This window comes from Aotus nancymaae, unplaced genomic scaffold (assembly GCF_030222135.1).
Source record: "Aotus nancymaae isolate 86718 unplaced genomic scaffold, 86718_ANA_hifiasm-v0.15.2.pri h1tg000019l, whole genome shotgun sequence".
Taxonomy (NCBI): Eukaryota; Metazoa; Chordata; class Mammalia; order Primates; family Aotidae; genus Aotus; species Aotus nancymaae.
This window is the reverse complement of record NW_026988431.1, coordinates 61,000,528-61,072,445: the sequence shown is the minus strand read 5'-3', so window position 1 is coordinate 61,072,445 and position 71,918 is coordinate 61,000,528. Positions and strand designations below refer to the sequence as shown.

Sequence of the window (71,918 nt, the reverse complement as noted above, 5' to 3'; positions counted from 1 at the left end):
GATGGATGGATGGATGGATGGATGGGAAGTAGTCTCATTTCAATTATATCTTTTGCTTCATACACACCAATATGACATCCAAAGTCATAAAACCTTATTGTGTCTTTAACACACTTAAAGTCGCAAGCTCATCATTGACCTTATTAAAGATTTCCTTCTTTTCTAATTCATACAAAACAAGGCAAATGAGTGCCAGCAGGCTCTTTACTTCCTAGGAGACAAATGAACCCTGGGTGGAATTCCTGTGGCTTTCAAAGATGAACCACATCAAAACCACTAAAAAATGACAGACTACCACACAACAGGAAAGGAAATGAGAGGCTCACTGCAGTGACCTTCAACTGAACTCAAAATGGAAATTGTTTAAAACTAAAAAAGGAGAATTTGCTCTATGTCAGCAATGGTTTCAAGGGCGAAAGGGATACGTGTTGACCAGTACAGTTAAAAATGCAAGTCAAACCATTACTGAACTAAAAAAAAAGTGAAATAGTAATAGAACTGGCCAAAAAAAATATTGTCTTTCTGAAAGACATAAAAGGCCTGATAGTTTTCTATTTATTTGCTAACCCAAAAAGATGAGTTGAAATGGTTCTCTCTGTTATTTGGGAAAAGTAAAGAGAATGTTTTTCTAAAAAGTCAGTTACTTATAAGGTCAAGAAAATTGAAGAAATACAAAGAGAATTTTTGTCGTTTTTCTTTTTACAACATCAGAATTTATTTTTAAATTAAGTATCCAAAAACAAGACAGGGCAATTTTAGCACTCAGACTTTGCAGACTTTCTCCTCTTTTGCCTTCAGAAGATGCAATGGTTAACTACGAGGTGGAGTGGGTGCCATTTGTTGTTGGAGAACAGAAAGTAAAATGAGACATATTCTTAGCCAAAAATGAGAAGGAGGAGAAGGGGGAAGAGAAGGAAAGAGAAAGGGAAGGGAGAAGAAAGCTTCACCATATAAAGACAGATCTATCTAAACCTGGCTTCTCAGAAGTAGAATTCCTTGCTCTTCAAAGAATAAAATTGTTTGCCTCTTTTCAGAACAAGTTTCAAATAATGCAATACAATACATTTTTTAATTGATAAGATATGCCTTGCTAAAAACTAACAATGCTCGTGACATCACCAAACAGAAAATATTTGGGAAGTCCATTTTAAAGCAATGAACTGTTAAGTGTGGCTTTTAATCTCTTTAGAGATGAGATGACACATGGTAATCCACGGAGTTAAATAAACAGGAAGTTAAATAAAATCGATACAGGTGTGTTTGACTTTGGAAGTAACAACTGAGAGAAAGAGAGACACATAAAGAGGCAGAGAAAGACATCAGTAGACACTGACATTTCTTTCTTTTTCCAATAAACCTCCCCTTTTCTTTTTTTTAGATATGGTCTCTGTCACCCAGGCTGGAGAGCAGTGGTGCGATCTCGACTCACTGCAGTCTCCTTTTCTTGGGCATCGATCCTCAGCCTCCCAAGTAGCTGGAATCACAGGTACGCACCACCAGGCTGACCTAACTTTTGCATTTTTAGTAGAGATGGGGTTTTGCCATGTTGGCCAGGCTGGTCTCGAGCTCCTGGGCTCAAGCAATCTGCCTGAGTCAGCCTTCCACAGTGCTGGGATTACAGGCGTGAGCCACGGTGCCTGGCCCCAATGAACCTCCTTTTTCAAGCTTTGTCACTTTCCACTGAAAGGACTTTTTTTTTTTTTTTGAGACAGTGTCACTCTGTCACCCAGGCTGGAGTGTAGTGGCACGATGTCAGCTCACTGCAAACTCCCACGTGGGTTCAAGTAATTCTCGTGCCTCAGCCTCCCAAACAGCTGGGATTACAGGAGCCTGCCATGCCTAGCTAATTTTTATATTTTTGGTAGACATGGAGGGTTTATCATGTTAGCCAGGCTGGTCTTGAACTCCTGGCCTCAAGTGAACCGCCTGCCTTAGCCTCCCAAAGTGCTGGGATTACAGGCATGAGCCACTGTGCCCAGGCCTGGAAGAACTTTTAAAAGCATCATTTCTAGCACAAAGCAAAATTTTCATTAAAATCATTTAATTTATTCTGACTTACTAATTAGTGAAAAAAAATCTTCCTTGATATATTATCTAAGATTTCCTTTAAAAAATCTGAAGACTGGAGGAAATGGAGAAGTGGAAAGATGAAGCATATATTACAGTCATGAGCTGATCACTGCTGAGGAGGCTGGGTTCACAGGATTCTGCTCTACTGCTCCTCTTCTTTTACACAGGTTTGAAACTTTCCACAATAAAAATATTCTTAACGATCCGCTTCGTTTAACATTTCATAATGCACTGAACACTATCTTCTACAATCAATACCGTTATAACATGTGACCTAAGTAGCAATTAACTTCAGCTTTCACAAATGAGCCAGTTAGGACGACAAGCAATGAGATTTCTAAGGAGCTCTTGGTTGGAATTATATTCATTTGTTGGTTTTTTTAACATTTGGAACTTAGACAATTTTAAGTTTTTCTTTTTCTTAGTTGTCATTCTCTAAAATGTTGACTTAAAAAACATAGCTACAACCGTCAAATCAATGGAATATTTCAGTATGGTATTTTCCTGGCCTGATTTCAACGTTTTCTGTTTACTTCTGTCCCATCCTGCATTATCTTTTTTTTCCCTAAACACTTTTTTTTCTTTTTTTTTTTTTTGAGACGAAGTTTCGCTCTCGTTACCCAGGCTGGAGTGCAATGGCGCGATCTCGGCTCACCGCAACCTCCGCCTCCTGGGTTCAGGCAATTCTCCTGCCTCAGCCTCCCGAGTAGCTGGGATTACAGGCACGCACCACCATGCCCAGCTAATTTTTTGTATTTTTAGTACAGACGGGGTTTCACCATGTTGACCAGGATGGTCTCGATCTCTTGACCTCATGATCCACCTGCCTCGGCCTCCCAAAGTGCTGGGATTACAGGCTTGAGCCACCGCGCCCGGCCCCCTAAACCCTTTTTAAAGCCAGCTTTTATGCGTATTTGTTCATCAGTTTTTAAAAATCATAGAATGCAAAAACAAGAGAACTCGTAAAGCAGTTAGCGCCTCCGATTTTGCTGATGAGGTCATTCGAAGCCACAATCACACTAAAATGCCACATCGCTCCACGTGAAGATTTATGTAGATTCGGGACTTGTTTATATAAAGCTAATAAGTTTGGAGGAAGATTTCTCTAAATGTTCTATTAAAGTTCTGAGATTGAGGGCATCACTTTTTATTTCATATGCCCAAGGACTCCTTTTCCCTGCAGGACATCTGGTTCCATGTACGTAACAAGATGAATGGGTCCCACATTTGCCCCCACGCTTTGTTTTACTGCAATTTCACTATTAACCTGAAAGCTTAAGACTTAGTGACTTTTTCCCCTATAAATATGGTTCCTGGGGCCAGGTTTTTAAAAAGGAAGAAGAGAAGACATAAAGTTTCCACTTAGGAAATACACTTCCTTTCCTTTCATTCCCTACTTCATCCTCTGAACAAAAACACTCAAATACGGTACTTCTTAATGTATATCAAGGTAAGAATTAGACTAACTCAGAACTAAGATTTGAGGTTTTCAGTAGGGTAGCATAATGCGGCTTTTGACAGTGGAATAAGCAAAAAAACTTTGATTCCTACACACTGGTTTCTACAAAGTAAACAAAAAAAAAAAATGTCCATTAGGTCAGGATACGAGGTGGTATTTCCGGAAAAAGGTTTTTGTCTTTCCTCACCAGTTAATGTGTGAAGGTGACCCTGCAGAAAGCAGACATTCTCCAGCCAGACATGGTGGCTCACACCTGTAATCCCAGCACTTTGGGAGGCTGAGGCAGGCAGATCACCTGAGGTCAGGAGTTCGAGACCAGCCTGGTCAACATGCGGAAACCCCATCTCTATAAAAAATACAAAAATTAGCCAGGTGTGGTGGCACATGCCTGTAATCCCAGCTAGTTGGGAGGCTGAGGCAGGAGAATCGCTTGAACCTGGGTGGCAGAAGTTGCAGTGAGCCAAGACTGCACGACCGCACTCCAGCCTGGGCAACAGAGTGAAGCTCCGTCTCAAAAAAATAAAATAAAATAAAAAGAAGCAGCAGCAGCCAATTAGGAAATTGACATGATTGGAAGAATACTCAGCTGCTCTCTGGCTTAGTGTCCTATTTCTGCTAACAAACAATAACAATAATAATAGCAACCATTTAGTGAGCACTTACTATGTGCCAGATACTAAAATAATTTTCATACATAATTTCCCTGTTCTTACCAGCCTGAGAAGTAGGTGTTATTATTCCCATTTTATGGATGGGACCAGAGACATTAAGGAGCTGCCCTAATTCACACAGCTAGAAAGTAGGAGACTCCAGATTCGGCACAGCTGGATCCGACTCCAACTGATAAGATCAAAGAATTCAGGGCATAGGCACCTCCCGCCTTGGCAGGGACTCTTGAAAAGCCACAGACAGATTAGCCTCAAACCCACCACAGATCTGAGAGCCTGCTGCTCCTGTGCTACGCAGGAACCAAATCCTCACACCACTAAATGTAACTGCTGAGAAGATAAAGTTATAGAACGACATAATTTTTTTAAGCTTTCACAAAAACAATTACAGATTTTCAGGGTCAGGAAAAACTGATTTTAATTAGCAGTGTTCACAGTTCCCGTACCAGAACTAGCTGGGACACTGTGTCCAGTTCCCAGGCCTCCGAACCCCAGGGGTGCCTCATCTTCTCTGGCCAAATGAGGTGTGTTTGCTCAGCCCCATTCAGTGACCCTGAGGCTCCTGCACCGGCCTAGCGCTGGCTTCTTTGGGGGAGTGACAGAAAGCAATCCAGAGTAACACAAAGGGAGCCTTCACTCTCCCGTGCTCCTCCCAGCATTGCCGACAGGGCAAACAAGGCACCTGGGCTCCGTGGTGAGAAGACTTGGAGGAGATCAGCAGGTGCCACACTTGAGACAACGAGCTTTACATTTCCAGAGCTAGCTCCTTCCAGTGAAAACAACATCCACCCCAAAGGCAGTGACGGACACTGAGAAACGCATCCCAGCGGGAGCAAAGCAGGCAGACTATACCGGAAATGCAAGGCCATAACACGGCAAGGAGGGGGCTCCTGGTCCCATCCAAATGGTGAGTGTCCAGCAACGGGCAGCCTCCCTGGGTAGGGTCAGATCACCCAATGTCCAGCTTCACTCCAGACAGGCAAACAGGGACTGAGGGACCCACCCACTCCCCAGCCCCACCTCACTTTGTTCCTCTGTGATTCTGCCTATCGACGTCAACTCACTTTCAGAAGATAAAGAAAAACAAATTTAGCTAGGAAGTTTCAAACCACCGGTTGCTTTTTCCTTTAACATCTCTGATCATTCAACTGAACAATTCTGTTGTTTTTAGGGTGTTTTTTTAACTATGTATACTTTGCTTTTATCTCTCTATTACGCAGAGTTTGTTTTCATGTGTTCTCTTATTTGTGGATACCTGTGACACTGATATGGAAGGCCAGAATATCTAAAGATGAGCACCCCACACAACAGACCCACCTTTTGGCTCTGCCATCCTCAGAGCCCAAGAGAGCCTTCTGGGGCTTCCGTGAGAAAGTGAGCAAAGTAACAAACATGTGTCTAGAAGAAGGGTTTCCCCTGCATTCCGCAAACCCAGCTTACTCGGGGAGCTTTGGCTTTCCTGTTGGAAAGGGAGTCGGACACATAGATCTGACCTCCATGAAGCACTACAAGAGGGGCCCTGAGAGTTAGACAAACCAGCGGATGCTGATGATGTGTTCCGTGCGGCACTGGCACACAAATTCTTTGCGACTGGAACCAAAATTTCCATATCTAGATTTTTCTCTGGAAATTACAGTGGTCTTTTCACTCCTGTAAACACACATACATACACACACACACACACACACACACACACACACTTGTAGCTTCACAAGCCCCTGCAAACCTCTATCCCTTTGCAATCCTGGAAAATGGTGCCCCACCTCTCATGTCCCCTCAGTTTCCTGGTGTCACTGTGACTGTGAAACCTCCAGGTGGGAGGTACCCATCACTAAGTGGCATCAACCCACACAGACCCCCGACCCCTTACCCTTACCCCTCAAATACATGATCTGATATGCCAATCTGGGGGCATGAAGTCCTTGCTTCAGAAGAATGTGATTTTACGTCTAATCCATATCCAGACTAATTTCTCCTCACTGATATGTACACTTTGCAACAAGAGTTGTTATTCTTAAAATTCATATTGTCTATTAGGATTTAGAATGTGCTAATGAAACTAGCATCTGAGAAAAAATGGAGAGAAATGAAATCGCTGAAGAGAATAGAGCTAGAAGGACCCTCCGTCGTTGTTAAATGAAGCGCTCTGTGTGCAGGTGTAATCAGCAAAACCAAACGAGCACATGCCATTCCCTGTACCTGGACTGTCCCTCCCCTCAGTCCATGACCTCCACCTCCTCTTCAAGTCCTAGGGCTTACTGCTGAGTCCTTCTGCTCTGGAAACTCATCCAGTCCGGGTTAGGTGCCTTCCCATGTGTATCACAGCCTATCCTACACGAGCACATACCACTCTATTGAGGCGTCCAAGTACACTCGAAGCAAAGACGGCCTATTTTCCCCAGCGTCCCCAGCACCTATCATGGCGCCTGGCCCACAGGCTCAGGAAGGCTTACTGAGTAAAGGATGGAGCCATCACCTTGCGGTCTGACCACCCCCAACCCCTGACTTTTTTCTTGCCATCCTCTTCACTATTCTTTCTTTATTTTTTTTTCCAAGATGGAGTTTTGCTCTGTCGACCAGGCTGAAGTGCAGTGGTGCCATCAAAACTCACCACGGCCTCCGCCTCCCAGGTTGAAACGATTCTCCTGCCTCAGCGGCCCGCCCCCCGAGTAGCTGGGATTACAGGCATGCACCACCATACCTGGCTAATTTTTCTATCTTTAGTAGAGATGGAGTTTCACCGTGTTGGCCAGGCTGGTCTCAAACTCCCAACCTCAAGTGATCCACCCACCTCGGCCTCCTTCTTTATCTATTAACTAGGTTATCAGTCTTGCCTGCATATAAGCATCACCTGAGAAGCTTTCAAAAAGTATCTTTGCCTGAGCTGACCCCCAGAAAATTCTGATTCAACTGATCTGCTGTGGGGCCTGGCAGAGGCATTCTAAAAGGGATTCCACTGTGAAGAATGAGAAGGCTTCCATCTTTCAGGTCTTTCCCTTAGCTATTTCGTACCTTCAAAACCCTCTTTCTCTTTTTAAATTTATCTTCATGTTCAGTGGCTCCCAGAGACGCTACTTAGCCCTCTGTTTAAACTGCCCATAAAATACAAAGAGATACAGACTGTGAGGCTCCATCCCCGACTGGCTTCCTTTCACAGTTCCCTTGAACTCGAGAAGGCAGCAACCACAAGTTCTGACCCTGCTCAGTCTCCCTCACAGGTGGGGAACCGCTGAGAAAGCCGTCTTACCCAGCAGAATGAGCAAGACGCCAGCCAGCTGGGCCCGCCTGTACTTGGCCACGCCAGGCTCACGGCCCATCCGGATACAGGGAAGAACAGTCAGCAGCAGCAAAATGGCTGGCAGACCCAGGACCGAGGCAGCAATCATCAGAGCGCGGCAGGCCTGCACATAGCCTGGGAACGAGAGAGCAGACAAGAGGGGTTAGACCACGGTTCTCCTGCTTCCTGAGCCCTGCCTTACGGGAATTCAGCGCCATCTCCCTTCCTCCCTCTCGGCCCATTCCAGGAGTTAGAAGGTGTTCAATGTTGTCCAAGGTCACTAAGCACTTTTCAGCTTTTAAAACAACTCAGCAAGAAAAAGGGGGCTGGAGAGACGAAATGGGGACCCCTCGTCTAGGCCACTTGGCCAAGCTTCCAGGATGGAGGGGCCAACAGTCCATTTCACACCACCCTGTGAAAGTTCAGATGAAAACTCAGATCTCCCAGGAATCATTCTGTGAGGGCCTCTGTTGGTTCCAGTCTGCTACTGACGGCTCTACCTGTGTGACCGTGGGCAAGTCACCCAACCATGAAGTCCTACTTTCTGCATCTATAAAGTAACAATAGGCCAGGCACAGTGGCTCACACTTGTAATCCCAGTACTTTGGGAGGCTGAGGCGGGCAGATCATCTGAGGTCAGGAGTTCAAGACCAGCCTGACCAACTTGGTGAAACCCCATCTCTACTAAAAATACAAAAATTAGCCTGGCATGGTGGTGTGCGCCTGCAGTACCAGCCACTTGGGAAGGCTGAGGCAGGAGAATCGCTTGAACTCGGGAGGCAGAGGTTGCAGTGAGCCGAGATTGAGCCACTATACTCCAGCCTGGGTGACAGAGTGAGACTCTTTCTCAAAATCAATCAATCAACCAATCAATAATAAAGTATAGTACCTACATCTCTCTAATAGAATTCTACTGAGGATTAGGTTGGCAGTGCTAAAATCAGCGCCTACACCAAGTCCTCAGAAAAGGTTACTTGTTATTATTGATGTTTGTCTGTCTCAGTGCGGTGCTTTAGTCTCCAGCCTCCCTAGGTGATCTTCTCCTAACCATGTGCTTTCATTCACATTGGCCGTGGCCCGAACCCAGACTAAACTGAGACTCAGGCTTCCTCTCTTCGCTATCTCCCCAGAGGCTGCTGTCCTCCATCTCCTGCCTCACCCAGTGTCCTGGGCATCTTCCTCAACTGTCCATAATTGCTCAAAAGGCATCTCTCCAGCCCTCAGGGTTCCTGGAGGGCAGACACCTGCCTTGGCATTCATGGAGTTAACACAGTGCCCACAACAGATCATGGAAACAATTGCGAGTCAAGGAATAAGAGAACTGAAAAATAGAAGAGTAGAGCAAAACTACATGAACTTCATCCTGTCGAGTAAAATGCCAAGTAAGAACTTTATGAAGACACAGATTACAATACGTGTCACATTTATTTAGAATAAATCTGACATGATACTGGGAGAATTTCACAGACAAATTTGTTTCCCTTTTAAATGTAATATTTCTCATTAAAACACTCTCCCTCCTCTTAAAAAAAAAAGAGGGGGGTGGGGGTGCATTTATTACTCTCCCTTTTTAGAAGGAATTAGAACTAGCGGCCTGGGTGAGACAGAGTTTATAGCCTCACCCAGAAACTAGCCCGACTTCTGCCTCACCCACCAGGACCTCATGTACACAAAGGCCTAACTTCAACGCTGTCTCTCAGCAAGGTACGTTTTGCCAGAATTCAGACGTCTTAAGGGCGCTCTTCTAGCACTGCCCATCTCAGCTCCTTCAGAATTAAAGATAATCAGTCAAGTATCTACTGCCTTGAAGATCTCCAGAAAGCAGCTCCAGAAGTCCGAGGCCCATTCCCTGACCCAGCACTACGCCCCCGGGTTTGTAGAAAGCCAGCACCCACACGAAGGAGGCAGTCAACTGGCAACACGGGTTCTGAAATTCATGGAACTAGCTGTCCACATGCTACAGTGCCAAGGCCATGTCTGGACACCAAAAGATGGCGCCTGAGGACTGTTCTGCCTCCACCCAAAGTGTGAGGGAGGGGAACAGCAGGAAGGACAACCCCCCACCGATACGCCCTCCCCTCTGGAGGACGGCCTTTGTTCTCTGAAAACGAACCACTTGGCACTGAATGCTCAGTAAAGTTAATTTCAGAAGAAGGAAGCAAAGGTAATTGTATGCTTCAAAGATCCCTAGAAATACCATGCCCAGCTTTTAATAAAATAGCATAACTACCATTCATGAAGCATCTGCTATCTCAAAGGAGATTACATTTCTTATTTCATTCAACCCTCAAATAATCGTGAAAGATGGGTGGTTGATCTGACTTTAGCTTTTCAAAGAAGACAACCGAGGTTCACTACGGCTCGCAATTTGTCCCGGGTCACCCACATTGTGAGTCCTGGAACCCGGAGTCTGGCCAGGTCTGACACCACCAGCATTAGCCACAGCTGAGTCCAGATCTGGGCTCGCTGACCTCTGGCCTTGTGAAAGTTCAAAATGAAGGAAAGGATGGCGTAAGGCAAGCCAGGCAAGCACTGCCCGCAGCTGCCGTGTGCCAGAGGTCATGCCAGGTCCAGAAGAGGAAGTAAAGGGAATAACAGGACGCCGTCTCTATCTTCAAGGAATTTAAAACGTAGTGGGAGAACTTCGCTCACGAACGATCAACAAAAAACAAGATAAAATGTGCCTTTGTGGGGATACGAGCCCAGCAGTCGGCAGCAAGGAGGAAGGATTCCGACTCCAACTGCGAAGGCTGGAAACGGGGTGCTTGGGGGAGGCTGAAGGGGCCGGCAGAGTCATTGAATGGCGGCTTCAGGAACAGGCTTCTCTGCGTCTTAAGGGAACCGGGAAAATCCCTTAAGAGAGCTCAACCCACGGAGGCTGGGGCCAGAGGACCACCTTGCAGGGGCCGGGCAAGGACACGCCTTCGGGGCCGGGCAGAGATTCCGGCAGAAAGCCAAGGCGGTGCCGGCGACCTCACTCCCGCCCCAATGGCTCGTAGTTTAAATGTAAAGTGAGACTGTGGTCCAGCGCGTTTCCAGAGGACGCATGTGAAGACGGGGCCCCCGGCCCGGCCGGGCTGTCAAGTTTTACCTCCTTCCCACCCCGAGACACAGCTGGAGGGGCGGCGGCGCGCGCCCGTCTCCGCAGGGTCCGCCCTCCGAGGAGCGCGCGGTCGCCCCTACCCAGCCCGAGCCGCGCGGAGCGGGAGCCGGGTCACCGCAGCCCGCGATCGGACGCGCCCAAGGCAGGGGCGGGAGTTACGGGGCGGCGGCGATGGCCCCGGGCACGTGCGGGAGCCAACCTGGCATTTGCCAAACCAGGCGGCCCGGAGACCTCCCCGGACGTGCGTCGCTCAGCGCCGGGCCGACAGCGCCAGGAGGGCCCCCACCCGGCCGGGGCGCCGCGCGCATCCCGCGAGGACCGGGAAACGGCCTGAGACTGGATTCTCCCGTCCGCTTGCGTTACACGCGCCTTCCCAGCCCTGCGGGCGGGATCCGACCCCGGGGAGGCCGGGCGGGAACGGGGAGCCCCCTCCGGGAAGAGGGCGGCGGAGGGATGCGGGCGGCGGCCGCGGTCAGACTCAGCCCGGACTCAGTTCTGTCCCGCGTCCCGGTTTGTTAACTCCCAAGGGGGCAGGGCCAGCGTTACCACCGGCCACACCGCCGCTATTATCCCAAACCGCAGATAAGAAGCTCAGTTCGCGGCCGCCGAATTCTTCCACGACAAGCCGGGACGAGGGCTGTCAAGGGCGCCCGGACGCCGCGTGGCCGCCGTCTAACACCCCGCTCTCCGCCCAGGGCGTAAGGTCCGGGGCCGCCCAGGTCGGGTCCTTACCCGGCAGGATGAGGATGTCCACCAGGGGCTTGCAGTGGTACAGCCCGGTGGCCATGACGCAGTCGGCCCACAGCCCCTTGGAGCCCAGCTCGTCCAGCTTGCGGCACGTGGGGATGGTGTAGCCGCAGGTCACCACCCAGTCGTTGGTGGACGTGGTCACGATGATGCCGATCCAGCCCACGAAGCTCGTGACGAAGCCCACCACCTGCAGGCACGTGGCCACCATGGTTCGCGCCAGGGTGTCGCCGCGCCTCGCCGCTCACGGCTGTGCCTGGGCCCGGGCGGGACGCTGGAGGCGGCGGCGAAGGGCGCGCGGCGGGACGGCTGAGCTGCTGCGCGGCGCCCCCGCCCCCTCTTTTAGCCCCGCGGCCCGGCCTGAGCGCGCCAATCGGCGGCGGTCCCGGGGCGGGCCGGCCAATCGCGGGGCGCGGCCGGGAGAGGAGCGGAGTGACCCGGGGGCCGCCACGCCCCGCCCCGCCCCGAGCCGGTCCCCGGACGGAAAGTAAAACGATTCCACGCAGGTCCGAAGAGACGGCGAGCGCGAGGCGGGCGCGCGCTTGGCGCGAGTTCTTTCCCTTCTCGTGGCCCCTCCCTCGCCCCCGGCTCCGGGTCCTCCCGCCGCTCCGTCCCTCGACTCCTCCCTCCCTGCTGCGAGCACAAGGGCGGGGTCCAGTCCCCGACGACCCAGGACTGTGGCCGCCTGAAGAGAGGCGTTCAGTACACAGTCACCGGAGGAAAGAGAACGATGCTACGTTGCCCAGGCTGGTCTTGAACTCCTGGGCTCAAGAATTCCACCAGCCTCGACTTCCGAAGTGCTGGGATTATAGGCATGAGTCGTCACACTTGGCCTGATTTTGCATTCTTATGTATCCTCCCTATATTCATAGAAGGTCGATTTCTGGAAACTATTTCATAGGAGTATGTTCCTTTTTTGAGTGAGCCATTGTGTTTGGGGGATGGTTTACCACCAGGGTCTATTAACTGAATGTTTTCAGATATTTCCCTAGGACACTTTTTTAAAATGGCTTTTATGGCCGGGCGTGGTGGCTCACGCCTGTAATCCCAGCACTTTGGGAGGCCGAGGCGGGTGGATCACGAGGTCAAGAGATCGAGACCATCCTGGTCAACATGGTGAAACCCCGTCTCTACTAATACAAAAACTTAGCTGGGCATGGTGGCGCGTGCCTTTAATCCCAGCTACTCAGGAGGCTGAGGCAGGAGAATTGCCTGAACCCAGGAGGCGGAGGTTGCGGTGAGCCGAGATCGCGCCATTGCACTCCAGCCTGGGTAACAAGAGCGAAACTCCGTCTCAAAAAAATAATAATAATAATAATAATAATAATAATAAAGAAACAAATAAGTAAAATGGCTTTTGTGCTGAGTACAACATAAAACATAAAACTCAAACAACATCAACTTATTGCAAAAGCAATCATGAAATCTTCACTCTTATGCCTCCATTAGAATTTGACATTCTAACCATGAAACTTCAACCAATCAGAATTCAATTATGCCCAGATCATCCACAGGTCACACACACAGAGTATAAAGCCAGATTTTAGAACTCAGGCACTAAATGGTTAAAAAAAAAAAAAAAAAAAGTTGCCAAGTCGTTAAGATTGCGGTCTTGGACTGGGACCTCCTAGGTTCACGTTCTGTCTTCACCACTTGAGCTGGCCCTTCACCTACATGACCCTCAGGTTCTTCATGTACAAAGTGAGATAGTAAATGCCTCCTTAGGGCATGGTGAGGATTAAGTGAGATCATTAATACAAAGTACTCAGCATCGTGCCCAGCACTGCTGGACACTCATTAACGTTAGCCACTGTTAGAATGATTTGTAGGCAGCATAGATCAATTGAAAATGGAAGTTGTCAGGCCAGGCACAATGCCTCACGCCTGTAATCCCAGCACTTTGGGAGGCCGAGGCAGGTGGATCACCTGAGGTCGGGAGTTCGAGACCAGCCTGACCAACATGGAGAAATCCGTCTCTACTAAAAATACAAAATTAGCCAGGTGTGGTGGCACATGCCTGTAATCCCAGCTACTTGGGAGACTGAGGCAGGCAAATTGCTTGAACTTGGGAGCGGAGGTTGCAGTGAGCCAAGATTGCACCATTGCACTCCAGCCTGGGCAACAAGAGAGAAACTCCATTTCAAAAACAAAGAAACAAAAAAATCAGCACATTGCTTGGCTATGGCTCTCTTCCCAAACCCTCTTTGTGATTAAGACCTGACTTCCCATGCAGCACAGCTTACTAAACTGATATTCTGGGTCTGCCACAGTCTCGGGTACCCTTTAGTTGTAAGAGTCAGTCTCTCAAGGTCTAATCACCTCCAGAGAAATGTCAATGGTTGGTCCCGAGACCATCGAGACAAAGGTCTTCTCAGTTAATTTTTCTCATCAAACTCTGCCATGCCACATCTTCACATTTCTACAGTATATATCAGAACTAGAAAGGGATGGCTGAACCCTGATTTCAGGTCTTCTAACCCTAAGGCTGGTGTTTTTCCCATTATAAAACAATGTAAGATAAGGCCAGTCATGGTGGAGAAGCTGGAATCACCCCACAAAGTGCTGGCCTGTAATCCCATTACTTTGGGAGGCCGAGGCAGGTGGATCACATGAGGTCAAGAGTTCGAGACCAGCCTGACTAACGTGGAGAAATTTGTCTCTACTAAAAATACAAAAATTAGCTGGGCACGGTGGCTTATGCCTGTAGTCCCAGCTACTCGGGAGGCTGAAGCAGGGGAATCACTTGAACCCGGAGGCAGAGGTTACAGTGAGCCGAGATTGGGCCACTGCACTCCAGCCTGGGCAACAAGAGCGAAACTCCATCTCAAAAAAAAAAAAAAAGTAAGACAAATCATATGCTCTGTGGCTTTGAGCATAAGTTCATTCCTTCATTTTATCCTTATTCAAAGGTATTTGAAGGGGAGGATTAGAGGATTAGGGCCAGTAAGGCCCTAAAACCTAGGGGAGAACTAAACAAAGGAAAAGGCCTAACTGTTCTTCTACCATTTACACCTAAAAATAGGCAATCAAACTAAACTGCTGTTCAGTTAGGGCACAAATGCATCTCACAAGGCAAACGTGACTGCTGGCAAGCATCAAAAGCCCACATTGAGAGCAAAGTTTGGGCCAAGGAGTAGGCTCTCAGCGCCTACTAGTGGTTATATTTTATTATTGCATGGCTGGTAAAATACTGTAAAGGGAGCTGTGACTTGTAGAGAAACATGATTAACCTCAGCTTCGCACATTCCAAATGAGGGATAATTCAGCCCAACCGGAATGTGCATTTCTCTGTGGAAGTTTTCTTCGAATATTTAAAAAAGGTGAGTCATCTCTTTGGGAAGCCAAACATGAAAACACACGATATATATGAAATTATTTAAGATTATTCATTGAAAAAAATCAAGTACTTCTACTAGGACCTCTATTTATTTATTTGTTTGTTTGTTTTGTTAGAGACAGAGTCTTGCTGTCCCCCTGGAGGCTGGAGTGTGGTGGCAGGATCATAGCTCACTGCAACCTCGAACTCCTGGGCTCAAGTGATCCTCCCACCTCAGCCTCCTGAGTAGTTAGGACTACAGGTGCACGCCACCATGCCTGGCTAATTTTTTTATTATTGTATTTTTTGTAGAGATGTGGGAGGGGTCTCTCTGTGTTGCCCAGGCTAGTCTGAAACTCTTGGCCTCAAAAGATACCCGCATCTCAGCTCCCAAACACACCCGGCCTGGAGACCTCTTTGTAAAGGATAAATTCCTCTGGTGGATTTTAAATGCTCGATAATACACACATACACACATTTTTAGAAATACTGTAGTACAAATTCATAGCATAAAAAGAGTATCAAGCACAGGCTTTAAAAATGAAATGCCTCTAACCGGGCCGGTGCTCCCAGCGCTATAAAAACTTTATAGGCCGGGCGCGGTGGCTCTCGCCTGTAATCCCAGCACTTTGGGAGGCCGAGGCGGGCGGATCACGAGGTCAAGAGATCGAGACCATCCTGGCCAACGTGGTGAAACCCCGTCTCACCTAAAAATACAAAAAAAAAAAAAAAAAAAAATTATCTGGGCGTGGTGGCGCGCGCCTGTAGTCCCAGCTACCCGGAGGGCTGAGGCAGGAGAATTACTTGAACCCGGGAGGCGGAGGTTGCGGTGAGCCGAGATCGCGCCATTGCACTCCAGCCTGGCGCCTGGCGACAGAGCAAGACTCTGTCTCAAAAAAAGAAACAAAACTTTATAAAACCCCCAGAGCCAGAGCAGTGTGAAGAAGGAGAGGCAAGAACGACCCCCAGGCCGACCAGAGCCCGCGCGCCGCCGCATCCAGTGCCCGGTGCCCGGTGCCCGGTGCCCACATCCCTCGGGAGCGGCCGCATCCACCACGCCCGAGAGAAGGGCCGGAGGGGATGCCAAGGACGCAAAGCCAAGGCGGAAGATGAAACGCAGCGAAGATCCGCACGGCGGTCCGCTAAGCCTGCGCCCCCGAAGCCAGAGCCCTGCAGAGAAGGGGGAGAAGGCGCCCGAAGGATACAGGGAACGGCTGCCGCTGGCACCGAGGGGCCTAACGCTGCGGAAGATGCAGATGCCGAATCGGACCGGGCGTGGGAAGCCGAAGGCCCTGGAGATGCCAAGCGAAGCGCGTGCATTTTCGGTAACTGCGTACTTCGCTGACTGTACAGTCTGAAATAGTTTTTTTATCCAGTTTTATAAAAATGCAGAATTTTGTTTTTTAAAGAAAATGAAATGCCCTGTAAGTTTTGGGATTTTGTCTATTTTGTTCATCACTGAAACTGTGGAGTGTGGCACAGCACGTGGCACACAGGAAGGCGCTCCACACACACCTGTTGAATGCAGCTGACTGAAGGGCTAAAAGACGGAGAGATTGAATTTGCAGGCCCACAAGTTCCACCGGGATGAGAACCTGAAGACACCATGCAGAAGAAATCAGGAGGTGGCAATTAGAGCTTGTCTAGGGAGTGGGCAGGAGGCTCTCTGTGGTCTCAGGTACCCACCTGCCGTCCATTCTAAAGCGAAGCCTTCCCCAACGGAAGCGATGCGTACCGCTCAAGTCTCAAACGGAAGCTAGCCTCAATGCATATACCTCCATCGAGATTTAAATTCGGCTACTACAGGAGAAAAGTTTTCCTTTCAGGAAATTTCTTCAACAATCACTGTGGAAAACACACCAGGCTCTCAGCCAGGCCGGTGGCTCACGCCTGTAATCCCAGCGCTTTGGGAGGCCGAGGCGGGCAGATCACCTGGGGTCAGGAGACCAGCCTGACCAACATGGAGAAACACCATCTCTACTAAAAATACAGAATTAGCTGGGAATGGTAGCACAGGCCCTGTAATCCCAGCTACTCGAGAGGCTGAGGCGGGAGAATTGCTTGAACCTGGGAGGCAGAGGTTGTGGTGAGCCGAGATGCACTCCAGTCTGGGCAACAAGAGCAAAACTCTGTCCAAAAAAAAATTACCAGATTCTCTAGAACAGACGACAGGGCTCCCGGTGCTCCCCATACCTTGCTCTTTGCAGTAGATACAGTAAAATACTGAAAAGCTTCTACCTGGAGTTTCAGGTTTGAATCCTCTCCTGTCTCAAGCAGGCAATTCTGTTCATCCACGTCTCTGCCAGGAGTCTCAGACTACATTAAATGGTATCTTGTCTTATTCAACCTATGAGATCATAGTTCCTGAAGAAGAGCAAAAGTCCTTATTTTTAGCCCAAACTCAACTAGTGATTACATTTTCAAAACACATAATAGTAATAGAGTGTTTAAGTGCTGAAGGGAAAAATCAGGAAATAATCTAACTAAAAAGCCACACTGTTAAATTCTCTATCTTAATAATTAAGGGGCAGGGCACGGGGCTCATGCCTGTAATCCTAGGACTTTCGGAGGCCAAAGCAGACAGATCACCTGAGGTCAGGAGTTCGAGACCAGCCTGGCCAACATGGTGAAACCCTGTCTCTACTAAAAATACAAAAATTAGCCCAGCATGATGGTGGGTGCCTGTAATCCCAGCTACTCTGGAGGCTGAGACACAAGAATCACTTGAATCCTGGAGGCAGAGGTTGCAGTGAGCCCAGGCTACACCACTGCACTCGACCCTGGGCGACAGAGTGAGACTCTGGCTCAAAATAATAATAATAATTAAGAACAGGTGTTTGCATTTAGCTACCTAGGACTTGGAAACACAGAGCAATTTGTTGACTTTTAAGTATTTTACTGAAAACATGAATAATAAAATGATCAAAACAATCATGTGTTATCTTGTTATTCATTCGATACATAATAAAAAATCACAAATCATGTTATCAATGCTACACTGTTCCATTAAAAAACTGTCTACAAGAGAAGCCTATGTGTCAATTACACCAATTGTTTTCTTTTTTTTTCTTGTGTAAAGATTCTGTGTTATTAAATTATCCTGAATGAGGACATCGTCAGGAATCAAGATCCAGAGCAGACATCAGCGTAGAGTAGGAAGGGGACTAGGCTGGAATCCTGGTTCCATCACTAACTAGTTGCGTGATCTCAGGCAGGCTGTTTAACATTTTGTTTAGTGACTGCATTTAGTAACTAATATTCTATTTCCTCACCAGAAAAATTTTGTTAACAGTGGTAACTGGCTGGGCACAGTAGCTCACATCAGTAATCCCAGCTCTTTGGGGGGCTGAGGCAGGAAAATTGCTTGATGCCAGGAGTTTGAGATCAGCCTCGGCAACCTGTCTCTACAAAAATAAAGATAGCTACTAATAGTCGTAGCTATGAGGAGGCTGAGGCAGGAGGATCACTTGAGCCCAGGAGATGGAGGTTACAACGTGCTATGATCACATCACTGCACCCCAGCCTGGACAACAGATGGAGACTCTGTCTCAAAACAAAAAACAACAATAACTATTTCATAATAGCTGTTAGAATGTTAAAATTAAATGTGTTCCTAAATGTAAAATTCTTGGAGTAGTGCCTAACGCATAGTAAATAATAACTATTGGCTTCTACACCAAAAAAATAGTTGATCAGTTGGTTGTAAACCTGTTTGTTTGTTTGTCTGTTTGTTTGTGAAAGGGTCTCCCTCTGCAGCCAGGCTGGAGTGCAGGGGCGGGCTGTCACGACTCACTGCAGCCTTGAGAGTCCCCACCCACCAAGCTCCAGCCATCCTCCCACCTCAGCCTCTTGAGCAACTGTGGCCACATGTGCCCACCACCACAGCCAGCCGGCTAATTTTTGTATTATTTGTAGAGACAGGGTCTTACCGTGTGGTCTCAAACTCCTGGCATTGACTGATCTGTAAACACAATCTTAGCCTTCGTATTACAGAGCAGTGAAACTCAAAATGTTTCAAAATTTGGTAACATTTGAGTAAGAATTTGAAAGGAAAGCAAACGTCATCTCACCTACAACTATAGCATATGGCCTTTTAAACAGCTAAAGTAATTCTAGCCATCCCTTCTCTTTGCCATTAAGATTTAACAGCTGGATACAGTTCCTTTTTCATCCCGATGATGGTATTTTCGCAGAAATTAGCTTGGCCACTAGAGGGCTCTCGCAGTCTCCCGTGAGTTCCAGATAAATGATTTCATAAAAATTCTGACACACAAAGGATGAGCTGTACAAAATACCAATAGCACTGCTGACAGACCCCATTTCAAAATTAATTTGCAAATATATAGCAAAAAGATTTAAAATATGGACAGTCTGGGCCAGGCACGGTGGCTCACATCTGTAATCCCAGCACTTCGGGAGTCTGAGGCAGGAGGATGACCTGAGGTCAGGAGCTCGAGACCAGCCTGACCAACACAGTGAAATCCTGTCTCTACTAAAAATACAAAAATTAGCCAGACGTGGTAGCGGGTACCTGTAATCCCAGCTACTCAGGAGGCTGAGGCGGGAGAATTGCTTGAACCCAGGAGGCAGAGGTTACAGTGAGCCGAGATTGGGCCACTGCACTCCAGCCTGGTGTCTCAAAAAAAAAAAAATGTACAGTCTTTGATCCAGCTTCTAAAAATGTATCTAACATAATAATTACGAAGTATTCCATTGATTTTTAATTTACATTTCAATTAACTTCAATTAAGAAGTAAATAATATATTATAAAATATGAATCTTGGCCAGGCACGGTGGCTCACATCTGTAATCCCAGCACTTTGGGAGGCCAAGGCAGGCAGAGCACCTGAGGCCAGAAGTTCAAGACCAGCCTGGGCAACATAGAGAAACCCCATCTCCACTAAAAACACAAAACTTAGCTGGGTGTGGTGGTACAGGCCTGTAGTCCCAAGCTACTCTGGAGGCTGAGGCAGAGAATAGCTTGAACCCAGGAGGCAGAGATTGCAGTGAGCCGAGATCGCACCTCTGCACTCCAGCCTGGGCAACAGATCAAGACCGTGTCTCAAAACATTAAACAAAATAAAATAATGTAATTTCAAAATATCTGTACGATTGGAGACTACTTTTTTAAATATATGTAAACGTATTTGGAAAATATACACCGAAATGTTAACAACTTCTTTGGGTAGTGAGACTGAGAGTTTTCCCTCTTTTGTTCTTCAGGCATTTTCCAATTCTCCGTAACAAACATGAATTATTTTGATCATGAGGAAAAAATGTTTTAAATTTTAAAATCTAAAATATTTTAAGTATTTTTGAATATTCATTATTATATAAGGATCCATAAAGAGTACAGGCATACCTCAGCGATAATATGGGTTCACTTCCAGACCGCTACAAAAAGCAAATATTGGCCAGGCATGGTAGCTCACGCCCGTAATCCCAGCACTTCGGGAGGCCGAGGCAGGCAGATCACCTAAGGTCAGGAGTTCGAGACCAGCCTGACCAACACAGAGAAACCAGTCTCTACTAAAAATACAAAATTAGCTGGACTTGATGGCACATGCCTGTGATCCCAGCTACTCAGGAGGCTGAGATAGGAGATTTGCTTGAACCCGGGAGGCGGAGGTTGCGGTGAGCTGAGATCGCGCCATTGCACTCCAGCCTGGGCCACAAGAATGAAAGTCCATCTCAAAAAAGGAAAAAAAAAGCAAATATCACAACAAAGCAAGTCGTGTAAATTATTTGGCTTCCCAGTACATCCAAAAGTTATGTTTACACTATACTGTAATCTATTAAGTGGGAATAGCAGTAAGACTTTTAAAAATGTACATATCAGCTGGGTGCAGTGGCTCACGCCTATAATCCCAACACTTTGGGAGGCCGAAGCAGGCTGATCACCTGAGGTCAGGAGTTCAAGACCAGCCTGACCAACATGGAGAAACCCTATTTCTACTAAAAATACAAAATTAGCCAGGCGGTTGCACTTGCCTGTAATTCCAGCTACTCAGGAGGCTGAGGCAGGAGAATCGCTTGAACCCAGGAGGCGGAGGTTGTGGTGAGCCGAGATGGTGCCATTGCACTCCAGCCTGAGCAACATGACAGCTAAACTCTGTCTCAAAAAAAAAAAAAAAAAGTACATACCAGCTGGGCACGGTAGCTCACATCTGTAATCCCAGCACTTTGGGAGGCTGAGGTGGGCGGATCACGAGGTCAGGAGTTCGAGACCAGCCTGGCCAATATAGTGAAACCCCGTCTCTACTAAAAATACGAAAAGTAGCTGGGCATGGTGGTGCACGCCTGTAATCCCAGCTACTCTGGAGGCTGAGGTAAAAGAATCACTTGAACCCAGGGGGTGGAGGTTATGGGGAGCCAAAATCTCACCACTGTACTGCAGCTTGGGCAACAGAGCCAGACTCCATGAAAAAGAAAGAAAGAGAGAGAAAAACAGAGAAAGAAAGACAAAGAGATAGGGGAAGGAAGGGAGGGAGGGAGGGAGGGACGGAGGGAGGGAAAGAAAAATATCTTAACCAACTTTTTTAGTGCTCTGTAAAACAGTCAAAGATTTATAGCAACCAAGCAAATACACAATCAAGGAAAAGCCATCTTTACAATGGTAGAAAGCTTTGCGGTGTTTTCATTTATCTTTGCTGAACCCTCTCCCTCGTGTGGCAGAAGTCCTGATCTTAGAGCAGCAGCACCCCACTTCCCTCCCTTGAACCAGCGTGAGCACGAAAGGCCTTATTTGGAAATCACTTTGTACATCTATTTGACCTGTCCGAGGGATACTTGAAGAATTGATGACTCTCGTTTTTTTCTGCATAACTCAAAACATAGGTGGAAAAAGAAGTGGGCAATGATCGTAAAAGATGTAAGGTGGACTGCAGACTCACAGATGCCCAGAGTAAAAGGTTACAGGTAGAAACAGTTAATAGACTGCGGAGGCCTGGAGGAGAAGTTGGGTTGAAACTCTGTCAGCAAATAGAACACCAAAAAGGAGTGGCGGGCCAGCCCTTCGGGAGGCCAAGGCAGGCAGATTGCTTGGGCTCAGGAGTTCAAGACCAGCCTGGGCAACATAGCAAAATCCCAACTCCAAAAAAAAAAAAAATACAAAAATTAGCTGGCCATAGTAACATGTGTCTGTAGTCCCAGCTGCTTGGGTGCTGAGGCCAGAGGATCACTTGAGCCTGGGAGGTCGAGGCTGCAGTGAGCCAAGACCATGTCACTGCACTTCAGCCTAGGCAACACAGTGAGACCCATCTCAAAAAAAATTTTTTTTAAAAGGAGCAGTGTGGCCGGGCATGGGGGCTCACGCCTGTAATCCCAGCACTTTGGGAGGCCCAGGCAGGTGGATCACGAGGTCAAGAGATCGAGACCATCCCAGTCAACATGGTGAAACCGCGTCTCTACTATAAAGACAAAAAATTAGCTGGGCATGGTGGCACGTGCCTGTAATCCCAGCTACTCAGGAGGCTGAGGCAGGAGAATTGCCTGAACCCAGGAGGCGGAGGTTGCAGTGAGCCGAGATCACGCCATTGCACTCCAGCCTGGGTAACAAGAGCAAAACTCCGTCTCCAAAAAAAAAAAAAAGATGCCAAATAGCCAAAGTAAAAAGATGCTGGAGGCATCACACTACCTGACCTCAAAATCTACTACAAAGCTATGGTAATCAAAACAGCATGATACTGGCACAAAAACAAACACATTGATCAATGAAAGAGAACAGAGAGCCCAGAAATAAATTCATGAATTTATGGTCAACAATTTTCAACAAAAATGTTAAGAATACAAAATGGGGAGGCCGGGCGCAGTGGCTCAAGCCTATAATCCCAGCACTTTGGGAGGCCGAGGCGGGTGGATCACGAGGTCAAGAGATCGAGACCATCCTGGTCAACATTGTGAAACCCCGTCTCTACTAATACAAAAAAATTAGCTGGGCATGGTGGCGCGTGCCTGTAATCCCAGCTACTCAGGGAGCTGAGGCAGGAGAATCGCCTGAACCCAGGAGGCGGAGGTTGCGGTGAGCCGAGATCGTGCCATTGCACTCCAGCCTGGGTAACGAGAGTGAAACTCCGTCTCAAAAAAAAAAAAAAAAGAATACACAATGGGGAAAAGATCGTCTCTTCAATAAATGGTGCTTGCACAACTGGATATCCACATGCAGAAGAATGAAATTAGACCTTTATCTCACAATAATACAAAAATCAACTCAAAATGGACTAAAGGCTTGAATATAAGACCTTAAGTCATAAAACTACTAGAACTCATAATGGAAAAGCTCCAGGACATTGGTCTGGGCAATGCTTTTTTGGATATGAACACAAAAGCACAGGCAACAAAAGCAAAAATAGGCAAATGAGATTATAACAAACAAAAAAACCTTCTGAACAGCCAAGGAAACCATCCGCAAAGTAACAAGCAACCTATAGACTGAAAGAAAACATTTGTAGACCATACATTTGATAAATGATTAATATCCAAAATACATAAGAAACTCAAACAACTCAATAGCAAGAAAACAAATAACCTAATTTTTGGTTATTTTTGGTTAGTTATCTACTGAAGTCCCTGCTGTCTCTGCTTTTGGATGTATACCTAGGAGTAGAATTGTTGGATCGTGTGGTAATTTTACGTTTAACTTTTTGAAGAAAGAAAGAAAAAGAAAAGAGAAAAAAAAAAGAAAGAAAAGAAAGAAAGATGGAAAGAAGGAAAGAAAGAAAAGAAAGGAACAAAGGGAAAGGGGGGAAGGAGGGAAGGAAGGAAGGAGGGAGAGGGAGGAGGGGAAGGAAGGAGGGAGAGGGAGGAGGGGAAGGAAGGAGGGAGAGGGAGGAGGGGAAGGAAGGAGGGAGAGGGAGGAGGGGAAGGAAGGAGGGAGAGGGAGGAGGGGAAGGAAGGAGGGAGAGGGAGGAGGGGAAGGAAAGAGGGAGAGGGAGGAGGGGAAGGAAGGAGGGAGAGGGAGGAGGGGAAGGAAGGAGGGAGAGGGAGGAGGGGAAGGAAAGAGGGAGAGGGAGGAGGGGAAGGAAGGAGGGAGAGGGAGGAGGGGAAGGAAGGAGGGAGAGGGAGGAGGGGAAGGAAGGAGGGAGAGGGAGGAGGGGAAGGAAGGAGGGAGAGGGAGGAGGGGAAGGAAAGAGGGAGAGGGAGGAGGGGAAGGAAGGAGGGAGAGGGAGGAGGGGAAGGAAAGAGGGAGAGGGAGGAGGGGAAGGAAGGAGGGAGAGGGAGGAGGGGAAGGAAGGAGGGAGAGGGAGGAGGGGAAGGAAAGAGGGAGAGGGAGGAGGGGAAGGAAGGAGGGAGAGGGAGGAGGGGAAGGAAAGAGGGAGAGGGAGGAGGGGAAGGAAAGAGGGAGAGGGAGGAGGGGAAGGAAGGAGGGAGAGGGAGGAGGGGAAGGAAGGAGGGAGAGGGAGGAGGGGAAGGAAAGAGGGAGAGGGAGGAGGGGAAGGAAGGAGGGAGAGGGAGGAGGGGAAGGAAGGAGGGAGAGGGAGGAGGGGAAGGAAGGAGGGAGAGGGAGGAGGGGAAGGAAAGAGGGAGAGGGAGGAGGGGAAGGAAGGAGGGAGAGGGAGGAGGGGAAGGAAAGAGGGAGAGGGAGGAGGGGAAGGAAAGAGGGAGAGGGAGGAGGGGAAGGAAAGAGGGAGAGGGAGGAGGGGAAGGAAGGAGGGAGAGGGAGGAGGGGAAGGAAGGAGGGAGAGGGAGGAGGGGAAGGAAGGAGGGAGAGGGAGGAGGGGAAGGAAAGAGGGAGAGGGAGGAGGGGAAGGAAAGGGAAGCGGGGGGGGGGGGAAGGGAAGAGAGAGAAAATGTGGTATATGCAGCATATATACACAATGGAATGTTACTCATTCTTGACAAAGGACAACCTGTCATTTTCAACAGCATGGATGAACCTGAAGATATTATGGTGGTGGTGGTTGTTGTTGAGAAGTCTCGCTCTGTCGCCCGTGCTGGAGTCTGGTGGCGCGATCTGGGCTGACTGCAACCTCCATGGAGGGTATTACATTAAGTGAAATCAGCCAGGCACAAAAAGACAAATACCATGTGATCTCACTTATATGTGGACTATAAAAAGTCAATCTCATAATAAAATGGTGGTTACCAGAGCCTGGAGAGATTGAGATGTTGGTCAGACACCACCAGATCTTAAGAGGAATAGTTCAAGAACCGATGTTACATGGTGGTGACTAAAGTTAATATATACTTGAAAACAGTGCTAAGGGAGATTTTGTGTCCTTGCCACAAAATAAGAAGAATGTGAGATAATGCATATGTTAACTAGCTCGATTTAGCCATTCCAGGTATATACACATATCAAAACATCATGTCGCACACCATAACTATATACAATTTTAATTTATCAATTAAAAGTAAAATTAAGACATTGGCAGAATGCACTTTTCATAACAATCTAATAGTCAGGCACAGTGGCTCACACCTGTGAGCGCAGCATTTTTTTTTTTTTTTTTTTTGAGACAGGGTCTCAGGCTCACCTCAGGTGATCTGCCTGCCTTCACCTCCCAAAGTGCTGGGATTACAGGCATGAGCCATCGTGCCCAGCCTACAAACAATAGACTTTTAAAGGAACAAAGGAGAAAATGTCAATCTTAGGGAACAAGAAAGTTAAGCTCACACACAATACTGAAATGACTTGAATCAAATTTCATTGGCATTAAAAGTTTTTATTTAGAATTTGATCCACAATCTATACAAGTTATTTACAAGGCATGAAAATGGAAAACAGCACAAAATACAATTGAGGTATAAGCTCAGAGCACAGTATGTCATGTTTCAATATATAATTCAGAATTTGTAAACCAGGTGACCAGATACATGAGTCTTATTTTTAGTAAAACCATATAAAATATTTATTTCACGTGAGGTAGAGGACAGTTTTCTGTGTCATGTAATGTAACCAACCACAGCAACTTTAACCATAAAACTGTACATCATTGGCAAAATTTTAAATTTAATTATGGTCAATGTAGTCAATTATTTGCTTCAACAATTGCAGAACAGATGTTTCATTTACTGCCTTCACAGATTAGAAATTCAGAAATAATTTAAGACTATTATGTTGGCTTAAAATTATCAGGATAAACAAATACTTCTAACAGGATAGTTAAAACAAGTACATTTTATTTCTCACAAACCAATTCCTCAAAAGATGCCCTACATTTAGCAACTGTTTTGTAGGACACGTTTACTAGAACTACCTGGTGCTTTCTTTATTTTCAAGTGAGGTATCTATATTGAGGAAAAATCTTATATTCATTTTATATTAAACTAATTTAATAAACTATTTTGTTTTCTGGGCTTAATTTTTTTTGTTTTTTACATTTGATCACTTTCTAATTCAAAAATTGTAGCACTACATAAGACATTTAATTCTATTACTAAATAGGCTCCAAATTACATTATACAGCTTAGAAGCCATTTAAATGAAAGGATTTACCAAAAAAAAAAAAAAAAAACTGTCCTTTTAAACAAAATGCAATAGAAAATACTCATATGCTTTTCTTCCAAAAGTGGAAATGCTTAAGTACCCTATACTAGAAAAAGGAAATGAAGCTCTGTTTATTTAATTCCACAATGTGTAATACAGCAGTTATACGTCCCTTATTGCTGACAGCTGCGATTAAAAACTATTAAGTAGCTCCAAGCACAGAAACAGATGTACAGTATGAGCACAATTTTTCTTTATATTAATTTTTAATGTCCTATCATGTGGATTAAATGCATAAAGGGCAAATAAAAATGAGGAACCTTCCCTAAGTAATCAAAACATATGTCTTATTGAGAAAATTTTAGAAGCTGATCAAAAACCTTCAGCACAAGCTTCACAATTAATTCTAGGGAAATGCCTTGACACATTTTACAGCACTGGAGTTTCCTTATAACTTTACTTTCCTTCAAACAGAAGCTACTGATGTGCAAATAAACTGGTTGTTCTGTCATGACTTCTAAAAGATATGGATAACCCTCAAATATATACTTTATTTCACCTACTTTAATAGCTGCTTTACAATTCACTATGTACAAATGATTTTGTATCTTAACTGGTAATATATTAAATGTTATAAAATTAGTTTAAGAAGCACAAAACACCCTAACTCTCATGAACACAGAAATTCGACTAAAAGAATCTGCTTAAACAAAAGCTAAAGCACACAACAGACGTAAATTGTTGGTCAAATCTTTTCATGGTATTATAAGTTACATTTGTGAAATTTAGGGCAGTTGAAGAGCTTCCTCAATAACAGCAGGAGGTTTTACATTTATTACCTTTATAGAGTTGGTACCCTTTTCTCATAAAGTTTAGACTACAGAAACTATCACCACCCAAATTAAACATCACCCAAGCTAACGTTCTTTCTTCCTTCCAGAGATGCAATAGCGAAACTTTTTATACGTGTTCCTTTAATGCAGCTTTTTAGAGTAAACATTTTTACATTTTTCCTAAAAAGAATTATTTTTTGAAGTCTAAGGAAAAATCTGCTTGCCTGGTGAATTTGGCACACAAAAACTAACAACAAATCAAACATTAAGCTAACAACCAACACACAAAATCAGCATGCAAAGAACAGAGTAAGTTTTATGTGGAAAAGACATTTTAGCAGAGGCCACTTATAAGGTATTACAAAATCTCTATATTATTTTCAAGCTATATGGTGCAGTTTAAAGTTACTTTTAATAATACGTATATTTACAATTGACTTAAAAAACTATTTTCAAGGAAGTTAGACAGAAACCTATGGCACATCAATGCATCTTCTGAGAAATGAAGACTACAAAGTCATGTGGCAACTTTTCATTATGTGAAGGACTAGAAAAAATATTTCTTACTCAATTCTGAATTACAAGTTTGTAATTATTTAATGGTGTTTAAGCACTGCTAAGAATTTTTAAATAACATATTTCAAGGATTAAGCAATTTATTTTAGAAGTTTTGGGTTGAAACAAATTAGTTTATCATTTACTACGTAACACAAAGCAGAAAGGTTCTGAGTAAATTAGAAATATCAATCAAATTATAGGCGCTTGAGTTTGTCTTCCAAAACTCAGCTGAGTTATGACACAAATAATTCAAAATTTGCTTCTGCATGTCATTTTAATATTTGCCTCTCCTTGAGAAGATTCCAAGAATCAACAAATAAAATTAGTGTTAGTATAATAAAATTTAAATGGAAAATAGAAAATACACATTTAGGTCATACTCAATTTAGTAAATACATTACACATTTGGGGAAGCACAAAATTATTTTTGGATATGTACTATTAAGCAAAATATGAAAATAACTGGTTAAATGGCGACCTAGTGATTTTTTTCTACACCATTAGATTATCTACCTTCTATGCTGGAAATAGGATCTAACCTTAACCCTAGCTAATTTATTTTAAAATAAATATAGCTCTCTTAAGTAATCTCATACATAGTACCTTATAAGAGAACGTGAAAAACATTTATTATCCCATAAAATCCATGGGATAATAATGTTAATTAATGAGAGTTTCAGGAAACTTCCTTTAAAAACAAATCTAAGAATGTTACCTAAGATATCTTAAGCCAAGAATTAACTAATATGAAATTTGCCATTAGAGAATGACAGACTTTTCTGTGCAAAAAAAAAAAAGAAGTGCAGGAGATGTTGTCCCTCCCAAAACTATGCAATTCTTTTATCTTCTGAAAATTACCTAAAAATCTTTTAGTAGCAGATAACTAAACTGTCCTATATGCACCTATCATATACTATCAGTTGACTGTAAATTCCTGATTTTGATATTAAGTAGTAATTGAAAATGGTCCATTTGTGCAAATTTTGGTAAGACTTAACATTTAAACATACAAAAGTCCAAAATAACCTTCAAAGTGTTTAACATTTTACAACTTAAAGGAAGACAAATTCATTATATAAATTTCAGCAAGACTCGTAACTACATATAAAAACTGTACAGGATTATGGATTGTATAGAAACTGATATACAAGAATGGTACCAGTTTTCTCAAGAACATTAATATTTTCACACCACTATTAACAACACAAAGGTACAGAAATTATTACATTTCATTTTTGAAAAATTGCTGCTTAAAAAAAATCTAAATATAACCACATTTAAACTAAAAAACAAATTACAACTGCTTCTTCTGTTTAGCAGCAGTGCATAACAACACATTATTCTTCCCCACTGTGCTCATGGGGTATGTTATAACCTCAATAAAATTCCTCCTAGGAGAGACATTAAAAAGAAGAAAACTGGTGGAAATTCATTCTACAATCTGAACAAAGTCAAAAGTAAATTTGGTGCATGTTAGTGAGTATACTGCATCAACTTAGAAAGACTGTGTTAATGAGAAAAGGGGAGATTGCACTCCTTGAGTAACTCTATATACTCAAAATATAAAGCCACCATTGTATCTAAAATTGAGTCTGAAACACGGACAACAAAATGGACCACAGCTATTTTCCATCACATACTGCAGCTTTTAAAAAGTACACAATTGTTAAGTTGACATTAGAAAGATAAGCAGATTACCTACTAGCTAAAACCATATGGTATTGTAACTAAGCTGATTTTTTTAAAAAAGTACAAAGAAACATACATTTTCATTCATTTGGAAAATGTAAAAATTTAAGTACTAATATATAATCTCTTCACTTTCTCTGATCTACAAATGGGTAGAATGTCTAATTATCTTCATGCAGGTAAGTTCTTCAGAATTCAATTACCAAAGCAAGCAACAAACAAAAAACCTTGTCAATAATACACAGATAAACAGCTTCTAACTCTTGGCAGTCTTTGCTGATTTCAGAATTTGCAGCTTTAGCTCTTTTATCATCATCTCTAACTTCTGTCTTGCTTCTCGCTCCTGTCTGAGTTCATCTTGGAGATCATGCCTGTCGGCCTCTGCATGGTCCAATCTCTGCCTCAGTTCTGCCAACTATGTGATTTAAAAGGCCACGTCAGTTTTAATTGTTTTGCTTTTCCATTTAATCCTCATATCATAGCAAATACCTACTTTCAAATTATTTTTTATAAAATGAACTATTTCATGTATACTAAATCTGTTAAGTATCTAATACTATTAATCTGACATCTGACAGGACATTAAATTGAAGAAAAAGCAAAGGAAAAAGAGGAATGAACACCTACAGCACGTTCATTATGCCCAACACCTCAGCACTCATCACAGCCTGCTCACGTTAGTTATTTGTTCATGATCCTTAAATTGTAAGATTCTATCAACGAAAGGGAATTGCTTATTTTTGCTCCCGTGCTTTTGAACATAACAGGCAACAGTTCCTGCTAATTTGTAGATTTGAAAAAAGCTCATATAGTACATTAAAATAATATAACATTTGATATTCAGAGGGCTAGAGATGAGCAATTTACATAACTAAACTATAGTAACCCAATAAAAGTTTAAACTAATAAAGCAATAAACATCAACATAATCATCTTGGACAACACAGCATAAAGCTATGTTTAACAGAATCACCTATTCTGAAATCTAGCTTAGGAAACCGAGCTTGACAAAAGGTAATTCCTTTATTAGAGAAGCAACAGTTTCCATTTCCACGCTGAAAGGCGCTGTTAGACAAACAGTAATTCTCACCTGTGCTGCATATTCAGCCTCTTTGTCTTTTTCTAAATTTGAGTCGCAGGTACATTTTTGCTTCATTGCCTGCTCCAATTTTTTCTCTAAGTCCTTCTGTTCAACATAAAATTCTTCCATTCTTTCAGCATGTTCATTCTGCAAAGATTCAAGCTCTTTCTGTAAATTCTGCTGTTCTTCAGTGAGTTCCTTCATAGATTTTGAACTACTCAGTATTTCTACTTCCTGTAAAGAATCACAATAACTTTTACTTTATTTTCACCATGTTAAAATTTTCAGTTCAGAAAAAATATAACACAGAAATTATCTAAAATTCAGCTATTATTAACAGTTCGATATAGAGGTAATTATTTTGAAAAACTATTTTCTCAAAAATTTTTAAAGTACATTAAAATTGCTTATCAATGTAAAAAGTAATCTTAAGTATATTTGTAGTATCTCATCCTGACTTTCCTTACTAAGAATATATAGGGAGGCCAGGCATGGTGGCTCACACCTGTAATCCAGCACTTTGGGAAGCCGAGGACAGCAGATCACAAGGTCAAGAGTTCGAGACCAGCCTGGACAATATGGTGAAACCCCGTCTCTACTAAGAATACAAAAATTAGGTGGGTGTGGTGGTGCATGCCTGTAATCCCAGCTACCGGGGAGGCTGAGGCAGAAGAACTGCTTGAACCCTGGAGGCAGAGGTTGCAGTGAGCCAAGATCGCATCACTGCACTCCAGCATGGGCAAAAGAGCAACACTCCATCTCCGGGTAAGAAAAAAAAAGAATATACAAAAGTAGCTTTTCATAATGGACTATTATTTAGGTAACAATTTTACCATCTGAAGTTGTTGCTTCTTTTGCAAAATCAAGTTTAGTTTTTCCTGTTGTTTCACATAAATTCTCATTACTTCTTCCATCATTTTTCCCTTATCATCCTCACAAAAGACATCTTCCAGAAGAAGTGGAGATGAAGCGGCAGTATCATGACCAATTCCCACTCTGCTTATGTCTCTGACTACGTTGCAAGTGGTAGACTCAGATTTCCTTTTACTTGTAGAATTATTTGAGACTGATGCACCTTGAGAGAAAAAAATTAAGTAACAAAGTATAAATATCACTCCATTAAGAAATCACTAGAACAATCCATAAATGAAATTTTTAAAACATTTCATTTATAAATTAAACCAAAACAAATAATATACTTAGGAATAAATTTAACAAAAGTAGTGCAAGTACAATGAAAACTACAAAACATCACTCAAAGAAATTTAAGACCTAAATACATGGAAAGACACCCCAAATTCATGGATTGGAAGACTTAATATTGTTCAACAGTAATACTCCCCAAACTGATCTACTTATTCAGTGCAATTCCTACCAAAATCCCCACTGGAATTTTTGCAGCAATTGACAAGCAGATTCTAAAATTTACATGGAAATGCAACAAACCCAAGTAGACAAAACAATCTTGAAAAAGAATAACAAAGCTGAAAAACTCACAATTGACAGGATCAAAGCTTACTACAAAGCTCCAGAAATCACGACTGTGTGATACGACTTAAGGACAGACGCACAGATCAGTATAACAGAATTCAGAGTCCAGATATTTTTAAAACTCATACTTTATAAAGCAATTGTTATTGACAAAGGTGCCAAAGAAATTCAATCAGGAAAGAATAATCTTTTCAACACACGGACAACTACATCCACATGCGAAAGAGTAAGGTTGGACCTTACACGGTATACAAAAATTAACTCAAAATCGATCAAAGACCTAAATGTAAGAGCTACAATCCTTAAATATAAATTTCTTGGCTGGGTGTGGTCGCTCAAGCCTATAATTCCAGCTCTTTGGGAGGCTAAGGCAGGTAGATTACCTGAGGTCAGGAGTTTGCCACCAGCCTGATCAACATGGTAAAACCCCGTCTCTACTGAAAATACAAAATAATTAGCCAGGTATGGTGGCACAGCAGGCAGATCACCTGAGGTCAGGAGTTCAAGACCAAACTGACCAACACGGCGAAAACCCCCGTCTCTACTAATAATACAAAAAAATTAGCCAGGCATGGTGACCCACACCTATAATCCCAGCTATTCAGGAGGCTGAGGCAGGAGAATCGCTTGAACCCAGAAGACAGAGGTTGCAGTGAGCTGAGATCGTGCCATCATACTCCAGCCTGGGCGACAACAGCAAAACTCCATCTCAAAAAAGAAAAGAAAATATTATGAAACTAAATTAGTTGTGATGATTGCACAACTTTGTGAATATATTTAAAACCACTGAATTGTATGCTGTAAAAGGGTAAATTTTATGGTATATGAATTATATCTCAATAATTTTTTAGAAGTCACTAGAATTAATTTGGGAAATAAAATACAATGCAAATATGGCATAATGGTCATTACTAATTTTTGCTTACCATATTTAAATCCAAAGAAAACTGAGTTTTAAAAATCTCAAAATTGGCCAGGCCTGGTGGTTCACATCTGTAATCCCAATGCTTTAGGGGGCCAAGGCAGGAGGATCACTTGAGGCTAAGAGCTTAATGCCAGCCTGGGCAACACAGTGAGACCCCGTCTCGACAAAAAATGAAAAACTGAGGCGGGCACAGTGGCATGCACCTGTAGTTCTAGCTACTAGAAAGGCTGAGGTGCAAGGACTACTTGAGCCCAGCAATTTGAAGCTGCGGTGAGCTATGAATGCATCACTGTACTCCACCAGCCTAGAGCAACAGAGCGAAACTCTGTCTCTAAATAAGAACAACAAAACAGAACAAAAAACCTTCAAAATTAATGCAGAAAACCCCCAAGAATCTCAATTCTCTATAAAAAATTAAATAACTAGAGGACCCTCCATTCGTTCCAAGGCAGCTGAAGTAACTGTCACACTGCCTCATCACCAAGCAAAGCTGTGCTGCTACATGGACGGTAGGTAACACAGGCAACAGCTGCAGACGTGTCTCATTTAATCCACCGTATTTCAAAAGGCATGGTAAGTAGCCAGCTATTTTTCTTTTAGATAACCAGCCAGTGTTGCACATTTATGCCATATGCCTGGCGCCCAGAGTTTTCAATCCTTGCTTTATTCCATAACTAAGCTTCCCTGAGTTCTATATCCAACTACTTTTACTTACATATACTTCTTAGTATTAGTTAAGTGTTGTCTCGGTTCATGGCAAATTTGAAAAATAAAGGTCGAGTGTGGTGGCTCACAGCTGTAATCCCAACACTTTGAGAAGCCAAAGCAGGATGAACACTTGAGCTCAGGAGTTCGAGACCAGCCTGAGCAACACAGCAAGACCTATTTCTTTAAAAAAAAAAAAAAAATTTTTTTTTAAATTAGCCAGGTACAGTGGCACGTGCCTGTGGTCCTAGCTACCAGGGAGGCTAAGTGGGAGGATCACTGGAGCCAAAATGCTGAAGCTGCAATGAGCCATGATCCCAACCCTGCACTCCAGCCTAGGCAAGAGAGACGAACTCTAACACGAAAAACGAAGGAAAAAAAAAAAGGAAAAAAGAAAAACAAGGATCTACTAAAGAAATCTGACAGCAAATAAAAGGTAGGAAAGAAAAATATTCAGACAAAAATAACTTGCAGTCTTAGGCCAGGTAACCTCTCTCAGTCTCTCGAGCTATCACCACACTACAGAAGTATAGCAACTGAGATGAAAAGAAATCACCCAGAATTTTGAAGCGTAGCATTTTTAAAGGTAAAAGCTGCAATTAGCTGAAAATTTAGCTTAAACAAAAAACCTGTTTGGAAATGCTGAGTAAATGTGTTCATTAGATATTTAATGGCAGAAAGATAATCTCTGAATACTTACCTAAACGGCTACATAATTCTCTACTTGTTTTTAAATCCATTTTCTCCTGTTCCTCAAGTGAGACATCTGGATAAGACACTGTTTTTTGACGTTTACCACTACTGTGAGCCTTCTCTGACTGTCTTGATATGGACTTACTTGCCTCTGTCTTTGTGAGCTCTTTAGACTGCGATACAGCAGAAGTAAGCGACACATTGGGGGCAACCACTTTATCACACATGTATAAGTAGTAGCTGAAAACAAGTAAAAGCAAAACAAGACATGTATTACATATTACGGTTAAGTAAAAATCAAAATATGTAACATGCATTTCTGTGGTTAAACTCATTTTTTTTTTCTAACAGCACAGCCTGGAAAACTCTTTTTTTTCTTTCAAATAAAAACAGACAATATTATAACTCAGAAAACAAAGGTCACAGAAAAGAATTCTTAGGGAAAAAAATCAGCACTTTAGGCATTACAAACAAAATTATAAGGGATTTTTGTTAGTTAGTAATTCCTTTTTTTTTTTTTTTGAGACAGGGTCTCACTCTGTCACCCAGGCTGGAGTGTAGTGGCATGATCATGATCATGGCTCACTGTACCCTCTAACTCCTGGGCTCAAGCAATCCTCCTCAGCATCCCAGGTAGCTGGAAATACACACGCCCCTGTTTTTTTTGTTTTTAAGAGATGGGGTCTTGCTATGCTGCCAAGCTGGTCTTGAACTCCTAGGATCAAGTGATATCCTCCTACCTTGGACTCCCAACGCACTGGGATTACAGGCATGAGCAACCACACCCAGCTTGCAAGTCTTTTTTTTGTTTGGCAAGTAATTTCTAAGCATAAAAGAGATACTTAGAAAATCACAATCTCTTCTTCCCTCAAACCCACCTTAGAACTAAAAGCATTAAGTACTTTATAGAGCTGTGTAACAGCCCTGAGCAGGTAAGTTTTACTCCAGAAAGAGAATAATCTGTAACTACTTTGGAGGACTTTATCTTGCCCACCGGCCCTCCAAAACAGGGAATCCTGGCTCTCTAATTTGGTGAGGCTGCTTCAGATGCAGATTGCAAGGCTATGGCCTGATTCACAAGAGGCTCAATGAGGAGCTCCCAGGGCTCTTCTTACGCACCTCAGAGAGAGAACATGCACTCTGAATGCTGCGCCCTGCTACTGGGCAGTTCTTGTATCAAACCCCACTGAGCAATCTTCTTAAAATACTTCAGTACTTCCTCCTCATCTGATAAAATGGCAATAATAAACTATGCAAAACTGAGACTGAAGAGATTACAAATTTTGCTCAAAATTCATATAAAATTGCCTAGTAAACTCATCTGAGAGGCTCAAGGAACAAATTCTAGCTAGATATTTAAGTACCATATTCGCAACTATATTCTGAGTAACAGCAAAAAGATGGGAAATATTTAACAGACTTGACACTTCATCCCCTGAACTCCAGACAATCTCCTCTTACATCTGATTTTCTTTGTACAAGACATCTATATTGTTCCCCTTTGTTAATGACATACATTTTTGAGCCAAAATCTCAGTCTTCTGACAGGACAAGAAAATTGATAGGTTTAATAGCACTCAAAAGACTTACTGCAAATACAACAGGTAAAGTAGTAATTGTACAAATGTAAATAAGACTCAGTCCCTTTAACAATCACCATGTTTGGAAAGAATACAGATTTACACTAGTAGATAAAAATCTAGGACTCAACAATAAAAAACTTATAATCTAGGTGCACCTTTATTGAAAAAGTAAAACCCTGATTTTGAGAGGTGTGATTACTAAGAAAGCTCTAAGTTTCAAAAGAATTTATTTTTAAAATATTCAAGTTGCAGGCTGTGTGTGATGGCTCACACCTGTAATCCCAGCAGTTTGGCAGGCTGAGGCAGGTGGATCACTTGAAGTCAGGAGTTCGAGACCAGCCTGGCCAACATGGTGAAACCTCGTCTCTACTAAAAATACAAAAATTAGCTGGGTGAAGAGCAGATGCCTATAATTCCAGCTACTCAGGAGGCTGAGGTGAGAGAATTGCTTGAACCCAGGAGGCGGAGGTTACAGTGAGATGAGATTACACCACTGCACTCCAGCCTAAGCAACAGAGTGAGACTCTGTCCAAAAAAAAGAAATTAAAGTTGCATACCAAACTCCTCAAGAATTGGTTTACCTCTTGAAGAAAAGTAAGAAATTGAAGAAGAACTTTCATTTTTTACTTGAGGGCAAACAGAAAATGACCTATTTCTAGAAAACACACAGAAATACATAGTAAAGGTTATTTCAAATATTCAATATAACTTACAATTCATTTCATTTTAGATTCTTTGAAATTTTTTCTCATAAGACTGTAAACAATTCACCTACAATTTCCATATAATGACAAATAAAAAAATATATATATATATTAAATACCAATATATTTACTTAAAAATAATTTTGAATTTTCAAAGATAATCTATGATTAACAAAAAAGCGTGAAACTAAAGAAATAATTTCCTGGCCGGGCACAGTGGCTCATGTCTGTAATCCCAGCAATTTGGGAGGCCAAACTGGGCGGATCACCTGAGGCCAGGAATTTGAGACCAGCCTGGCCAACACTGTGAAACCCCATCTCTTCCAAAAATACAAAAATTAGCCAGGCGGGGTGGTGTGCACCTGTAGTCCCAGCTACTCGGGAGGCTAAAGAGAATCGTTTGAAGCCAGGAGGCGGAGGTTGCAGTGAGTTGAGATCACGCCACTGTACTCCAGCCTGGGTGACACAGCAAGACTCCATCTCAAAAAAAAAAAAAGAAAGAAATACCCACGTCCTAGAATAGTCCATGGCATATCACTGTTGAATGAATGAATGAACAAACAAATGAATATCAACTCACCTGGGGTGTAAAAATGAATGTGTCTGAGAAACATGGTCACCTTCCTGCTTTATAACAGGATACCATGACTGTAATTCCATTCCTGATGGTGCATCTGTCTGCAGAAAAATATGGAAAGGAAACATTCATTGAAGGAAAAATGTGATGGTTAATTTTATGTGTCAACCTGACTAGGCCACTGGGTAAAGACAAGTCACGTTATTTAAGAGTCATCATGCCAGGCACAGTGCCTCACACCTGTATTCCATTAGCCAGGTGTGGTTCATCCAGGGACCACAGGTGCACAGCCAGGTGTGGTGGTGTGCACCTGTGGTCCCAGCTACTGGGGAGGCTGAGGTGGGAGAATCCCTTGAGCCCAGAAAGTTGAGGCTGCAGTGAACCGTAATTGCACCACTGCACTCTATGTTAGGCAACACAGTGAGACCCTGTCTCAAGAGTCATCTTCCAACAAGGCAGTCTTCCCTTGAAGAAGCCCGTCTAATCACCTGAAACTCAGGGACACCCACATGAACTATTCCATCACAAGAACAGTTTCAGTATGCATGTCAGCATAAGTACCAGAAATGATTCCATCAAATTTCATACTTACGAAATCTATTTTTTTTTTTTTGAGATGGAGTCTTACTCTGTCATCCAGGATGGAGTGCAGTGGCATGATCTCAGCTGACTGCAACCTCCGCCTCCCAGGTTCAAGCAATTCTTCCTGCCTCAGTCTCCTGAGTAGCTGGGATTACAGGTACCCACCACCATGCCCAGCTAATTTTTGTACTCTTAGTAGAAACAGGGTTTTGCCAGTTAGCCAGGCTGGTCTCAAATTCCTAAGCTCAGGTGATCCCCCCTCCTCAGCCTCCCAAAGTGCTGGGATTACAGGCATGAGCCACTGCACCTGGCTAAAAATCTATTTTAAATAATAGAACTCTGTAAAGGCACAGCAGTGGAGAATTCTGATTCTTATTCCTCTCCTACAGTCAGCTAGACCATACTCCAGCCTTACCGCATTTATTAGCATATTAACTAGGTATCATTCTACAGCAATACTTTGCCAGATTAAATCCAAAGCCAGTTGTTTGTTAATCCTTATCGTTAAACCATATTTCCTACTAAATATGAAAAGCATTTTTCATGCTTAAGGATGAACTATAACTAAAAATAAAGAAAAATAAGGAGCGAGGTAACTGCCAACTTAATGAACATCTACCTGCCGAGAGCTTTATACAACGTTCCTAATTCTAACAAATACTCCCCATTAGGTAGGTATCATTTCCATTTTACAGATGAGAAAACAACTGAGGTTCAGAAATTGAAGAGGGGCCGGTGCAGTGGCTCACGCCTATAATTCTAGCGCTCTAGGAGGCCTAGGCGAATGGATCACCGGAGGTCAGGAGTTCGAGACCAGCCTGGACAACATGGTGAAACCCCATATCTACAAACAATGCAAAACTTAGCTGCACATGGTCATATACTCCTGCAAGCCCAGCTACTCGGGAGGCTGAGGTGGAAGAACTGCTTGATTGTGCCACTACGCCCCACCCTGGGCGAGAGAGTGAGACCCCCCCCTCAAAAAATAAAACAATGAAATAAAATAAAAATACAAAAAATTAGCCAGGCATGGTGGCTGGTGGCACACACCTGTAATCCCAGCTACTTGGGAGGCTGTGACAAGAATTGCTTAAACCCGGGAGACGGAGGTTGCAGTAAGCTGAGATCACGCCACTGCACTCCAACCTGGGCGACAGAGCAAAATCATCTCAAAAAATAAAAATTTTTTAAAAAATAAAATAAAATAAAGAAATTCAATAGGAAAAAAAGAATAAATGACCTGTGGTTACCAACCTCTCCCTTATTTTGGTTTGCTTTATTTACACTTTGTTCCTCCCTTCATCCCCCACATACTTCCTGTTGTATGAAATTACCTTGCTTTTGTGGGAATCAGAGACCTAAAAGAGGGAGGCAAGACTCACTGGTGAGGGAAAGGGGAAAGAAGGAATGGGGAGCTGAAAACTGGCATGGTTAAGACGAACAACAAAAACAGAAGTTAACAGACAAACGTAGAAAAGTGAGGGGGAATGAGATTAGGAATGAGTTAACCTAGGGATAAGACAAAAAGGAGAGCTGGGTATTCTTCTAAACCCTGCCTGTAAGAGGCTCCGAGGCTCCACGGCTCCACGGCCGGGCATGGCGGCTCATGTCTGTAATCCTAACACTTTGGGAGGCCGAGGAAGGTGGATTCACCTGAGTCGGGAGTTCAAGACCAGCCTGGCCAACACAGCAAAACCCAGTCACTACTAAAAATACAAAAATCAGCTGGGCACGGTGGCACATGTGTGTAATCCCAGCTACTCAGGAGGCTGAGGCAGGAGAATCACTTGAACCCAGGAGGCGGAGGTTGCAGTGAGCTGAGACTGCACCACTGCATTCCAGCCTGGGCAACAGAGCCAGACTCCATCTCAAGAAAAGCAAAGAGGCTCCAATTCTGGCCGGGTGTGGTGGCTCACTCCTGTAATCCCAGCACTTTGGGAGGCCAGGGCAGGCAGATCACCTGAGGTCATAAGTTCGAGACCAGCCTAGCCAACATGGAGAAATGCCATTTCTACAAAAATTAGCCTGACATGGTGGCAGGTGCCTATAATGCCAGCTACTCAGGGGGCTGAGGCAGGAGAATCACTTGAACCCAGGAGGCAGAGGTTACAGTGAGCTGAGATCACACCACTGCACACCAGCTTGGGTGACAGAGCAAGACTCTGTCTCAAAAAAAAAAAAAAAAGAGGCTCCAATTCCCAATTCCTTCTGCAACCAGGCTGAGTGTATGGGAATGACAACTTCATTCAATAGTGAATAAAACCACATACAGTAGAGAGCCACTAAACACCAACCAATCAGGAAAGTAGGAAAGCTGTTTTGCCTGATGTCCCAATATTCCAGTTTGGAACCAAGAAAGTAACGACCAGAAACACAGCTCTGGATGTTAAGCAGTAGGAATTAAAACAAAATCAATTCTAAACTGTCTAAACTCTGATTTGTTTACTGAGATCTTACTAATGGAGGAATCAATGAGGATGAAGAAACTTGGGAGCGACGTGACAAGTGACCCACTGCCCTCAACAGGCTGAAACAGAAAGGAAACAGCTCCTAGAACACTATCTTACAATCTCATCAGTCAGAAAACGATTTAGGGCCAATTAAAAGACAAAAATAAAAATAGGCATGTGGAAGATCTTTATTTTTGTTAAGAATTTTTGAGCTGGCCGGGCGTGGTGGCTCACACCTGTAATCCAAGCACTTTGGAGGCCAAGGCGGATGGATCACCTGAGGTCGGGAGTTCAAGACCAGCCTGACCAACGTGGTGAAACCCCGTCTTAAAAAAATAAAAAAAATAAATAAAGAATTTTTGAGCAATGAATTTTAAAGACTAACAAGACCTCAAAATTATAGGAAAAAGATTAATATTTTTCAAGGATTTAAGAGTTGAATAGGCCGGGCGCGGTTGCTCACGCCTGTAATCCCAGCACTTTGGGAGGCCGAGGCAGGTGGATCACCTGAGGTCAGGAGATTGAGACCAGCCTGGCTAACATGGCGACACCCTATCTCTATTTAAAAAAAAAGAAAGAGTGGAATATTCAGTGAGGGTCTCTACACTATATGTAAGAGTGGAATTTAAAAAAAAAAAGGCGCAGTGGCTCAAGCCTGTAATCCCAGCACTTTGGGAGACCAGGAGAATCAGCTGAACCTGGGAAGCAGAGACTGCAATGAGCTGAGAGGCCACTGCACTCCAGCCTGGGCGGCAAAGCATGACTCTATCACATTTTGAACTAACATTCAGAATGTGGGCAAATTCAACTGCTTATTGATAAAATAAACCAATCATCTGTTTACATAGTTTTTCAGCCTACAGTTTAGTTCTAGCAGTAAATTAGAAACGGAACTGATTTCTGGCAACAGAAATACTAAATGATAGATGCTCAATTGCAGCTAACAGCCTCAAGAGGGAGGAAAGTTACAAGATGCACACACAACAAACTGCTTCAAAAAGCAAGGCAATTTCAGTTACAGCTTTAGCATGGCCAGGGGAAATAGTTTAATATATCTCAATTGTCCCCTACCTGATTCAACAAAGTATGGTAATTAATGTTTAAGAATCTTGAGTTCGCCAGGCGCAATGGCTCATATCTGTAATCCTAGCACTTCGGGAGGCCAGAGCGGGCAGATGGCTTGAGCTCAGGAGTTTGAGACTGGTCTGGGCAACATGGCAAAACCCTATCTCTAATAAAAATTCAAGAATTAGCCAGGCACGGTGGTGTCCGCCTGTAGTCCCAGCTACTTGGGAGGTTAAGGCAGGAGGATAACGTGAGCCCAGGAGACAGAGGCTGCAGTGAGGTGAGACTACGCCATGGCACTCCAGCCTGGGTGACAGAGCCAGACCCTGTCTCATTAAAAAAAAAAAGTCTTGAATCAACATGACATAGCCAAATTATGTTCTGTATATCACTTAGATTCAAAACTGTTTAAGATATTTTACAATTCATGAAAACAGTTTTTTTAAAAAACGCAATGCTTTTAAAAAGTAGGTTAATGGGTAGAACATTTTGTACCCCAACTCTGTATGACCAAAGAGGTGATAATGAATAAGGACAAGTTCACTCTAACAAATCAATAAAACTTAAGATCAGGGCCGGGCGTGGTGGCTCACACCTGTAATCCAAGCACTCTGGAGGCCAAGGCAGGTGGATCACCTGAGATCGGGAGTTCAAGAACAGCCTGACCAACATGGTGAAATCCCATCTTAATTAAAAAAAAAAAAAAAAAAAAAAAGTGTTAAAAAGTGTTAAAACTTAAGATCAGCTTGAATTAAATAAGAATTTCTTTTCTAGACATCCTTTGTTAGAAAACAAGCAAAGCAGCCGGGCGCGGTGGCTCACGCCTGTAATCCCAGCACTTCCGGGGGCGGGGCGCGGTGGCTCACACCTGTAATCCCAGCACTTCCGGGGGCGGGGCGCGGTGGCTCACACCTGTAATCCCAGCACTTCCGGGGGCGGGGCGCGGTGGCTCACACCTGTAATCCCAGCACTTTGGGAGGCCGAGGTGGGTGGATCACCTGAGGTCAGGAGATTTGAGACCAACCTGGCTAACAAGGTAAAACACCATCTCTACTAATACAAAAAAATAATAATTAGATGGCCACAGTGGCACACACCTGTAATCCCAGCTACTTCGGACGCTGAGACAGAATAGCTTGAACCTAGGAGGCAAAGGTTGCAGTGAGCCAAGATTGTGCCATTGCACTCCAGCCTGGGTGACAAGAGCAAAACTCCCTCTCAAAAAATTAATAAATAAATAAAAGTCGTTTTGTCAAAAATGAGGAAGGCAGGCGGATGTGGTGGCTCACGCCTGTAATCAATCCCAGCACTTTGGGAGGCCGAGGTGGACAGATCACCTGAGGTCAGCAGTTCGAGACCAGCCTGACCAACATGGAGAAACCCCGTCTCTACCAAAAATACAAAATTAGCCAGGCGTGGTGGCGCATGCCTGTAATCCCAGCTACTCGGGAGGCTGAGGCAGAAGAATCGCCGAAATCCGGGAGGTGGAGGTTTCAATGAGCCAAGATCTCTCCACTGCACTCCAGCCTGGGCAATAAGAGTGAAACTCCGTCTTAAACAAACAAAAAAAAAAAAATTAAAAAAAAATGAGGCAAGCATGCTAAACAAACCCTTATCCAATCTAAGCAGATCTGTTTGGTCTCCATTATTCAAAACCTCAATGTGATATCAACCAAATAATTGGAATGGACACTATCTTCATTCAATGTATCTTTTGGGGTTATAAGTCTAAAACAACAAAATAATTTAGAAAATGTTTCTATTATAAAAAACTGTTTCACACTTTCTTCTCGCATACTTCATTTTGCTAAGTAAACAAATATCCAACTAGTCTAATTACTGTGTATAAAAAAACTATAAATGAGATACATTTGAACACAATACTCAGTTATCTTATTTGTCTCAGAAATATAATTCTAGGTAAGAAAATGTTTGAGGAAAGGAAGACTCCTCAAATACATAATATTTAAATAGCAGTTTGAAACACCATCCTACGTTTCTGCAGTAAAGGCTCTTAACTCCCAAAATGCTCATTCTCTTGCTTGATGAGTTGTATCAACAGTTTACCTGCAAACTGTGTCTGTTTAAAGGTTAAGCCATCTTTAAAAGAAAATCCAAATATTCTAAAATATACTTTAGTGTTATTTTTCAAAAATCTATCCAGTTAAAAAAAAGAAAAATTTAACGGAGTGCCTTTGACATGCCAGGCTTTAAACTGGGCTCCAAAAAAAAAAATAGAAAAAATACTCTCTAAACTAGTGGGAATAGTTACTAATTCTATAAAGTTAGACAAAAGTATTCCTACTGGTCCCTCATATGAGCACAAATACTTCATTTGACTCTCACCTTATTCCCACTTGATCAAAAATTTTGCTAATCGCAAAATGTACACCCTATCTCTGCGGTAACAAATCACCATCAAATCTACCACAATTATTACTGGATCACATTTTGTCCCAACACAACTCTTTGTAGTTGCCCATTCTACTGTTCCTTATCTCATTTACATGTATACTGACAAACACACTGTCTAACCAAAGTGTGATTAAAAGCTTCAAAGAGGGGAGAGACAGAAAACTACTATGACTCCAATGATCTCTACAGAAATGAAGAAGTGAAACGAAAATACAAAATTAAACTCTGAAATGGCTAATGAGCTTTCAGGGAAAATATTTTTTTAAAGTTGCTATCTTTAGGTCATCTGTTTGTATCGGATAATCTACAGAGTTCCCCCTGCCAAGTACAGTAAAAACTAAAACACTTTACTTACCTAACAGGAGTCCAGTCTGAATATTAAAAGTTTAAATTTTAATATACTGAATAAGGGCATATATTGTCCTTAACTTAGTAAAGTGGAGACTGTCAGCCACATGCTACAACAGTGAAGAATTACTTACAATTATCTTAGCGATTCACTACAAATGACCACTTCTAATACGCTTGAAAATAATCTTGAGGCCAGGTACGGTGGCTCCCAGCACTCTGGTTCACACCTCTAATACCAGCACTTTGGCTCACACTTCACCAGTACTTTGGGAGACCAAGGTGGGTGGATCACCTGAGGTCAGGAGCTCAAGACCAGCCTGAACAACATGGTGAAACCCCATCTCTACTAAAAATACAAAAAAATAGCTAGGCGTGGTGGTACGCGCCTGTAATCCCAGCTACTCAGGAGACTGAGGCAGGAGAATCGTTTGAACCCGGGAGGCAGAGGTTGCAGTGAGACAAGATTGTACCATCACACTCCAGCTTGGGCAACAAGAGTGAAACTAACTCTGCCTCAAAAAGTAAGAAAGAAAAGAATCTTAAGTAAACATTATCCTTCAAATTTTATTTATAAATATTGCAAATTAATTTGCCTGCCAATCTTTTTTTTACACAGAAATGTAATATTCAACAAAATTAGAAGTAGATCAAACTTCATTTTCTATTTTTATTTAAATAAATTTGATCTACTCCTGATTTTGTTGAATGACCACTAAAGATGTGAAAAGAATCAGGAATGTAATGTTTGTACATATTTATACAGTTTAAAGTACAATAATGGTTTTTCCAATAAAAAATACAAAAAGCAAACATCAGATAAGCAGCTTGACAACAACATTCCGCAGAACAATCTAGGCAGATCTAAAAATCAAGTATGCTTCTTCTTTTTTTTTTTTTTCCAAGACAGAGTTTCATTCTGTCACACAGGCTGGAGTGTAGTGGCGAGATTTCAGCTCACTGCAACCTCTACCTCCTGGGTTCAAGTGAGTCTCCTGCCTCAACCTCCCAAGTAGCTGGCATTACAGGCATATGCCACCATGCCCTGCTAATTTTTATATTTTTAGTAGAGATAGGGTTTCGCCATGTTGGCGAGGGCGGTAACCTCAGATGATCCAACCACCTCAGCCTCCCAAAGTGCTGGGATTACAGGCATGAGCCATGGTACTTGGCCTAAAAATCAACTATATTTCTTATGGTGACTTGAGTAAGAAAGCATTATTAGCTATATTTAAGTTGTCTCATTTCAAATTATTTCTAAGACTATAATTTCTTAACATAAAAATTAATTAAAATATTTATTACATATAATTGTAAAATAATTAAGTTTAATTAAGTTGTTTCATTTCAAACAAATGTCTACTGAGTTTCAGGATTTTTTTTTTTTGTGAGACGAAGTCTCACTCTGTTGCCCAGGCTGAAGTGCAATGACTTGATCTCGGCTCACTGCAACCTCTGCCTCCTGGGTTCAAGTGATTCTCCTGCCTCAGCTCCCAAGTAGCTGGGATTACAGGCACATGCTACCAATAATTTTTGTATTTTTAGTAGAGACAGGGTTTCCCATGTTGGTCAGGCTGGCCTCAAACTCCTGACGTAAAAGACCTGATGTTCAGTGTGAATACTAACATGATTTGACATGCTTAGATATTTTATATAATCAAAATATTGCTTTTGAATTTAAAAAAAAAAAAATCCTGGGCTGGGTGCAGTGGCTCATGCCTGTAATCCCAGCCCTTTGAGAGGCTGAGGCGGGTGGATCATCTGACGTCAGGAGTTCGAGACCAGCCTGGACAACACATTGAAACCCCATGTCTACTAGAAATGTAAAAAATTAGCCAGGCATGGTGGTGGGCATCTATAATCCCAGCTACCTGGGAGGCTAAAACAGGAGAATCACTTGAACCCGGGAGGCAGAGGTTGCAATGAACCAAGATCATGCCATTGCACTCCAGCCTCAGCAACAAGAGTGAACCTGTCTCCAAAAAAAAAAAAAAAAGTCTAGTTTGACTTTTTAAAATGAGCTCCCTCTGGGTCATTGTGGTTTGTTTGGCAACCAACTCAATGACTCAGAAGAAAATAAAAACTATTCCTCGGTCAATGACTATCCCCTTCTCAGTTAAACTTCTTAGTATTTAAATTTATATGCAGGTTAAAATAGAATTTGAGAACCATCATACAGGTTGAATATCCCTTATCAGAAATGCTTGAGACCAAAAGTATTTTGAATTTCTGATTTTTTCAGATTTTGGAATATTTGCACAATATAACAGTTGAACATCCCAAATCCAAAAATCAAAATCTGAAATACTCCAATGAGCATTTCCTTTGAGTGCCGTGTCGGCATTCAGAAAGTCTTGGCCTCTACAGTATTTCAGATTTTGGATTTGGGATGCTCAGCCTGTACTAAGGTAAACGGACAAGAAAAGTTAATGTCTCTGAAAATTCAGTTTCTACTACTAACATGTGTTTCAGGGGCAGGTAGTGAGAAATTACTGAACTTCGTGTTAGAAGACATGCATTCAACTCTTGATTCTAGTTATACAACTAGGAGCATGTGACCCACCTAAGAGGGGGAAATACTGTAATTCACCTTCCTCACAGACCCTCAAAAACAATGTACTTTACAATGTTCTGAGAATGTTTCTAAAATGTGAAGTGGCAAGCATATAAAACCACCACTCAAGTACCTATTAAACATGAACCAAAATAACAATCTTCTTAAAAGTACTGGGTGTTTGAAATTTTCTTAAATTTTAAAATTTCTCAAATTCACATAAAATTAGAAGCAATAGGCCAGATATGGTGGCTCACGCCTGTAATCCCAGCACTGTGGGAGGTCAAAGCAGGCGGATCACCTGAGGTCGTTTGAGACCAGCCTGACCAACATGGAGAAACCCCATCTCTACTAAAAATATAAAATTAGCTGGGTATGGCAGCCACATGCCTGTAATCCCAGCTACTTGGGAGGCTGAGGCAGGAGAATCGCTTGAACCCAGGAGGCAGAGGCTGCAGTGAGCCAAGATCACACCATTCCACTCCAGCCTGGGCAACGAGAGCAAAACTCTCGTCTCAAAAAAAAAAAAAATTAGAAGCAATATCAAAATACACCACAAACACTAACGCAAATACTGCAAAGTATAACACAGCAAAAAGACTGGAAAAAAATCTCATACCTTCCTAAAATCAAAAATGTATTCAAGGTAATGAATTCTGGGACAATAAGGGATTAAGTCCCAGATGAAGGATAGTTTCAGTGTTAACCAAACCTTAGCACATTGTTTCAGTTAGGTAAATTCATCCATCATTGTTTTTTTTAACCTTTATCATGGTTCTCACGTGTTTTTCACATAAACACAGAGCAAGAATATTAGGAAAAGTAGTTTATCTGAAATACACTATGTCAGAGTAATAAAGACTGGAGCAGGACAGGCGCAGTGGCTCATGCCTATAATCGCAGCACTTTGGGAGGCTGAGGTAGGAGGATCACCTGAGGTCAGGAGTTCAAGACCAGCCTATCCAACATGGTGAAACCCAGTCTCTACTAAATATACAAAAAATTAGGTGGGTATGGTGGCGTGCACCTGTAATCCCAGTTACTTGGGAGGCTGAGGCAGGAGAATGGCCTGAACCCAGGAGGCGGAGGTTGCAGTGAGCCAAGATCACGCCATTGCACTCCAGTCTAGGCAACAAGAGCAAAACTCCGTCTCAAAAAAAAAAAAGACTGGAGCAACAATATCTGGCAAATAATGTGGCCTCCAGCAGACATGTAAGAGTACGGCACAAGATATCGCAAATAGCAAAGGGGATTCACATTTTGAAATATAATCTCTGAGCACAAACTTCAGCACAGGACAAGTCCAACTGTAAGCAAGTTCCACACTGAGTACTGGCTTGAAGTCAATCCTGATTTACAATCAGTTAATAACTGCACCTAAAGAATATAAACTATAGGCTGGGTGCGGTGGCTCACGCCTGTAATCGCAGCACTTCGTGAGGCCAAGGCGGGCAGCTCATGAGTTCATGAGATCGAGACCATCCTGGCCAACATGATGAAACCCCGTCTCTACTAAAAATACAAAAATTAGCTGGTATGGTGGTGCACACCTGTAGTCACAGCTGCACGGGAGACTGGGGCAGGAGAATCACTTGAACCCAGGAGGCAGAGGTTGCAGTGAGCCAAGATCACGCCACTGCATCCCAGCCTGACGACAGAGTGAGACTCAGTCCCAGGAAAAAAAAAAAAAAAAAGAATACAAACTTATCTAGCAGCCACTGGCAAGAAATTTCAAAGTGCTGGCCTTCTGGAAGCAAGTAGCAAACTACCGTAAATGAGTCTAAAATTATTATCTTCATTAGGCTTAATCACTGTCTTAAAACTACACCATTAACTAAATTTCCCTTAAAACCTTAAAGGTACCAGAATAAAGCACAGAATCCCAAGTCTTAAGATCTAGTCCAAGCTCTAACTTTGCTGTGAATAAACCTTCAGCCAGTCATTTAATACACTTCATTCATTTCTTCTGTGAAACAGAAAAGGGCAGAGATATTTCAAGGAATCAAAACTAACAGTGGAAAAATGCAAAGTTCCTAAATGAAACATGGCCAACCTCTTGTTAAGAACTAAATAAAAATATACACATAAAACTGCTCAAGAGCAACGCTGGCCACATTTTAAACACTTAGTGTTAGGAATTGTTGTTACACAATTCCTAACAAATACATTTTTTCTATTTGACTAAATAGAAATATAAAACCACCAGATCAATAAATTGAATATTTACTAATCCAAATATTTTTCATTGCCTAGGCATTCAAAATGTTAGAATGAAGATATTAGTTTAGCCTACCAGATAATGCAGCATGAAAAATAAACTTATGATAGCTTGGCTGATAGGTTTTCTTCCTTTTTCTTTAAGACAGAGTCTCACTCTGACGCCCAGGCTGGAGCGCTGCAGCATGATCTTGGCTCACCACAACCTCCGCTTCCCAGGTTCAAGCGATTCTCCTGGCTCAGCTTCCCAAATAGCTGGGACTATAGGCACACTCCATCACGCCTGCCTAATTTTTGTATTTTTAGTAGAGATGGGGTTTCGCCATGTTGGCCAGGCTGGTCTCGAACTCCTGACCTGCAGTGATCCGCCCACCTGCAGTGATCCGCCCACCTGCAGTGATCCGCCCACCTCAGCCTCCCAAAGTGCTGTTACAGGCGTGAGCCACTGCACCTGTTTTTGTTTTTGTTTTTTGAGATGGAGCTTAACTCTTGTCGCCTAGGTGTGAAAGCAATGGTGTGATTTCAGCTCACTACAGATTTCAGCTCACTACAACATCCGCCTCCCAGGTTCAAGCAATTCTCCTGTTTCAGCCTCCTAAGTAGCTGAGACTACAAGTGTGTGCCACCACACCTGGCTAATTTTTGTATTTTTAGTAAAGATGGGGTTTCACCACATTGGCCAGGCTGGTCCCGAACTCCTGACCGCAGGTGATCCGCCCACCTCGGCCTCCCAAAGTGTTGAGATTACAGGTGTGAGCCACCAAGCCCAGCAGGTTTTTATATTAATATTTTATTAGTCTAAAATAAACTTTTCCGGCTGGATGTGGTGGCTCATGCCTTTAATTCCAGCACTTTGGGAGGCTGAGGCGGGCAGAGCACAAGGACAGGAGATCAAGACTATCCTGGCCAACATGGTAAAACCGGCATCTACCAAAAATAGAAAGAAATTACCTAGGCGTGGTGGTGTGTGCCTGTAGTCCCCGCTATCTGGGAGGCTGAGGCAGGAGAATCGCTTGAACCCGGGAGGCAGAGTTGCAGTGAGCCAAGATGGCACCACTGCACTCCAGCCTAGTGAAAGAACAAGACACCGTCTCAAAAAAAAAATTAATAAAATAAACTCTTTCTTACTCTGTCAATTTTTTTAGTTATTCCTTTCTTTGGAAAAAAAAAAAAAAAAAAACCGGCCGGGCACAGTGGCTCACGCCTGTAATCCTAGCACTTTGGGAGGCGGAGGTGGTTGGATCACCTAAGGTCAGGAGTTCAAGACTAGCCTGGCCATTATGGTGAAACCCCATCTTTTAAAAAAATAAAAATAAAAAAGAAATAAAAAACCTTGCTTACTCAAATCACAAATTCTTCAGATATGTCTTTTCCATTTGTTTCAAATATTGAGCAAGCCTGAATATCCAAGCATAGAAACATCAGAAATCACAGGTGGATCTCCGAAAAATGCTGTTTCGAGCCCACAAGAATTGTTTTGACTAGCCATTGTACCATTTGCAAATGGAGATAACACCAAAGTGCAAATTATCTTGAGTCCTAGAAAAACAACAGATGCAGCAGGGTCAAGAAGCAGGATGTGTGAAAAAGAGGATATGAGAAAAAGCCCTATGTCCTCCACTCCCTAGCTACCTAATTTTGGGAAAGCCATTTTCTCTCTCTGAGCTTCATTTGCTTTATCTATAAAATGGAATAATAGTCTTACTTCTCTCACAAGATGTATGGAAAGTCAAATGAGAAAGCATACTGGAAAGCACTTTATAGCCTAAAAGTTGCAATACAAATACATCCATCTGTATTTTGTTGTTGTTGCATGAGGAATGCTCAACATACAGGTTAAATTACACTCTAAACATAGAATTTTTATTTCTAAGTAAATAAAATTTTACTATTACTACTATTACTAAAAATTGATATAAAAAACAACTTGCCTTGGATTGATTTCTCTTTCCACTTCTCATGCTAAATTTCTCCTTCATTTCTTCTAAAATTATCTTCAGTTTCTTTTCTTCAGGTGTTCCTAAGTATTTTTGGTTCACATGAAGATAGCAATGCCATTTAGCCGATTCAAAGCCCCAGTGGCAAGTTCTTTTGTCAGGTGATCGGTGAGAATGCATCACAAACGTCTGGGGTGCAAACATTCCACAACACTCCAAACACTGAATACATGGAGCATCAGGCTGAACATAAAACTGGGGTGCAAATAGACCCTGACATTTGCCCAGGCATTCATGTTCCACTTCAAAGGCACTGCCAGTTTCCTTTAACCGGGCCAATGAGTTTTTAGCAGGAAGTATGCTACCATTTTGAGGAAAAGTCCGTGGCCGCAATAAAGCGTTACATAATCTTTGTGCATCAGTTAATGTAATCAGCCCACAGGATGGGGCATTGAATGGAAGTATGCCTAGTACCTTTAAGATATGAAGCTGGTCTGAAGAACACCTTGAACAATATATGTACAGTTCATCACACACTGTATTTATTTGCTGGAGTGTAAATTCTCGGAGAACAGAATTTAAGACTTGGGGCAAACAGAGCCTCTTTTCTCCTCCAACTTGAAAACAAGAAATAGATTCCCCTTCCAACACAGTCTGGGTGAGTTCTGTGGAGCTATCGGAAGGGATGAGCAATGGGCCAGGAAGAACCTGAGGAGATGGAAGAGGCAGAAATACAGTAGGCGACATGCTTTCTTGGGAATACCGAGCAGAAAATGCTGCTGGTCCACCCAGAGAGCTCTGACTACTTAAATGGAATTGTGCCAATGTGTGTTTCAAACTGGGATTCAAATGTGAAGTTTCAGGAACGGAAGCACAGGTTCGCTTGACATGTTCTCCATCAGTTTCCACTGTCATGTCTTCACAGTCATCCAAGTGTTCCTTCTTTACTGTTGGCACCTTGTTTATCATTTTTCCATTTGCATGAATGTCTGTCATCATTTTTTTCTCTGGGGGGCTGCCATCATCTCCCATCCCATTCAGTTTTTTAGTTGAACCCTGAACCAAGGAGAAATTTGTCTGGAGGTTTTCCATTGCTACACTACTCTGTTAAACAATTAAGTCTGAGATTTGCATTTCTATTTAGTTGCTTATTTGAAAAGGGGAAAGTAATGAATGTATACAAATACTTACGGTAACTATTCGCAAAAACTCTCTAAAGAGAGATTCCCCTTAAATTACTCAATACTTAGTTTCGGTTCTCCTTATAATCTGGCATAATTTCACTACAAAGCCTATTAAATTGTTCGTTTTGTCTCCAATAATAAAGAAAAGAGGCACACCTCTGAGGATGCTTTGTTTTCTTGAATTCTTCAGAAATATATATCAAAATAAAGTTACCAATTTCTCAATTCAAGATGTCCAGGATCAATGTAATGGTTTGGTTTCGTTTGTTATAAGCAAACACATGAAAAGTTTATGCCATTCCTTGGGCCATAAAATCTAGACTCAAACACAAGTCAAAATGATGCAACCCAATTTAATCTTTACCACTAAGGAAACCATAAAGGAGGGCAGAGGGAGTATTTCCTCTAAAAATGATGGTCTGCTGGTCTGCGCTGAAAAACTGAAGACGTGTGTAAATCCTCACACCAGTAAAAACAGCCTCTGACTTCTCGAACTTCTACAATCAACAATGATACTTAACAAAAAATTGCCCAGTTATCTTCAAAGATTATAGTTCATTCTTCTTTTCATTAATCTGCAAGAAGAGAAGGGGATGGGGAACAGTTACATTTGAATTTGCTCCAGAGGCCAAAAAAAAGTTTCTTTTTCGGTCTTTCTTTTTACGAGTCTCGCTCTGTTGCCCAGGCTGGAGGCAGAACCTTGGCTGGCCGCAACCTCCGCCTCCCGGGTTCAAGCAATTCTCCTGTCTCAGCCTCCTGAGTAGGTGGGACTACTGGCGCACGCCACGACGCGAGGCTAATTTTTTTGTATTTTTAGTAGAGACAGGGTTAGTTCGAGAGCAGCCCGACCAATATGATGAAAAATATTAATTTTTCATCATATTGGTCGGGCTGGTCTCGAACTCCTGGCCTCAAGCGATCCGCCTGCCTCAGCCTCCCCAAGTGCTGGGATTACAGGCGTGAGCCATCGCACCAGGCCGAAACCATTTTCTTAATATTAAATTGAGTTCATTTACCAAAGGTGACACTTGAGTGATTTCTTTAAATCTAACACCAGTTTATCAGAACATTCATTTAAATAGGGAAGCCATTTGGAGTTGGGTAAAGCGAGCAACATTGTAACACAAATGGCCATTTGAGTTCAGAATATGAAGAATCTTAAACAGATCATCTCCATCAGTACCAGAGGCTTTTTCAGTTATGCCATTTTAAGAGGAAAAAAATACATTACTTCATCTCCTATTTAAAAACAAAAAAAACAGTTTCATCCAAAAAAATCAAATACGAGTTAACATATATCTACCATATGTAACTAAGTTACAATTTTAAGTGGATTAATTCAGCTGGTCCGTGTACACTATTTTACTGGAATGACTGTAGGCAAAAATTAACTTTCTCTTTTAAAAGGTTAGCGATTTTACTTAATGGAAGCCAAAAGCTATAGACTCCATGCCTGGGAATCTCCATCCTTGAACCGACTAATCCGGGACAAAAAGCACAAGGCAGACAAACCTCACAAAGAATGCAAATGGAGGAAGAGGGGAAAAGAAAAGACTCTTCTTCCACTTCCTTCCTGAGAGAAAACCCAAAAGAAATCCAATAAATAGAAATTTTTGCTTCCCTGACTGTCAGCAATTTACCATAAAACAGACCCAAAGGATTAAGGACCAGTGCCACCAGCCATCGTACTGACTTGTGCACCACAGGAACACACCTCACTTAACACAGGCCAAGGAAGAGGGCAAGAGGCATGACCTAGAATGGGGGAGCCCCCAAAACCCTGAAGTCCTCCGCCCACTCAAAGCCACCCACTCATCTCTAACCCGAAGAGGGGGGAGAACAAGGGACACGGGAAGCCTGGGAGTGGGTGTGCAAGGGGGTGGAGGGAAGTAAAGGGAGGAGTCCCCCCCGCCCCCATCAGCGAGCCTGGGATAACCTCAAGTGCCCTCCCAACACTGCCCCCCCGCGGGAGCCGCGGGAAGGGTTGCGGAAATCCCCCCGCTCGCACCCTCTCCCCGGGAACTTCTCGGGTGTCACCCCGGCGCCCCTAATGCTGCGCCTCCCCCACGCCGGCTCCGGGCCAGAACGAAGGGGGCACCGGGGCAGTTCAGGCGCTGAGCGCACACCCCCGCGCCGCCGGGGGCTGACGGACGGGGTCGAGCCCAGGGCATCCCCGCGGAGCGCAGCCGGACGGTGGGGGGCGGGGGGGTGGCAGGCGTCCGGGTCTCCGGGGTCCCCGCGGCTCCCGTCAAGTGCAGTGCCCAGCACTGCCCGCGCCCCCCGCCTGGAGCCAACGAGGCGTAATCCCGCGCGGGACACGCGCCTCGCGAATCCCTCGGGCTCCGACCCCACCCGGGACCCGTGCGTCCAAAGCCCCTTACTCGGGCCTCGGCGACCGGGGGAGCTCGACGAGCTCTGTGAGGTCCCCACCGGCCCCGTCGCCGCCGTCGGGCTCCCCGGAGGCTGAGCGCCTCTGGCCTCCCGCCGCGTCCCCCCCCGCCGCACCCACGAGCCGGAGCCGCACCTGTGCCCGCCGCCGCTCGCCCGCTCCCTTCGGCTGTGCCGGCGCCGCTCCGAACCCCACACACATCGCTACACACAGCCCCCTGACGTCACCGGCCCTCGGCCCGCCCACGTCACTGCGGAGACACACGGCTTCCCGCAGACGCCGCCGCCGTCTCCGGCCGCCCGGGGGAGAGCGAGGGCGGCGGGGAGGGGGAGGGGAAGGGAACGGAGCCAGCGGCGGCGCCGCGGCCGCCACTTCGCCGCTGCCGGCTCTCTCGGAAGCGCGCCCGCCGTCTGGCCTATTGTGGCTCCTCAGAGCGCCCCCCGCCCCCGGCCCGGTCGTCGCGCGCGCGCGCCCCCTCCCCCCCAGGCGCGCGCCCGGCGCTCCCCGCCCCGCGCACCGTCTGGGCGGCTGGCGCGCGGCGCTGTCTGCGGTGCACCCAGCGCAGACAGGATGTTCCCTCCCACCCCGCCCTCGCCGCCGCCCGCCCTCCTTCCTTCCTCTCGTCGCCCAGCCGGCTGTCTGGGGCCTCCGCCCCGCCCCCGCCCCACCCGCCGCGCCAGACCCTGGGGCGCCCCGGACGCTCGGCCGCTGCGCGGCGGGGAGGAGGGGGCGGGGCGGCCGCGCGGTGCACCGTGCGCGACCCCAGCAGCCGGCGGCGCTGAGCCCGAGGTCAGGCACGGGCGCCACTCCCCGCCCCCGCGGGGCCTCCCGCCCGAGGGCCGCCCAGCAGCTGCCAGAGCTCCGCCCCGTCCCGGCGGCCCCAGCCTCGCCCGGGCGGCCTCACCCAGACGCCTTCGCCGGGCTGACCTCCGTCCGCCATCGCGCCTGGCGGGAGGGGTGGCCGAAGTCCGGCGCAACCGGGAGCCAGGATTTCTGTCCCTGCTCCGCAGCCTGCCACCCCCGCCCACCGGGCTGCTCTCTCGGTTCTTGAGGGGAGCCGTGAATTACAGGTTTCTACAGTGTTTACTGAGGGTTTTTTGGTTTTTTTTTTTTGAGAAGGGCAAGGCGAGGTGGGGAAGATAGGACTTAAGAACCCTCTGCGGGTTCCCAGGGTGGCCGGTTAGCGTGTTCAGCTCTGCAGCGCTGCCCCGTCACATTTCGAACCACCAAGAAATCCCCTTTTCTCCCCCCACCGCAAGATCTGGAACCGAAATAGTCCACCGAGTAGCCGTGCACAAAATTGAGGAGACTCGAGCTTTGTCCCTTTTTCTCCCCCATTTCCGTCCAGTTTCTTCTGGGTTTTACTGCTTCAGGTCGCTCCTATGGGGACCCACGTTTGGAGTCGCTGGCTGGAAATACTCTTGTGCTCGTAGGTTTTTCTTTTTTCCTTTTTTTCTTACAACAGGCCTCCCAAAGGCTCACAAGCCTCTCAAGCCGCAGCGCTCCCCGCACCCCCACCCAAGTTCCCTTCCTTAGGCCCCCTCCACCGAGCTCCCAGGTCGTGCCCCCCTCTACCCCCCACCTCTTCTTCGTTCTTGACTGCCTCCTTTCCTGAACATGAATAATTCCACAGCACTTCCCATCTGTTATTGCCATAGAGACAGAAGCTTGGCAAAGATAATGATGTTCTGTGCAGAGCCAGTGGGGGGAAAACAGCATCTGCGAGTCTGGGGGGGGGATAGATTTTCTAATTGTGAGAATATTCAGAAGGCCTGGCTGAAGATCCGATGCGAAGATTGGACAGCACTGAAACTTGGCTCCAAGTCAACTCTCAGCACCTGGCTCCTGTGTCTAGCCAGAGGAACAATTTTTAGAAACCAACGTGACTGGTTAAAAAAAAAGTAATTCCAAAACTACAATCATTAATAAATGTTTAGTAGTCATTTTACTAGCCATAAGAATAATTACTTGCTAGCATGTCCAACGACCAAGACAGATTGGACAGTAAACAGACTTTTGAGAAATCAAACACATTAATCCGCCTCCCCGGTCTGATTGGCGTTCCTCAGAAATCTGTTTTTGAGAGAGGTATCTTTCATGCCTGTGATTTTATGTGCAGTGGTTTGACAAATAGTGACTGGCAAATGTGACTAGAACCGATCAAGTTTGAGGGCATTTATTTTTCCCTTATTGGCCACAGTACAAAATGCATCAAATTAAAATCACTTTGCCCTTGAATTCCCAAACCTTAAAGGTACAGCTTTGAAAGCAAGTGAAAGTGAACATGGTCCGTTTATACATAGATCTGAGGCAGATGGAGAGGATCACAGGAAGCCACATTTTTGCAGGCCTGCTCAAGGATTTTCAGAAGTTATCAGTAAAATTGATTCTATCATATAACATTGAAAACAAATGATAACGGTTCTTTATTCCAAAAACGGAATTGCAAAGACATAGAAAATGCAGGCCGTGGAGAAAATAAGCACTGCGAGGTGTTGTAATTCCACAGGCTCCTGGTCTTCATCAGCGTGGAAAAGTCAATTAAAGAATTGGTCAGCAAATAGTTATTAGGTGGATTTTGCATGACCTCCCACCTCACCTGTTTGGCTGCCAGCAGGAGTCGAGCAAGACCACCATGAGAGAGTGCTTGTCTGCATAAGAATTCCAAATGATTGGGGGTGGGGGCTACCTATGGTTTCATCTTCTTCTATTAAATAGCACAGAGAGGAGATCCAAACTAACTGGTACTAGGTAGTCTAGAACGTCTTCCTCAGTAGTTACGGCTGTCTGATCACAGAGACCAAGAATGGAGAGGTTACAAACTCTGGGGCCAGCTCTGTTCTGTGACCCTGATAAATAGTTTGGAGCAAATGCTTTTCTTTTATCTCCATTTACTGATCTACTGATAATGACCACTAATACTAATTACAAAGAATATGGAAATGAAAAAGTATAAGGTAAAATGCAAACAGTCAGCATAAATTATGTTTATTTTTATGAAGGAGGGGAAGAAAGTCAAATGCTAATTGAGCATACAAACACTGGTTTGTGACTTCATTTACACCTTCTGCTCTTTTCCAAAGAAAAGAAACCGGTTATAGTCTCTGGTGGTCCTTCTGCCAAAGTTCTCCTTCCTGGAGCCTCGATGTGTTTGGAAGATTTTTTTTTTTTTTAGCAGCAAGTCAAATGCTAGGAGGTCCTTCAGTTTTTTCACAAAAGAATCTCAACCATTTCCTTTTCCATCTTATTTTTTTCCTGTAGCTTTTCATTAATTTCTGTTTTTCAGAATTATGGTCTTTATTTTTTTTTTTATTAATTTTTCTTGAGACAGAATCTCCCTTTGTTGCCCTGACTGGAGTGCAGTGGCACGATCTCGGCTCACTGCAACCTCCGCCTCCCAGGTTCAATCGATTCTCCTGCCTCAGCCTCCCGAGTAACTGGACTATAGGTGTGTGCCACCATGCCCAGCTAATTTTTGTATTTTCAGTAGACACAGGGTCTTACCATGTTGGCCAGGATAGACTTGATCTCTTGACCTTGTGATCCACCTGCCTCGGCCTCCCAAAGTGTTGGGATTACAGGCGTGAGCCACTACACCCAGCCCAGGATTGTGATCTTTTAACTTCTTTTTTTTTTTTGAGATGAGACGGAGTCTGGCTCTCTCACCCAGGCTGGAGTGCAGTGGTGTGATCTCCCAAGTAGCTGGGACTACAGGTGCACACCACCACACTTGGCTAATTCGTTGTATTTTTATAGAGACAAGGTTTCACCATGTTGGCCAGGCGGGTCTCAAACTTCTGACGTCAGGTGATCTGCCCGACTCAGCTCCGAAAGTGCTGGGATTACAGACTCGAGTCACGCCGCCCGGCCTGATCTTTAACTTCTTCACAGCACGTTCATCGTTTTTCTACCTGTCCTCTTCCTTTTACGCTTTACTCCTCCATATTTGTGTTGTGTTACTGTTACTGCCAGTGCACGGTTCCTTCCCCTCATTAATAGGGTTTCTCTCGAGACTGCTTTCTCCTGTTATCTGCCAAGTCAGCACTGGATCTACAAGGTCCCTATTTCTACTTTTATACCTTAAATAAGATGAAAAAACAGATGCTTAAAAACTATTAACCTAGGGCCGGGCGCGGTGGCTCACGCCTGTAATCCCAGCACTTTGGGAGGCCGAGGCGGGTGGATCACGAGGTCAAGAGATCAAGACCATCCTGGTCAACAAGGTGAAACCCCGTCTCTACTAAAAAATACAAAAATTAGCTGGGCATGGTGGCGCGTGCCTGTAATCCCAGCTACTCAGGAGGCTGAGGCAGGAGAATTGCCTGAACCCCGGAGGCGGAGGTTGCTGTGAGCCGAGATCGCGCCATTGCACTCCAGCCTGGGTAACGTAACAAGAGCGAAACTCCGTCTCAAAAATAAAAAACTATTAACCTCATCTCCCTGAATAGTGTCACACAGTGCTTCCTTTTTTTCCCCCACTTTCTTTTCTTTTTTAAATAAGGTAGGGTCTAGCTATGTTGCCCAGGCTGGAATACAGTGGCTATTCATAGGTGTGATCATAGTATACTGCAGCCTTGAACTCCTGCACTCAATCCTCCCACTTCAGCCTCCTGAGTAGCTCAGACTATAGGTACATGCCACCATGCCCAGCTATTTTTTCAGGCTTTAACTTAGGTTTCATGCAATTGAAAGGAAAGAAAAAAAAAAAAAATGAATAGCCAGAAATGGTAAAATAGAGAAAGATCATGTTAGAAATGTTTGAATTTTCAATATTTAAATTGCAAAAAGCTGGGCATGGTGGCTCATACCTGTAATCCCAGCACTTTGGGAGGCCGAGGCCTGCAGATCACCTGAGGTCAGGAGTTCGAGACCAGCCTGACTAACATGGAGAAACCCTGTCTCTACTAAAAATACAAAAAATTAGCCAGACATGGTGGTGCATGCCTGTAATCACAGCTACTCAGGAGACTGAGGCAGGAGAATCGAATCGCTTGAACTTGCTTGGGAGGCGGAGGTTGCGGTGAGTTGAGATCATGCCATTGCATTCCAGCCTCAGCAACAAGAGCGAAACTCCATCTCAAAAAAATAAAATAAATAAATAAATTGCAAAAAATCCTAAATTCAGTGTAACAGTCACATTGAGTGTATTTCATTATCAATTCTAGGAATTTCGTAAGTGTTTAGAAAGTTTAGCAGTTTATTGCAAATCAGAACTTTTTTCTCTGACATTCTGGATCGGGGGGCAGGGACTGGGAAGAATCGTTATCTTGGCAACAGCTCTATGATGTTGCCAAGCTATGAGTTTTAAACGGTAAGTAGAGAGTTGTAGAATTAGTAGTGCGAGACTCTTAAGTAGCTCGAAGTGCTTCACTTATTCCTATGACATACATACAAGAAACCCCCTTTTTTAGCAAAAGGGAGGTTTTGCTAAGAGCCATTGCACTCCAACCTGGGTAACAAGAGCGAAACTCCGTCTCAAAAAAAAAAAAAAATAGACAAAAAGAAAACAACAACAAAACAAACTGTTGGTTTTGCTACTTTTTATTTCAGTAAGTAAGCTCTGGGTCTCATCAAACAACTTTCTCATGGGGATGTTGAATTCTGAAGTGCCCAGTACTTCCCAGATAAGAATGCTGCTGGCCCTTTCATTTTCCTGTCATCCCTTTAGATTAACTCATCTGTCTCATAGTCCTCCATATCTAACCCCTCTGTTCTCCTGTCCTTATTAGGCCATGCCAGAATCCATTTAGGATCTCCACAGCTTCTCCTGATCCTACTTAGAAAATAATATCTTGAAGATATGTCCCTGGGAGAGGTCAGGGAGTTGGTAGGGAGATCATCTGGCTGTATGCCAGAGACCTGGCTAGACCAAGGTTATCTGGGTTAATTAGAACCTGGCTCTTTGCCTTGAAGGTTCAGATACCTGATTCTGTCAACAAACAAGATTGATCTGGTCTGTGAGCAGATTCATGTTAACTAAACTTACAGCAGTGGAAGCACACAGCAGCATGCCATGCGTGTGTTTACAGTTAGAAAAGGAACTGGAACATTTGCACTGGCACAGATCTCCATGTGCAAGTGGAAGCCCTATTATAACCACAAGTTTATTTCATGGGTAAAAAAATCAGCTAGGCGCGGTTGCTCAGGCCTGTAATCCCAGCATTTTGAGGCCAAGGCAAGCAGATCATCTGAGGTCAGGAGTTCAAGACCAGCCTGACCAACATGGAGAAACTCTGTCTCTACTAAAAAAAAAAAAAATACAGAATTAGCCAGGCATGGTGGCACCCAGGAGGGCAAGGTTGTGGTGAGCCAGCCGAGATCGCACCATTGCACTCCAGCCTGGGCAACAAGAGCAAAACTCAGGGCCCTCCCCGCAAAAAAATCAGAATATGGGAAGCTTTTTTTTTTTTTTAGACAGAGCGTTTACTTACTCACTCTGTCACCCAGGCTGGAGTGCAGTGGCACCATCTTGTCTCAGCGCAACCTCCATCTCTGGGTTCAAGCGATTCTCCTGCCTCAGCCTCTCGAGTAGCTGGGACTATAGGCTTGCACCACCATTCCCAGCTAATTTTTTGTATTTTTAGTAGAGACGGGGTTTCACCATGTTGACCAGGATGGTCTCGATCTCTTGACCTCGTGATCCACCCGTCTCGGCCTCCCAAAGTGCTGGGATTACAGGCGTGAGCCACCGCGCCCGGCCCCCAGTTATGCCTTTTGAAGATACATTTCTTTTGTTGATTTGTTAATGCATTCAGTTAAATTTTACTCTGAACAGAGAACTGTTTTCTCTATTTAAAGTGACTTTGCCACTTTCTGCTTCCTTCTCTCCTTCTTTACTTCCCTTTTTTGTCCCTTCCTTTCTTTTTTTTTACAGATAATTCTCAGAGAGCCAATTTAATATCCTTTTTTCCAAGTTATTGCATAGAGTGGGAGGTAGGGACATAGTTTGCAATTACTGATTCGGATGCTGCACAATGGTCCCCTAGTGTTTCTGCAGTACTCACTGACAGTTTTCTTTTGATTTTCATCTTGGCACTGCAAACCAACTTTACAGTTTGCTTCCTGTTACAGAAGCAACTCTCTATTTTCAATGATTAGAGAGCTGTGCTGTCCGAAATGGTAACCACTGGTCACAGGTGGCTACTTAAATTTAATTAATTAAAATATAACAAAATATTTAAAAATGGCCGGGCACGGTGGCTCACACCTATAATCCCAGCACTTTGGGAGGCCGAGATGGGTGGATGGCTTGAGGCCAGGAGTTCAAGACCAGCCTGGCCAACATGATGAAACCCCATCTCTACTAAAAATACAAAAATTAGCCGGGTGTGGTTGCCTGTGCCTGTAATCTCAGCTACTCGGGAGGCTAAGGCAGTTTTTATGTTTTGTTTATGTTTTATGCTTTATGTTTTTAGTAGAAATGGGGTTTCATCGTATTGGCCAGGGTGGTCTTGAACTCCTGACCTCAAGTGATCTGCTCACCTTGGCCTCCCAAAGTGCTGGAATTACAGGCATGAGCCACCATGCTCAGCCTAGTTAGGGCTCTTTTGGCTACAAGTAACAGAAACCCACCATGGCTAGCTCAAGCTAAAAAAGAGGATTCATTTAAAGGTTGCAAGAGTATCCAAGGACAGAAACACAGCTCAGCCTCTGGAAGAAACTGCAATCTAAGACTTGAGCCTTATCAACACTCTATCTGCTCCTCTCTCGCGTCTGCCTCATTCTCTCTGCAGACTGGTTTACACTGCTTTTCCACTCCACAATACGCAAGTACGACTGCCAATAGCTCCTGAGATTGTATTTCCTCCATTCAACACACCAGCCAGGCAAGGCTAGACTCTCTCAGTGCTCATTCCAAATACCTCTGGGAAGGTGATCACTGGCCTCACTTGGCTCAGGTGTCCATTCCTGGTCCAACTGGCTGTGACTAAGGACAAGGTCAACCACAGATGCATGAAGCCCTACCGTTATGGCCTTGTGATTCAGGAGGGTAGGGCAGGAGCCAGGAAAAGAAATCCGGGCTGGGCAGGCAACGTCAGGGAGGCCACTACAATTCTCATTCTCCTTCTGGTGCTTCCCTACTACTACCCTAGCCCCTCTCCTGAGCTTTTCCTCCCCTGAGCCGTACCATGAATACACCCCAACCATTTCTTTATTTTACTTAATTTTTTATTTTTTTGAGATGGAATCTTGCTGTCGCTCAGGGTAGAATGCAGTGGCACAATCTTGGCTCACTGCAGCCTCTGCCTCCTGGGTTCAAGTGATTCTCCTGCCTCAGCCTCCCAAGTAGCTGGGATTACAGGCATGTACCACCATGCCTGGCTAATTTTTGTATTTTAGTATAGATGGGATTTCACCATGTTGGCCAGGCTGGTCTCAAACTCCTGACCTCAAGTGATCCACCCACTTTGGCCTCTCAAAATGTTGGGATTGGAGGCATGAGCCACTGAGCACGGTCCCACTCTGACAATTTCTACACCATCCTCTAATCAAAGTTGCTTTATGTTGTGTTCCATCAAAACAAGACTCTATTATATGAGTAATTAATCTGATATAGACCGCAAACTCCAGCAAAGATTCCAGATAAACCCAAAATATCAATTTTCCCATCTGATCAGTGGGGATAATATTGCCTACCTTGAAGCACTGTTATAAAGTTTAAAGATTAATAATAATAATTAATAATAATGTTTACTCCCAAGTAACACATTTTCAGTTTAACACAGATATTAATGAAAATAAAATGTCAGCTGGGCACAGTGGCTCACATCTGTAATCCCAGCACTTTGGGAAGCCAAGGCAGGAGGATCACGTGAGCTCAGGAGTTTGAGACAAGCCCTGGCAACATAGTAAGACCCTGTCTCTACAAAAATAAAAATAAAAATAATTAGCTGGGCATGATAGCGTGCACCTGCAGTCTCAGCAACTCAGGAGGCTAAGGGGAGGACTGCTTGATCCCGAGAGGTGAAGACTGCAGTGCACCATGGTGGCCCCACTGTGCTGCAGCCTGGGTGACAGAGCAAGACCCTGACTCAAAAAAAAAAGTGTTCTAGGGATTTCAAACACTATGTCATATTGCAGTGAAGGAGATAGAATCTTTAGTGACTCCCAAATCTTTTTTTTTTTTTTTTTTTTGAGACGGAGTTTCGCTCTTGTTACCCAGGCTGGAGTGCAATGGCGCGATCTCGGCTCACCGCAACCTCCGCCTCCTGGGTTCAGGCAATTCTCCTGCCTCAGCCTCCCAAGTAGCTGGGATTACAGGCATGTGCCACCATGCCCAGCTAATTTTTTGTATTTTTAGTAGAGACGAGGTTTCACCATGTTGACCGGGATGGTCTCGATCTCTTGAGCTCGTGATCCACCCGCCTCGGCCTCCCAAAGCGCTGGGATTATAGTGTTTGTCTATTTTTTGAGACGGAGTCTCACTCTTGTTGCCCAGGCTGGAGTGCAGTGGCGCAATCTCAGCTCACCGCAAACTCCACCTCCCAGGTTCAAGCGACTCTCCTGCCTCAGCCTCCCGAGTAGCTAGGATTACAGGCATGCGCTACTACGCCGGGCTAATTTTGTATTTTTAGTAGAGATGGGGTTTCTCTGTGTCAGGCTGGTCTTGAACTCCTGACCTCAGTTGATCCGCCCACCTTGGTCTCCTAAAGTGCTGGGATCACAGGCGTGAGCCACTGCGCCCAGCCACAACCAATGTTTTTAAGTAGGAAACTTATCATCTTGACTTCTTGCTACCCAAAAAGTACCCATCAAGGCACCAGAGCAATTTTTTTAAAATGGGATCTACCAAGTGCCTGCACCAGAATCACCTGAGGAGCCTGTTAAAAATATGGGTTCTTGGGTTCCAGAACTACCAAATTAGAATCTCGAGGATCAGAATGCAGGAATCTTCCTCCTTTAATCTGTCTGTCTGTTTGTTTGTTTGTTTTTGAGACAGAGTTTCACTCCATCAGGCAGGCTGGAATGCAGTGGCTCAATCTCAGCTCACTGCAACCTCCATCTCCCAGGTACAAGCGATTCTACTGCTTCAGCCTCCCACGTAGCAGGAATTGTAGACGCGCACCACCACCCTAATTTTTGTACTTTTAGTAGAGAAGGGGTTTCACCATGTTGGCCAGGTTGGTCTCAAACTCCTGACCTCAGGGTGACTCGCCCACCTCAGCCTCCCAAAGTGCTGGAATTATAGGCATGAGCGATCGTTCCTGGCCTTCTTCCTTTAATCTTTATTAAACAAGCTCCCAAGTGCTTCTCTGTCCTCTCAAGTTTTAGAAGCTCTATACCTAGTGTAGGGAAGTATACAAAAAAGGAGAGGGAAGAGTTCCCCTACCCAAAGTGTGACCAAGGGACGACGGTGGCAGCAGGGTCACTCAGATTGGCCACTCAAGCAGGCAGGACAGAAGTGTAATGCAGACTTTCCTAAAAGAAGGAACAGGCCTGACTTTCTAAAATACACCTGCTGCTCCACCCCTACTCATGTTGGCCAGGATGGTCTCGATCTCTTGACTTTATGATCCACTCGCCTCGGCCTCCCAAAGTGCTGGGATTACAGAGTCATGGTGCCCGGTGAAAGTGGTATTTTAAGTGCTCTTCAGCAAAATTGGCATAATTAAGTAAAAAGGAGCATGCTGGAATCTTGGTCTCGGTCTCTCTCTCTCTCTCTCTCTCTCTCTCTCTCTCTCTCTCTCTCTCTCTCTCTCTCTCTCTCTGCAATATGGCAAGACCCCTCCCCTACTGAAAATACAAAGGAAAAATAGCCCAGCATGGTGGTGCACGACTGTGGTTCCAGCTACTTGGAGGCTGAGGTGGGAGGATTGCTTGAGCCGGCACCATTGCACTCCAGCCTGGGTGACAGAGCAAGACTCTGTCTCAAAAAAAGGAAAAGAAAAGAAAAGAATGAAAGAAAGAGAAAGAAAGAAAAAAGAAAAGTTCAAATCCTTTGACTCAACAATTATTCAAAGAAATTTGTCCTAACACAGAGAGTGGAAAAAAAGTGCAAAATGATATGCAACACGTATGTGTATCAATGGTGTTTACCATAACAAAAAATTAGAAACTTTCTAATTTGAATTACGTCAATGACGATGTATGCAAGTCCTACATCCTCTTCTAACAGAAACCGTCTGGCTCACGGTCAATTACTGTGGCCTCAGGGTGTCCCCTGAGCAAAGGGTGGTTGCTGAATGAGTCGGGAGCAGGGGCCAGAACGATAGTCTAATCAAAACCTAGACTTAGCCTGACCCAAAAAGCCCAGCCCAGAGGGTTATACTGATTAATTAGGCCAATTAGACTTTCTCTTTTTACAACTTAACAGTAAAAGACAGAGTTAGCCAAGTGGAATTGATGCATTTTCCCTTACAAATTAGTTATATATTAAGTTATATACTAAAACCTCAGGCAGTAAATGATTATTTGCAAATATGCCTAATGTAAGTACTAAAGTTATTTTCCCAGTTAAATTAGTTACAGTAGGTGGTCAACAGATTCTTCCACTTGCTAGCATGGGACATAAGTATTGATAATAAGGTCACACTCACAAAGTTAACTATCCTGGATTTAAAGCTCCCCAGAATTGGCATCGTGGGAAATAAATATCGGCTCTGTTACCAAAAATCAGAGACTGGATTTCTAATGAATAGGTTTCATTTGCACAGGTAATGCAGATTTTACAGAAACCACGTGGTCTCATTAAAGGTGAATGTAAATGTGAAATTACTGCCCTGAAGTTCCAACAACCGCTTTCTCCATTTGTTTTCTTTTTAAAGACAGGGCTTCGCCATTTTGCTCAGGCTGGTCTTGAACTCCCGACCTCAGGTGATCCAGCCGCCTTGGCCTCCAAAGTGCTTGGATTACAGGCCTGAGCCACCATGCCCGGCCCGCCTTGTCCATTTTTAAATAAATCAGTTCCTCAAATAAAGCTCTATTTTTTTATTTATTATTTTATTTTTATTTTTTGAAAAGGAGTTTCAGTCTTGTCGCCCAGGCTGGAGTGCAGTGGCACGATCTCGGCTCACTGCAACCTCCACCTCCCAGGTTCAACTGATTCTTCTGCCTCAGCCACCCAAGTAGCTGGGATTACAGGTGCCCGCCACCTCGCCCAGCTAATTTTTGTATTTTTAGTAGAGACAGGGTTTCACCATGTTGACCAGGATGGTCTCTATCTCTTGACCTGTGATCCACCAGCCTCGGCCTCCCAAAGTGCTGGGATTACAGGCGTGAGCCACTGCGCCTGGCTGTATACGGGATTTTCTAAGAAAGAGCCACCTATCACTTGTTGGTTGAGGATGACTCAGTGTTTTCTTTATGAGAAACCACAAGAGAAGTTTCTGTTGAGCCTCAACTGCTCTGCTTCTGTCTCACAGATACTAAGAGGATTCTTTTTTAGACAAAGTTTTGTTCTTGTTACCCAGGCTGGAGTGCAATGGCACAATCTCGGTTCACTGCAACCTCCGCCTCCCAGGTTCCAGTGATTCTCCTGCCTCAGCCTCCGGAGTACCTGGGATTACAGGCATGCACCACCACGCCTGGCTAATTTTGTAATTTTAATAGAGACAGGGTTTCTCCATGTTGGCCAGGCTGGTCTCAAACTCCTGACCTCAGGTAATCTTCTCACCTTGGCCTGCCAAAGTGCTAGGAAAGGTGTGAGCCACCACACCAGGCCTCTAAGATGACTTTTATCTTAGTACAAAGTATTTGTACCAAGAGGATCTCAGAGCTAAAAGAAAGAGAAAAAAAAAAACTTTGTCATTATTTCCATCTATCCTGTCCATATAATTTAATCAGATAATTTTGGTTAAGGACTAGATATCCATTCCATTAACTTTAAATCACGTGGAGGGTGGATTATAAGGAAAACTGGAACTGGAACCAGAAAGTCCTCAGGCTCCCAGGTAGCCAAGTACACCTTCTTTTCTTCATAACTTTGACCTACAAGTGGTATTGTTAGAGGTGTGTGAACCAGAGCAACTCCATCTAAAATAGAAGCTGGGTAAAATAAGGCTGAAACCTACTGGGCTGCATTCCCAGACGGTTAAGGCGTTCTAAGTCACAGGATGAGACAGGAGGTCAGCACAAAATACAGGTCATAAAGACCGTGTGGGGCCGGGCGCAGTGGCTCACGCCTGTAATCCCAGCACTTTGGGAGGCCGAGGCGGGCGGATCATGAGGTCAAGAGATCGCGACCATCCTGGTCAACATGGTGAAACCCCGTCTCTACTAAAAATACAAAAAATTAGCCGGGCATGGTGGCGCGTGCCTGTAGTCCCAGCTACTCAGGAGGCTGAGGCAGGAGAATTGCTTGAACCCAGGAGGCAGAGGTTGCGGTGAGCTGAGATCGTGCCATTGCACTCCAGCTTGACGCCTGGCAACAGAACGAGACTCTGTCTCAAAAAAAAAAAAACTTGTGATAAAACAGGTTGCAGTAAAGGAGTTGGCCATAACCCACCAAAACCAAGACGGTGACATCCTCACTGCCACACTCCCACCAGCAACATGACAGTTTACAAATGCCATGGCAACGTCAGGAAGTTACACTATATGGTCTAAACAGGGGAGGCATGCTTGTTGATTGAAGTGGATCATATCATCAAGAAATAACCATAAAAATGGGCAACCAGCAGCCCTCAGGGCTCCTCTGTCTGTAGAGTAGCCATTCTTTTATTCCTTTACTTTCTTTTTTTTTGAGGCGGAGTTTCGCTCTTGTTATCCAGGCTGGAGTGCAATGGTGCGATCTCAGCTCACCGCAACCTCCGCCTCCTGGGTTCAGGCAATTCTCCTGCCTCAGCCTCCTGAGTAGCTAGGATTACAGGCACGCGCCACCATGCCCAGCTAACTTTTGTATTTTTAGTAGAGACGGGGTTTCACCATGTTGACCAGGATGGTCTCGATCTCTTGACGTCGTGGTCCGCCCGCCTCGGCCTCCCAAAGTGCTGGGGTTACAGGCGTGAGCCACCGCGCCCGGCCTCCTTTACTTTCTTAATAAACTTACTTTTGCTTTGCACTTTGGACTTGTCCTGAAATTTTTTTTTTTTTTGAGATGGAGTTTTGCTCTTGTTGCCCAGGCTGGAGTGCAGTGGCACAATCTTGGCTCACTGCAACTTCCGCCTCCCAGGTTCAAGCAATTCTCTTGCCTCAGCCTCCTGATTAGCTGGGACCACAGGTATGCACCACCACACCTGGCTAAATTGTAGTTTTAGTAGAGTTGGGGTTTCTCCATGCTAGTCAGGCTAGTCTTGAACTCGGGACCTCAGGTGATCCGCCCGCCTTGGCCTCCAAAGTGCTTGGATTACAGGTGTGAGCCACCACGCCCGGCCAGAGACCATGTTTGAAACTCCAAGTCAGAGGTTGGATCAAAGATGATGGGGCCCATCTGGGGGCAAATTTAAGCCTTGCCAGTTTGCTGTTGGGTGCTAAGCAGAGTGGCTAATGTCTATGTTTTATCACACCTATTTTGCTCTGGGCAGAACGAAAAAATATATGATTTCCCTTTATGATGTGGCTTGGCCACCAGAGTGACGGTGCCACAAGCTGGATCACTAGGACAGCTCAGGGAAAGGGGACCCAGAAGCCTGGCATGCCGGCAAAAGGGTAAAAATTTCTTACCAGTCAGATTTCTAGCTTCTCTCTGTGTGTGCAAATGGTTGAATGCCTGGAAAAAAAATCAATGTTTAACTCCTCTGTAAAGTTTTGATTAATGCAAAAAAGAATTCTAAAGCTAGTCTTAAGCTGGTATATTTTATTTTATTTTTATTTATTTATTTATTTATTTTGAGACGGAGTTTAACTCTTGTTACCCAGGCTGGAGTGCAATGCCGCGATCTCGGCTCACTGCAACCTCCGCCTCCTGGGTTCAGGCAATTCTCCTGCCTCAGCCTCCTGAGTAGCTGGGATTACAGGCACACACCATCGTGCCCAGCTAATTTTTTGTGTTTTTAGTAGAGACGGGGTTTCACCATGTTGACTGGGATGGTCTCGATCTCTTGACCTCGTGATCCACCCGCCTCGGCCTCCCAAAGTGCTGGGATTACAGGCGTGAGCCACCGCGCCCGGCCTACTAGCTGGTATATTTTATGCTATGAATTTGTTTTTCTGTGTTGAGGGATACTTTAGGATAAAACACAGGCTTAGAACACCTGTACGCCTGATTTTCAAGATGACCCAGCAGGCGGGTCAGTAACAAGCTTGGCTGCAGGCCCTGAAACAAACAAAAAAATTGGATGAAGTCTCCACGTTGTTTTATGTCCTTGGGAGCTTGAACTTTTAACCATGTGGCAGTACTTTATTTTGGTCTCTGCCTTCGAGGAACAGGAATTTCAGGGTTCGTGTCATAGTTAGCTCTAACAATCATATTAAATAGTTAAAAGCCTTTGCAAGGCCGGGCGCGGTGGCTCACGCCTGTAATCCCAGCACTTTGGGAGGCCGAGGCAGGTGGATCACGAGGTCAAGAGATCGAGACCATCCTGGTCAACAAGGTGAAACCCCGTCTCTACTAATACAAAAAAAAATTAGCTGGGCATGGTGGCGCACTCCTGTATTCCCAGCTACTCGGGAGGCTGAGGCAGGAGAATTGCCTGAACCCCGGAGGCGGAGGTTGCGGTGAGCCGAGATCGCGCCATTGCACTCCAGCCTGGGTAACAAGTGCGAAACTCCGTCTCAAAAAAAAAAAAAAAAAAGCCTTTGCAAACTCAAAATTAACTACTCTAGGCTTGTTCTGGGAAAGGAGATGGTAGCTGTCCCAGGCTGTAGCTCAGAAGCCAAGATTTTGCACTTTCACCGTGGTGGTCCAGATTCGATTCCTTACCTAGGAAGTAAGTCGTTTCTGGTTTAATATCACATAATCTTGTCTATTCTCTTCTCTTCCACAGAAATCTTGTCTATTCTCTTCTCTTCCACAGACTGTCTTAAATTTTCCTTTCTGTAAGTACCTGGGAGGTTACCTTTGGTAAAGTTAAAAAGTCAGAAATATCTGCCATTTGGCATAAGAAATTCTAAAAAAGGGCCGGGCGCAGTGGCTCACGCCTGTAATCCCATCACTTTGGGAGGCCGAGGCGGGTGGATCACGAGGTCAAGAGATCGAGACCATCCCAGTCAACATGGTGAAACCCCGTCTCTACTAAAAATACAAAAAATTAGCTGGGCACGATGGTGTGTGCCTGTAATCCCAGCTACTCAGGAGGCTGAGGCAGGAGAATTGCCTGAACCCAGGAGGCGGAGGTTGCAGTGAGCCGAGATTGTGCCATTGCACTCCAGCCTGGGTAACAAGAGCGAAACTCCGTCTCAAAAAAAGAAAATTTAAAAAAAAAAGAAAGAAATTCTAAAAGGACTTTATTAAAGAATGCTATGGTTAAAAGCAGTTTAATTAAAAGCAGATATATTCAAGCTCTAACAGCCTGGACTCCTTAGGAAAAACAGGAGGCACCAGAGACCTCTTTCCTGGCCCTGTTCTTCCAAGGGCTCCAAAGCCATTAATCCAATTAAGGAACTTAAAAACTGGCAAATAAAAAAATCTTACACCCACTGTAGCAATCTGTCTTTCTGTGTAGTTATATATGTGTTGTGTGTAATGTTTATACAAAAGAGCTCTAATTAATTGGCTTAAACAAAAATAAGCACTTAAATCAAATATTTTGAAAGCATGGCCAGGCAGCAGTGGCTCACGCCTGTAATCTCAGCACTTTGGGAGACCCAGGTGGGTGGATACCGGCCTGACAAACATGGAGAAACCCCATCTCTAAAAAAAATACAAAATTAGCCGGGTGTGGTAGAGCATGCCTTTAATCCCAGCTACTCGGGAGGTTGAAGCAGGAGAATTGCTTGAACCTGGGAGGCAGAGGTTGCAGTGAGCCGAGATCGTGCCATTGCACTGCAGCCTCGGTGACAGAGCGAGATTCCGTCTCAAAAAACAAAGAAAAGAAAAGCAGAAGTAGGCTTTTGCCTCTTTCTGGGGCCCTTCCTCCCTGCCTTCACTCTCTTCCAGTGCCCAGGGAAGCCTTCCATGACTGGGCAGTCTAAATATGCCCTTTGTCTGCGTGCATCAGAGTGCCCGCCCTTTGGACCCCTTCAGTGTGGCTGAAGCCTATCAGTCCTGACTGGGGCACTTCCTGTGCTGGCTGACACACTTATGTGTACAGAATCTTATCATTAAATCAACACAGTCAGGCTCCTGAAGGGATTGCCTTTTTCCTGACAGAGCACTTCCTACCCGTTCTTGCTTTGTCAGTAATAAGCGTAATTTTTTTTTTTTTGAGACGGAGTCTTGCTCTGTTGCCAGGCTGGAGTGCAGTGGTGTGATCTCGGCTCACTGCAACCTCTGCCTCCCGGTTTCAAGCGATTCCTGCCTCATCCTCCTGAGTAGCTGGGACTACAGGTGCTCACCACCACACCTGGCTAATTTTTTGTATTTTTAGTAGAGACGGGGTTTCACCATGTTGGCCAGGATGGTCTCAATCTCCTGACCTTGTGATCCGCCTGCCTTGGCCTCCCAAAGTGCTGGGATTACAGGTGTGAGCCACCTCGCCTGGCCATTCACTCTGATGAAGTGCTAGAGTTTTGTATTGACTGTCAAGGAGATGAGTATGGCCAAGAAAAGTCTGGATTTAGCTCAAGTATAGGGTTAGGTCTGCTTTAGGGATCATGAATTTGGCTAGAAGATGTAACTTCTCTGGTCTTCAGTATTTCTCTCTCTCTTCCCCCGACCTTCTTTTTTTTTTTTTTTTTTTTTTTTTGAGATGGAGTTTCGCTCTTGTTACCCAGGCTGGAGTGCAGTGGCATGATCTCAGCTCACCGCAACCTCCACCTCCCGGGTTCAAGCAATTCTCCTGCCTCAGCCTTCTGAGCACTACACCCGGCTAATTTTTGAATTTTTAGTAGA

The 71,918-nt window shown here is 44.4% G+C and overlaps 2 protein-coding genes across 2 annotated transcripts in view; both read right to left on the bottom strand.

The window, feature by feature from the left end:
* Positions 1-11,597, bottom strand: part of CLDN11 (claudin 11) — a 16,462-nt gene extending 4,865 nt beyond the window's left edge. The window contains exons 1-2 of the mRNA XM_021669514.2: positions 11,310-11,597; positions 7,445-7,609 (exon numbers count right to left, since the gene is read on the bottom strand). Coding sequence (XP_021525189.1) covers positions 7,445-7,609; positions 11,310-11,535 — 391 coding nt within the window. The 5' untranslated portion in view covers positions 11,536-11,597. The remainder of the gene's footprint in view (positions 1-7,444; positions 7,610-11,309) is intronic.
* Positions 11,598-25,284: 13,687 nt separating this feature from the next.
* Positions 25,285-54,267, bottom strand: SKIL (SKI like proto-oncogene). The gene is made up of 7 exons (XM_012476632.3): positions 54,185-54,267; positions 50,471-52,235; positions 36,912-37,009; positions 34,052-34,284; positions 31,064-31,305; positions 30,240-30,464; positions 25,285-29,564 (listed from the first exon to the last, which is right to left on the bottom strand). The coding sequence occupies exons 2-7, from the start codon at positions 51,566-51,568 to the stop codon at positions 29,406-29,408; spliced, it is 2,055 nt and encodes a 684-aa protein (XP_012332055.1). The 5' UTR covers positions 51,569-52,235; positions 54,185-54,267; the 3' UTR covers positions 25,285-29,405.
* Positions 54,268-71,918: the final 17,651 nt, after the last annotated feature.

Bases quoted from the DNA above. Each gene is read 5' to 3' on its own strand.
- SKIL (XM_012476632.3), bottom strand. From the start codon at position 51,568: ATGGAAAACCTCCAGACAAATTTCTCCTTGGTTCAGGGTTCAACTAAA. The intron at 34,285-36,911 runs GTGAGTTGATAT...ACTTGTTTTCAG, and splicing joins CATTCATTTTTACACCCCAG to CTACTACTTATACATGTGTG. The intron at 30,465-31,063 runs GTAAAATTGTTA...GATTCTTTACAG, and splicing joins AGAAGCAACAACTTCAGATG to GAAGTAGAAATACTGAGTAG.